This window comes from Narcine bancroftii, chromosome 1, assembly GCF_036971445.1.
Source record: "Narcine bancroftii isolate sNarBan1 chromosome 1, sNarBan1.hap1, whole genome shotgun sequence".
NCBI lineage: Eukaryota > Metazoa > Chordata > Chondrichthyes > Torpediniformes > Narcinidae > Narcine > Narcine bancroftii.
Genome location: NC_091469.1, coordinates 398,263,043 through 398,335,131, shown reverse-complemented (window position 1 = coordinate 398,335,131; position 72,089 = coordinate 398,263,043). Strand labels below are relative to the sequence as shown.

Here is a 72,089-nt window from a genome sequence, read left to right as displayed (position 1 = left end):
TTTCAAAGACCTGCAGAAGAAGTTGTTAGAGTTTTAAGACAATGAAGTTTTCAATCTCTCATTGTGGCCACCAACTTCAAAAGGGCATCAATTATCTCGGTATCCAAGAAGAGTAGCGTGGGCTGCCTCAACGATTACTGCCCAGCAGCACTAACTCCTTCTGTGATGAAATGCTTTGAGAGACTGGTCATGGCCAGAATTAACACATCCCTAAGTAAAGATCTGAACCCACTGCAATTCACCTATCATTGCAATCGCTTCCAACAGATGGAGTATCATTGGTTCTCCACTCAGATCTGGATCATCTCAAAAACAGCAATTCATACATCAGCTGCTCTTCATAAACCACAGCTCAGCTTCAATACCATTATTCCCTCAGTTCTGGTCCAAAAGCTACAAACTCTAGACCTCTGTATTACCCTCTGCAATTTGATCCTTCACTTTCTCATTGGAAGTCCACAGTCAGATGCACCCTAAGGATGCAAGCTCTACTCATTATATACCCTCGACTCTATGGCCAGGCACAATTCCAAAGCCATCTGCAAGTTTGCTGATAACACTAACAGAATCACAAACAGCAATGAGGAAATGTTCAGGAGGGAGATAGATCTGTTGCTCGTTGAATGGTGTAATGACAACAACCATGAGCTCAACGTCAGCAAAACTTCAGGAGGAAGTCAGGGGAACACAACCCCATCATCATCAAGGGCTCAATGGTGGAGAGGGTCAAGAACTTTAAATTCCTTGGTGTCAATATCTCCAAGGATCTGTCCTGGAGCCTCCACATTGATGCAATCACAAAGAAGGCTCTCTGGTGGCTATACTTTGTGAAGTGTCTGAGGCGGTTTGGTATGCCGCTGAAGACTCTCATAAACTTCCCCATGGAGAGCATTCTGCCTGGTTGCATCGCTGTCTGGTATAGAGGTGCCAACTCTCAGGGCAAGAATAAACTCCAGAGGGTTGTTAACTTGGCCTGCGACATCATAGGCACCAGACTTCACTCCATTGAGGCTATTTACATGAGGCGGTGTCTTAAAAGAGCAGCCTCTATTGTTAAAGATGCCCACCACCCAAGCCACGCCCTCTTCACTCTGTTACCATCAGGGAAAAGGTACAGGAGCCTAAAGAGAAGCACAAGGACAGCTTCTTCCCTGCTGCCATCAGATTCCTGAATAATCAACGAACCAAAGACTCTGTCTTACTTTTCGTGCAATTTTATTGTTATTATTATTTTACTTTATTTTTAATATTAATGTCATAAAATGGTTGTAATAAAGTATGTTTGCTCTATGAAGCTGCAACAAAACATCGAATTTCATGACTATCCATGACAATAAATCCTAATTCTGATATTCAGCTCAATGAGTGGAGAGGTAACTCCAAGAGGAACTGAGCTATGATGTATTCTCTGCGAATGATGCATATTATTAACTACATATTTTGATATATTTAGAATCTGATTGGGCTTTCACACTGTAATTAAATTTTCAAAACAAATTGCTGTTATGAACAGTTTCACAAAAGCTGTAGTATTGAAATAGTCTAATTTTTCTTTCTGCAATTGGCACGAGTGATAATCCCATGCTAGCGCACCTAATGGGCCAGAGGCAGAGAGCCTTTCTCATTCAGTCTGGGAGGTGTTCTCAAAAAGAAGATCCTAACAGCAGGCAGAGCTGGGGTTTGCCCACCATAAAAGCTGTGGCTGATAGTAATGTCTTTTAAATGGCTCTGGTGGTCAGTAATAAGGAAAGTAAGTCATTTAAAAATTATAAAGTGATATATTTTTTTAAAAAATAAGTTTTCTAAAATATGTAATAAATGGAAATGGCAATAAAAAATTTAAAATATAATGTTCTCAGCTTTTGACATGGGACCCAAAAGACCATTCCAAGTTCAAGCTTGGTTTGGGGTAATAACATCAAACAGCTGGCTTAAAATACATTGACAAGCTGGCATGAAGGGTTAGATGGTTGCAGAATGAAACTGAAAAAAAAGATGCTGGGCTCATAAGGTAAAGAGGATGATCAGGACAGGAACAGGGAAAAAACAAGAAATGGGTGTGAAAGAGGATGGATGGGAAGGGTTTGGGGGACATATGGACAATTGTGCAAATTACCATAGAGTGATTACTGGCAAACAATTGGACAGCCATTGAGTCTTAGGACTAATTTTCCAAGCTGGCGTGTTTGATGGGAGGATTTTGCTAAATCATCTTTTTTTTCAGCATCTGCAAGTTCTACATCAAAAAGGACTCGGCAAGCAGGTGTAATTTTGTTCACCACAGCACTGTTATGAGCCCAGAGGACACATAAACCCAGAAGCAATAGATATTCACCAAGACAAATGGTTCCTTAAACAAAAGTTGCTTTTAATTACCTTTAAACATGAAAACAAAATCACACTTTAACTTAACCAATCTAACTTAAAACCTTTCTAAGTGTATGTATATGTAATGTGTGTGTAAGTTCAAAAGAGTTCTTTGGTTCACAGTCCAATCTCACTTCTCATTCCTCCAAGTTCACTGGTTGCAGGCAATTCTTACACTGTGTACAGAATTTAACATTTGTAAAGTTCACCAGGCTTTAGTGCTTGAAAGGTAAAAGGTTACCACTCAGTAAGGTTCTTGTCGGCTTTCAGAGAAAGATTTGTTGTTCCAGGAGAACCACAACTGATGTACTTCCATCAGCCACTTCACTGTCTTGCTAATGAAATTTGCCCCTTCAGGGTTCTCCAGATGATAACCTCTTTCCTTCAGGTCACCACAGAGATCCTTTTTGTTTCTCTTATTCCAAGTGAAACATTAGACAGCCAGTCCTCTCCTCTTGCATGAACCACAAGGGCTTTGACCAGGCTGTCTTCCAAATGGGGATTTTCACAAGCTTGCAGCTTGTCCTGTTCCAGTCCCAGCTAAATCTGCTGGCTGTAACACTGTAGAAGAAATCTCTATCTCTCTCCCTCTCTCTCCCCCCTCTCTCTCTCTCTCTCTCTCTCTCTCTCTCTCTCTCTCTCTCTCTCTCTCTCTCTCTCTTAAAGAGTAAGCCAATTTGACTCTCTCTGCTTGCAAAACCACATGACCCACTGAGAACAAGTTCTCTTCCAGACAATCTGCGGCTCCAACAAGATCTTTCATCTGTTGCCTTTTCTAAACAACAATCCATTAGTGAAGTCTCTTGAGCAATCTCCATAGCTCTTGCAAAAGCTGTGGAGCTGATATGTCTAGCATTAGAAGAACTCCAGTATTTCAAATAATATCTGTTTTGAAGTGTTTGTATGTAACCTACTCTAACAATTTATCTCCCAAAAACATATCTATATACTTTGTCGCATCATCTCCTGGATAATGGAGTGAGGTGAAACCACTAGTGTATATATTTGCAGTCATATGTAAATGTCATGACCTTTCCTGGCTGGCTCATGACTCCTTCCTTTTTCTTCCACATAAAAGGCTGTCATGGCACAAGCCGGCCCCCAGTTCGAGTCGGGGTTAGTGTGAGCGACCAGCACAGGGATGCTGTCCATCTCTTGTAAATAAGAGCCTTCAGTCTCAGCAACATCAGTCTTTGTGTAATTGATCGTGCATCAATTTTATTTACAACAATTTTTTGAGAACATGGACAAGTACATAAAGTTGAATCACTTGGAAATTGATCTGAGATAACCTGAGGCAGCCAACAAGTTAGCACTCAGGCCACTGCTTTAAAAAGTTCCTCACATCCTCCGCAGCTCTCCAGGATGACAAGGACAAGCTCCATCTGCTATACTCATACATCGGGCACCAGGTCTATCGGATGGTCCAGGACTGGCAGACATATGGAGCCACCATAGATATCCTGAAGGACCAGTATAAAATTCAGGTGAACAAGATCTATGCGCGGCACATACTCATTCAGGCAGTAACTGGGGGAAACCTTCAATGACTTTGTCAGGGCTCTGCTGGAGCTCACAAGCGATTGCAACTGCCAGGCTGTAAGTGCAGAACAGCACACACAGATGCTGATCAGAGATGCCTTCATTACAGACGTCTGCACTGACTATGTGATACAGAGGCTAATCGAACAGAGATAATTGAGCCTACCTCAGACCCTTGAACTGGCGAACACTCGAGGTAGCCAACTAAAATGCCTAATCATCTCCAGTGAGCACACGGCCGCCTTGTGGGGAACACGAGAGTCGCCATCTTGCAAGGCAGGATGGGAAGTTTCTTCTTGCTCTGATCTGACCACTGCTGCTGTTAGCGACCACCCAAAGTGCAAGTTCTGCAGGCAGACTAAGCACCTGAGGAAACACTGCCCTTCCAGGTTTGCCATCTGCTCGAACTGCGGGAAGAAAGGACACTTAGTGAAGGTCTAAGTCCAAACCAATCCTGAGTTCCAGCAGCATCATGTGGGAGTGGCGGAAGACATATTTGATGACATCACGTCTGCCGTCACTTCCAGGGACCTGGGACGTCCACGCACGTGTGCCATGGAAACCGCCGCCCGCGATTATGTCATTTCTGCCTTCTTCCCATTTTCTTTGGGAGAACTACAACAGGGCCATGAGTGCATCATGGGGGCCTCCATCTCAGGTGCCATCTTACCAGACTGCTGGCAGCCAATGGAACTTCTCAGATGACAAACTGATGCTGGCTTCGGTAACCCACTATCAGGACAGACCCCATCAACTCTTCATGTTCATGATGGACATCCAGGTAAACAGCCACCCCACCACCCCACTGCTTGCTGCTTCTTTCACCTAGACACTGCACAGCACTACTCTCTGGAGGTGAAGCCCATGAGCCACTGGATCTCCAAGGTGTCCAAATATCACTCGGCAAAGATTTGTGGGAGTTGCACAGTAACACTGACTGTCCGGGTCATGACCTAACACTCCTCATACTGCCACAGCTCTGTGCACCAATCCTACTTGGATTAGACTTCCACTGTTACATGAAGAGCATCTCCATGGAGTATGACGGGCCCAATCCTCCCCTTATGATCTGCAATGAGCAGTTTTTAGACTGCTCACACACCCCACCCCACCACGTGGCCGACTGTCAGCCTCAAACCCAATCACCACATCTGACATGCAGTCTCTCTACGCTCCAGATAACCCCTCCATCCCTGTTCGCCAATCTCACCCCTGACTGTAAGCCCATCACCACTAAAGGTCGTCGATATACCACCTGGCACAGGGAATTTATTAAGTCAGACGAGAGATGCCTCCTCACTGAGTGTGTGATAGAACAGTGTACAAGCCCCTGGAGAGCCAAGGTAGTGGTAGTGAAGAGTTGGGAAAAACACCGCATGGTTATCGATTACTCCCAGACGATCAATAGGTTCACTCAGCTGGATGCATACCCCCTGCCCTGCATAGCCGACATGGTGAACCAGATTGTACAGTACAAGGTGTTCTCCACCATAGACCTTAAGTTGGCCAACCACTAGCTTCCTATTCACCTGGAAAACTGCCAGAATATCTCTTTACCACTTTCTGAGGGTCCCCTTTGGAGTCACAAATGGAGTTTCAGTCTTTCAAAGAGAAATGGATTAGATGGTGATCGAACACTTTCCCACCTGCTCTACATGAACCCACAGTACGCTTACGTGGCATTCCTGAATAGGCACGAGGACATGGTGTCTATCCGGGACCTGGCACATGCAGGAGCATCTGGAACCCCCCACCAAACAGCTGACAGGTTCGCCCCCCCTCCACCAAGCTCTTCAGAACCCACCTTCCCAATGCTCAGCAACCCGGCTGACAGTCGACACACACACCCCCCCCCCCCACCCCACCACCGCGACCCAACCAAGCTCTCCACCTAGGCCAACTGGGATGGACCAAAATCACCGGTTGCAATGCCAAAGAAGACCACCGAACAGACTGAACTTATGAGGGGCGTTAACCACACCATTCAACCCTCCCCCCCCACCAGAGTTCCTTTTAAAAAGAAGGGGTGAATTTGGTGAAACCACTATTGTATATATTTGCATGCCATTTGTAAATGTCATGTCCTTTCCTGGTTGACCTTGTTCTCACTGGTCGGCTCGTGACTCCTCCCCTTTCTTCCCTATAAAAGTTGTCATGCCACAAGTCTGCCCCCAGTTCGAATCCCGGTCAGTGCGAGCGACCAACACAGGGATGCTGTCCATCTCCTGTCAATAAAAGCGTTCAGTCTCAGCAACTTCAGTCTTTGTGTAATTGATCAGAGAAGGGACCCAATACACGAATAATAATTCACTTACATTTAACTATATTGGTAGAACATGTATGTGGATGCCAGATTTGGCGTACAAAAAAGTCACATTTCAGAAATGATCGTTTAGGAGAAGAAATGAAAGCTGCTATCGAAATGTTTCTTTCTTTGGCTTGGCTTCGCGGACGAAAATTTATGGAGGGGTATGTCCACGTCTGCTGCAGGCTCGTTGGTGACTGACAAGTCCGATGCGGGACAGGCAGGCACGGTTGCAGCGGTTGCAAGGGAAAATTGGTTGGTTGGGGTTGGGTGTTGCGTTTTTCCTTTGTCTTTTGTCAGTGAGGTGGGGGTCTGCAGTCTTCTTCAGAGGAGGTTGCTGCCTGCCGAACTGTGAGGCACCAAGATGCACGGTTTGAGGCGATATCAGCCCACTGGCGGGTGGTCAATGTGGCAGGCTCCAAGAGATTTCTTTCAGCAGTCCTTGTACCTCTTCTTTGGTGCACCTCTGTCTCGGTGGCCAGTGGAGAGCTTGCCATAGAACACGATCTTGGGAAGGCGATGGTCCTCCATTCTGGAGACTTGACCCACCCAGCGCAGCTGGGTCTTCAGAAATGTACATTTGTATTAACCACCCTCTGCTGCATATTGATTGACTTCTTGAGTGTCAGACATGAAATTAATATTGGAAAGCTGTTGAAGCTAAAATCTGAGGAAATTGCTGCATTTTCCTGAACTGATTCATTAACAATAATCAGGAATGATAACGCCTCACATTAATCCATTGTGTCGCGAGATGCAGTGATTTTTTTTTCAATTTGATATATTTTGTTGAAATAATTGGTGTACTTTCAGATATATAAAAAAAGGTTCAGCATTAGCAAGCTTTGTGTTGTGATCTCTATGTGTATCGATGTTTATTTTAGTTTTATTTGTGAGTTGCTACCTTGGTCAAGCTTCCATTTTTCTTTCAAGGATAACTGACATTTCAGTAAGAAAGGAAAGCTAAATGCTTTTAGTAACATACAGATTTCACTGTCTTATAAAGGAGATATTTCTAAAGGTTAATTTTGTCAAAGTATTAGATTTTCTACTCTTGAAGCATATCTTCTAGCCTGTGATAATTTTCAAATTAAAGACACAAAATGATTTTTATCCTGAAGTGTTAGAAAAAATATTATAAATCAAACAAATGTAAATTTCTTATATTTAATGGTTTAAATTCTAAAAATATATTTTTGTTCTAGTTAATCTTTGTGACTGAATCGGAACACAGAAACTTAAACCTAACAATTTTAATAACAGTAAATATTTGCTTTCAAAAGCCATTGTTCATAAACAATAAAGATGCCATTGTCACCAAAACTGTTTAAAATTAAATGATTTTGCTGTTAATCCTTATGACACCATGCTGAGGTTGAGGGTCTATTTTCATTCTCCAAATCTGAAGGCTTTAACAGATTCAAGTTTTAAATTGCAGGAAACAGAATCCCTTCCTTGGAGATCATATTCCTTGGAAGTTTTGTGGAAAGCAGAGAAGTAACTATTGACATGACCCTTATGCTCTTACATCTTTGTTTCATTAAAGCGGCAAAATATTGACATGTGATTTTAATTTAACCTGAATAATGTGACTCCTGTGCAATAATTTATGGACTAGATTCTTCAGGCCCTTCAAAATTTTATTTTATGTAAAACAATTGATTCATTTTAACAAAAAAACATAAGAAAGTAGGAGTGAAGTGAACCATTCAGCTCCTTTAAACTTGAACAGCCATTCAAGAGATCATAACTGATTTTCTTCCCAAGTTCAATTTTCCGGTCTTATTCCCATCCCTATCCCTTGATTCCTTTAGTATCCAGAAATCCATTACTCACTCAATCGAATATAAATCAATCTGGGATAAACCATCCTCAGAGTGAAGACTCATCTTACTCCTAAGTTGTTTACCCTAATTTTTACATGTATTTTTTTACATTTTTTCTCAGCATAGAAGGCCATTCGATCCATCAAGTCTAAGCTAATTTTCAGATCAATCCCTTCAATTCCATTCCCCTATTTATGCCAGGAACCTAGTCCCTCTGACATGTTCATCTATTCTCTCCCCCACTCCCTACTCCCCCCACCCGATTCTCCCACAGTCAACCTATACCAAGGATTATTTGAAGAAGCCAATTTACCCACTTACTGGTGTAGTTTGGGAATTTGGGAAGAAAATGGAGCAGTTGGGGGGAGACGTAACCTACGCAGCCACCAGGAAAATATTGAAACTTCATACAGATACCAATGAAGGCCAGGATAGAATTTGTGTTATGGGAGTTGTGAGCCAGTGGCACCACCTGCTGCATCCCACACCATGTTTAACCATGGCTTTTCAACCAGATGAAACATTCTTCCCACATCTATACCTCATCAATTTCTCAAAGAAGTTTGTGTATTTTGATATTGTCATCTTTCATTTTTCCAATCTGCTGACAATAGAAGCCTAGCTCACTCAATCTCTCCTCCAATTTCAGGCCTGCTCTCCCAGGAAACTTGTTGTCAACCTTCCATGTTCTTTCTGAAGCAAGTATATGGTTTCTTAGGAAAGAAAAGGAAACCAAATGGCACACAATATTCCAGGTGTGGTGTCACTAAAGACTTTAAAACTGCAGAAAGATATTTATCTTTAAGTGCTCAAATTTCCTTCCAACAAGGTAAATATGTAAAACATAAATACATTTTAGACACACAGAAGAGTAACAGGCCCTTCTGGCCCACAAGCCCATGCCCCCAATTAACTTACAACACCCGTTCATTTTGAAGGGTGGGAGATGCCACCCATTTATTACAGTAAAGATGTAGAGTTGTGGCAAATGGAGTTCAATCTGGAAAACTGTGAAGTGATACACCTTGGAAGATCAAACTTGAAGATGGAGTACATTGTTAATGTCAGAATTCTTATCTTCATGGAGGAACACAGGGATCTTGGGATCTAAGGTTGCCACACAAGTTGATAGGGTGACTGAAAAGGCATGTGTTGTGTTGGTCTTCATTAGTTGGGTTATTGAGTTCAAGGGTCACGAGGTAATGTGGCAACTCTATAAAATTCTGGTATGACCACATTTAGAGTATTGTGTTCAATTCTGTCTGCCTCATTATCAAAAGACTATTGAAGCTTTAGAAAAGGTGCAAATGAGATTTACCTAGGTGCCACCTGGATTGGAGTGCATGTTTTATGAAAAGCCAGAGTTTTTCTTTCTGGAGTGACGGAGGATGAGGGACAACGTATTAGAGTATATGATGATGAGATGGATAGATAGGGTGGACAGTCAGCACCTTTTCCGAAGGTGGCAAAAGCCAATACCTGATGACATCTGTTTAAGGTGAATGGAGGAAAGTCTATGGGAGATGTCAGAGGTGTTTTTACATGGAGAATGGTGGGTGCCTCGAACCTATTGCCAGGGTGGTGGTGGATGCTGGTACAATGGGGACTATTAAGAGTCTTTGCTAGGTAGATGGATGTAAGAAAATGAAGGGTTATTCATCATGAGGGAAGGAAGGGTTAGATTAGTGGTTTTCAACCTTTTCCTTTCCACTCACATACCACTTTAAACAATCCCTATTCCATAGGTGCTCTGTGATTAGTAAAGAGATTGCTATAAGTGGTATTTCACTGGGAAGGGAGGGTTGAGAATCACTGCTCTAGACCCACTTGTTACTGAAATATTTTGCTTGAGAAAAATTGTCATTTGCCCATTTCCTTTAGCGTTATGAAACCATGTTCATAAGGAGTCAATTAGGTACATTTAAAACAGTGGTTTTCAATATTTTATTCCACCCACATAACACCTTAAGCAATCCCTTACAGATTACCTATGGCATAGGAAATGCTTAAAGTGGTATGTGAATGGGTTAGATTGTTGTGGATAGAGTAATATATCATTGTGGGCTGAACTAATGAATTATGAGGAGGACTCAAAAAGGTTTCAAATTGATTTAAACTGAGAGAGTGGTCAAAATATTTGGCTTGGATGCAGTATAACATGACTAAATGTAAGGTGATTGACAAAAATTAGAAATACAAAAAGAAAGTAAACTTTATAAATGTTAGATTGGGAAATGTTCATGTACTTGGGTTTTCTGGTACATGAATCCTCAAAGCAAAATGCAAGCAAAACATTCAGACCCCTGTAGAGCTCGTCGAAAGAACCAAAGACTTGTTGATCCAAACCAAGGCTTTTATTAGCAAAAGACCGGAGCTCTTCACAGGTGGCCGACCAGTCCGGAATGATCCGACCTGGCTAGGGACACAACCCTTTAAGGCCCAAACAATAGGTGTGGCTTAGCTCTCAGCCAATCGCTGTAAGCACAGTCTAGATACAGTAACTATATACACTATGTACATTGGTGATAGATCTGTACTATCACAACCCCATTAGAACACACTGGCCCAGGGACATTCAAAAGGACATCACTTCAAGTGAGGCAGAGGTTCATCTACTCCTCTTCCAACCTGGCCTGTTGCACAGTGCTCTTGGTACGACCTCCTCTGAATTAGAGAAACCAAGAATTGAATAGGATTGAACACTTGCATTGGACACTTGCAGAGCCTCTACCTTCTGTCTGCAAATGCCATCTTGAGTTTCCAGTAGTGAATCATTTGAATTAAATTTAAATTTTATTTACAGCATAGTAGAATCCAATTCCGGCCATTTAAACATATGAAACTAGGGCACCCAGAGGAAACAAACACAGATACGGGGAGAACGTACAAACTCCTTACAGACAGCGTTGGATTTTAACTCAGGGCTCCAGTGCTGTAACAGCATTTCACTAACTGCTACGATATCTCTGCTGCCCCAAATTGTCCCACATTGAGCTGGCTGGTCTCAGGACAAATGTAAATTGGAAGAGCAATTCTCAAATTCTGTTTGGGTAGCTTATAACCAATGGTATGCATATCAAATTTTTCAATTTCAAGTTACCCACAACCATAGTGTTTTCATCCCATCTTTGGTTCATTTTCCCCATCTCCTTCCCAAACTGATTCTATCTCTCCATCATTCCCTTCCCATCTGGTTCGATTAATCTCATTTTTCAGCATCTGTCCCATTCCTCCCCTGCGCTGCTCCACACTTTCACCTCTTAGTAATGCCCTCTTTATTTGGGGCATTGAGTATAAAAGTCGAGAAGTCATGTTGCAGCTGCATAAGACTTTAATTAGGCACAGCTGGAGTACTGTGTACAGGTTTGGTCACCATATAACAGGAAAGATGGGGAGATGCTTTTTACACAGAGTGAGTTCAGTGCTTGAAAGGTGCTGCCAAAGGTGGTCATAAAGGCAGATACAATAGCAGTATTTAAGAGGCATTCAGCTAGACAGACTATGCTGCATCACTTGGAATTAGTTAGAATGCCTAGACTGTTAGCACAGACATAGTAGGCCAAAAAGCCTGTCCCTGTGCTGTGCTGTGCTGACCCTTTCAGCCAACACTGTGTTCTTTCAATCATGAAAGCAGAACATGTACTGTTGCTTACCAGATGACCATCTCAGACTGATTTAAATTTTACATAGCACTGGGTGTGGGTGCATATTAGCAGGTTAGCTCAGACTCGTTATTCACTTGTCTTTTAGCAAAGTATCACTAATTATTGTTAAGAATATTACTTTATATATTTCTTAATAACAGTCCAAAAAGTACAGTATATGAGCTGTACATGTGAGATAATGCTATTGCAAAAAAGATTGTTTATTTTTTTCAGAGATCATTACTCTCAAGTTCTTAAACAGCTTAGCTGAAAAAATTGGAGGGATTCTATCTGTTGACTGGGCATCTGGAATCCTGTAAAGCTAATCAAAGTATTTTCCTGCAATTCAAGAATGAATCCATTTTATATAAAAGATAGTGATGAGAGAAGATGGGTGAGCTTAAGTAACAAAAAATATTGAAGCTCTGCTTTGAGTATCCAGCATGAGATTGGCAGAAAAAAAATATGCCTATAATTAGTCAGTAATTGGACAGTCTCATTTTAATCTTTTAAGCATAGCTCCCCAGTGGGAATTTCATACAGGTAAAGTTAAGACACTGGCTAATTTTGGTTTAGAATGTTTTCAAAACAAAATAACAGACATTATGTTTGACCTCAGGATTTTCAATTCTGCCATAGGGTAGAAATAACAAAATGTTTTCATTTATTTGACATTAACTGTGGTAAACCTCTGTAATGCTATGATTGGCTGCTGCTATCTGGACGCACACAGCCCCTTTCATGCTCCCCATTCCACTCTTCCTCGATCAGTCAATGAGGTTGACAGCTTTTCCAGTCTATAGTTAATAAAAGTCTGATAGTTTCACAACTCTAGTCTTTTGTGATTATTGATGGTGTATCATTAACATTCTGCAACTTCATGAGCAAAATAAAATGGCCTATTCCCAGAAGTGCCCAGTTTAGGGGATGTAATAAACCATCATGTCTGAGAACACTGTTTAGGTGAGATCTCTGTTAATTAACATACGGTTTCCTTGAGCCATGCAATCTAAGAAACTTTTGATTTAGGTCCATTTTTTTAAAGTTGTAGTTTTTTTTTAGATTTTGCAGAACCAAAATGAAATCTCATAAATTATACATTTCAAAGTTAGGCTCAAGTTATAATAAAGTGTACTTCTATTTTTCCATGTGAAAATTATTTAATTCCCAAGGCTAAAATTATTAATGATCATTTTCTAAATTTCTGACATTTACTTATAAGTGGAAGAGATTTATTTATTTTCTAGTAAATGTGTAACAAAATATCCAGCCTGATTCATATTAATAATTTTATGGAGTGATGCAGGTGTTTATTGGAAACTCAAAATGTATACCTGGAGAACAAGATATTGCCTTTCACTTGGTAAGGGAATCCCAGCCATTTATTTTGTGCATTCTAATCTTGCTTCAACAGGCAAGTATCTGGAAAAGTCTGAAACATGCTATGAGTCTTTAATGCATGAAGATGTTTACCTGGTGTGGGCTCATACACTAAGACCCAGTTAGGTGGATTTCATGTTGCAAAACTATCTTAAAGGAATGGTCTGATATTCTTTTAATGAGGTTTGATTGCTGGTGAATATTTGGTGCATCTTTCTTTGACAGGGGATGACAATCTTGTCTTGATTACATCTGATATGAATTAACATGCTCAATATTACTTTCTAATTGCAGTAATTGCCAAGAATGCAAGCACACCCACCTATCAATGAAAAGAACATATATAGCACAAATTTAACTTCCAAATGAATATAACCATATAACTGTTTACAGCACGGAAACAGGCCATGTTGGCCCTTCAAGTCCGTACCGGTTCACTTGAAAAGGTGATAATATTTACTGCTTGCAAATTAAACAGCCTGATTTCTCAACATGCAGATGCTCTGAGAATATGGCTTAAGAACATATGAAATAGGAGAAGGAATAAATCAAAGTGTCCTTTAAGGCTGCTCTGGCCTTCAACTTTTACATCATTTTCTTTGCTGTTCAGTCCCTGTCCAACTAAATTCACTTTGTGCACAAAAGCCTATTCCTTAAATTCCTAGACATCCTCAATAACTGAGGATGCATTGGCCTAGTAGAAAATTCTGATTACAACCTTCCAAATGAAACCATGACCCCATCCCTCCCAGATGTCTCCCTTTCCACCTTTTGTGCAATACTAATAATTGTATTATTTAAGAAAAGGTTGGACAGGTATATGGATGAGAAGAAGATGGAGGGTTATGGGCATTGTGCAGGGAGGTGGGACTAGAGAGGGGTGTTTGGTTCGGTGCAGACTAGAAGGGCCTAATGGCCTGTTTCCGTGCTGTAAATTGTTATGTTATGTTATGTTATAATATCATAGTATTGTTTCAGTACTGCATACTACAGAGTCATAGAGCCCAGAAATAGAGCCTTCAGCCACCATGTTCATGCCAACCATCAAGAATACATTTGTACTAATCACTTTGACGAGCACTTGATTGCCTTCTATGCCTTGCTGATTCAGGTGTTCATCTTGGTACCTTTTTATGTGAGGGTACTTGCTTCCACCACCTCCTTACTTGTGTGTTCAGATTACTATATTTATTGTGATTAAATCTAGATATTCCAGCAAGCGCTGTGTGCATGGTTTATTTGAACAAAAACAGCTCTCAGCATTCCATGCTGTAATCTGGGCCCACTAATGCAGCACAAGTTACTTTCTCTGATCTGTCTTGCAGGACTTTCCTGAGAACCTGGATTTAAGAAGCTGAACAGGCTTCTGACTTCATGAATTTGGTTGGCCCTCTAAGTCAAAGTGCAATGACTAGTGGCCAGAAAGTGGACTTGGAAATGAAACAGAAACTCAACTGCTTCTGCAGGCTAGAGCAACTGCTATCACGACTGACACAGCAAAGACTGGAGAGAAGCTGTCAGAAAACTTTGAAGACCAGAAAATATTAAGACGCGCTGAGGAAAGAGTCGGATGACACTTTTCAGCATTCCTTTATATTATAAGCTGACTCTTTCAAGCCTCAAACAATGTTCCATATGGAAGGTCCAATGGCAGTGGCTTCATGATGGGAGGTGTGATAGGAGAGTTGAAGAAATGTTGCAGATTTGGGGATCAAAACGCATTACCATCTGATTGTGAGGTTTCATGGTAATGTTAAATATTTGCTTAGATTTAGTGTGAATGAAGGAGCGTACAATAATTCAATGATGAAAGAAGAGGACATATATGCATTTATCATTAAAAAATTCTTGATATTTTTAAAATGTAAATTTAGAGATACAGCAAGGTAACAGGCCCTTCTAACCCACAAGCCTATTCTACCCAAATATACCAATTAACCTACTCACCCTACATGGTGGGTGGGAGGAAAACAGAGCACCCGGAAGAAACCCAAGCAGACACAACGAGAATGAACAAACTCCTTACAGGCAGTGCCAGATTTGAACCCAGATTGCTGGCGCTGTAATACATTGTGCTAACTGTAATTGAAGAAAAAGATGAAAATCAAAGTTTGGTTACATTTAGTTAGTTGAAATGTGGTGAATTAAACTTAAGATCATATGTGAATTGGCAAATTAGTTTTTGTAGGTGTAAGGTAAAGACATCATGAGTTGGGACCGGAGAAGGAGTCACCCAGTACTAAGGAGTAGCAGGATGCAGGTGTGACCTTGTACGCTCAAGATAAGTTTGGCAATAACAAGCTGATGAGCAGCAGACTAACAGAGAAGGGTAGCAACAGCTTATTCATTGGACAATGTAATGGTATGATAATTTACTAAGTGCGTGTCCTGAGGTATAAAAAAACACCACTTGCTGATATCAGAAGAATGCGCCTTCTCCAACTAACACTGTTAGTTGCAAGTGTTACAATCTGGTAATAAAGAACCTTGATTTCGACTGAGTCTGGTGATTTCGACTCATTCTCGAACAAAGCAGACCTAACATGGGCCAATGTCAAATGAACGATTGGAATTTTTAAAATCTCCTATATAGATTTATCAGTGGTAATGTCTAAATGCAAAGATCTTTTGCATTTGACAAGAAAGAAATATCAGAACATATTTCAAGATTTAAGCAACCAAAAGACCACAAAAAAAAAATTAAAAACCGGTAAATAAAATTCAATTCACAAGGACATGGGCAGGACTTTAAATTTGGCAGCTTTGGCTAACAGGTATGTGTGATGTGCAGGCTTTTAACATTGCCAAAGTGCTGAAAAGGCCAGTATCCCCGGCTGGACTCATCATCAAGACAAATAACCAACATCAAGATTATTATTTTCTTTAAATGGAAAAGTCACAATTACTTCCTGCCTGGATGCTGTGGCTGAGATTGGATTACAAGAATATACAAATTGAAATGAAAGTGGTTATTTGGACAATAATTCAGCCATGTGATGTTGCATCGATCATACCTGAAAATACCTTTTTTCAAATATGAGTGTGAGCTCATACGAATGAAACATGCATTCTTAACATTAAAAAAGAATCCCTTCGCAGGGTGCTGGTGTTAAGGAGAAAACAGGGTTTTTTTTGTCTGAAGCAATTTTGTTGATATTTCAAAAGATTTACAATAAAACAGGCAAAACTCTTAACTTCATGAATGAGCTACTTAAGGCGCATTATAAAACAGCAGATACACACGTTTTTGTCCTGATGGTGGAAATCGTAAATGAAGCAGAGAAACGGATGATTTGATACTCACTATCAAATCACAAGGATTGCAAAGGAGTATCAGCCTGAACTGTTGAATATTTTTCAAACCAAATACTTGAAGATAATACAAAAGAAAAAAGAAGTGGCCCAAATGATCTCTTAAAAACCACAATTGATTTGGTAAGCACAAACCAATGACCACCTGCTGTGCTATTTGTTTGGCTTTGGAAGCACAACTTCTCTGTTTCTGTTTCACCATTCCCCAGGGGTCAATGATAAACACTTTAATCTGGGTCAAATTAAATTAAAATTAGAGATAATCAACGTGGAATCATTTCCATGTGTGATGAGCCAGGAAAACAATTTTGAAAAGTATGAACAGATGTGTGATATGTCATGGGTTTGGAGATAAGATTTTCAACCCAAAACATTTTTTTTAATAGAGTCCACTCTGTCAATGGGAGTTAGGTTTGTGATTTTTGACTAGATTTCACACAGAGCACTCATTTACTGGGAAGCAGCATTTGAAGAAATCCACTCCCCTGATCCAACAATGCTGTTAGCTGCCATTTCTCTACTATGATTGATACTTGGGTTGGACAATCACCTCAACTTGAAGAACAGGAAAAGAGTGCACCATCAAGGAAATCAGAGGTATTTGGAGTAGATTTTGCTCACAATTAATGATGGTGAGCTGCCATCCCATTTTACATTCCTCTTGAAGTTTCTTTCTCTTTCTTCCAGACAATAACAGATGGGAGAGAGGAGGTTTTAGATGAGAGAAAAAAAAACAGGAGAGCTTGGAACACCCCTTTGCTTTTCAGGGCCAGATAAGCTCCATCCATTCCATTGAAATTAATAAAATGCCCTAAAGAAATGGCTCCAGCATTGAGTTGTAACTGCTCTGTGGGACCAGATACGCTTAGACCAGTGGTTCCCAACCTTTTACTTTCCATTCACATACCACTTTAAGTATTCCCTATACCAAAAGTGTTCTATGATCAATAAAGGATTGCTTAAGGTGATATGTGGGTGGAAAGAAAACGTTTGAAATCCACTGGATTTGACTTACTGAAAGTAAACAATTCTAAGGATCTGTCTGGCATCCTGTGAGAATCCACGAAGAATGCAAGCAGAAGAAGAAGTGGGTGAGGGAGGATACTAGAAGATGGAGACCTATATCACTTTTGAATTTAAAATACAAGGTCCTCTCTAAGTTTTTGGTCAGGTGATCCCTCCAAATCAAATAAATGCTATATCCTTTGTTCCTTTGTTCTTTATAATATTTATTTATAAGTTTATTTGATGAGAAGGTGGAGGGTATGATTAGTAAGTTTATAGATGACTCGTGCATTGGTGGAGCCAAAGATAGTGAAAAAGGCTATTTAAGAAGACAGCGAGGTATAAATCAGATGGAAAATTGGGCAGACTAGGGAAAAAGGAATTTAATCCAGACAAATGTGAGGGAATGCACTTTGGAAGGTTAAATTCTGTAGAATCTATACAGTAAATGAAATGAGTCTTTCAAACATGGATATACATAGGGACCTTAAAGTGCAAGTCCAGAACTCCTGAAAGTGGTGACACAAGTGTATTGGACAGTGAAAAGGCGGTTGATATACTTACTGAGACGCTGCAATGCTGTGATGCAGTTATACAAAACATTGATTAGACCACAATTGTTGTGTCCAGTTCTGGGAGCTACACTATAGGAAGGATGTGGTAGCAACTAAAAAGAAAGAAGAGATTCACACAGCAGATGTGAAATGTGGAATGAGCTGCTGGAAGAAGAGGTGGAGGCCAATGTAATTACCACATCTAAAAGTCAGGTGCTTAAATCGGAAAGGCAGAGAGGATTATGACCCAATGCAGGTAAAATGAAATTAGCTAGGTAGGGATCAGGGTCAGCATGGACAAACTGGGCAGAAGGGGGGCTTTTCTGTGCTGAATATTTCTAAGCTTCTTAAAAAAAAATTTGTGCATAGAAGAATCTGATTCTGGCCATTTACACCCATGCTGCCCACTACATCCAAATTAGCCTACAACCCATAGGTTTTGGAGGGTGGATAGAAGCCAGAACACCTGATGAAAACTCATGCAGGCAAATGGAGAACTCATATGATATAAAAAGATTGGTAAACTTCTGCGAGAGTTCCTCAGATTGTACACCATGATATCATCTCAGAAATTCAACTCCATGATGGTTATATGTGCTTTTGAAAGAAGGAAAGAAGGATGTTGTTAAATGTGGATTTCCAAAGGAAATAGACAAAGAAATGCATTGGCTTATTAACAAATAAATACTGTATAATGTAATTACATAAAGGGAACTAGAATTCAGGACCTTCATTCAACAACTACACACTAAGAGCACAATCTTCATGCATAATAAAATTCCTGGCCAATTGATCTGATGAATGTTATTTATGATTAAATATATATTGCTCAAAACTTTATAGAAATCCATTAAGTTTTATATCACAGTAATTTTGAGGTAAAGAGTTTTCGAGATTTTTTTGTAGAAATTACACTTCTTCAGCTTAGCTTATGATATAAATATATTTGAATGATATCAGTAATAAAGTAGATGTTACAGATTGATTTTGAAGATATAACAGATTGTAGTGTCCCTCGCATGGAGATGCGGGACACCCCACAAGATGGCCAACAAATGCGGCGACCGTGTGGACTTGGGAATGATGGTGGACCTGGGGGTGATGCTGAACAGTGGCAGGTACGTCGGCCAATCCAAGCCAGCCCTTCAATGACGCAGGGCCCTGACTTCATAGAAACGTGACCACAAGTGCAATAAGCCAGATACATGACCCTCAAAGAGCTGTTAACCCACGTTTTTGGTCTCTCCTGGTGTAAGCGCACTGTCCAATTGGAGCATATGGATGGATTGGAGGATAGGGCCCACTCTGTCCTAATGAGAGAGATGCTCACTTTGACCGAGGACCACAACCCTTTCCTGCTCTTCGAATAGATCTTTCTGGAGCAGCTGCCCAAGGATATCCAACTTTTGCTCATGGACGAGGACTTCAGCGACCTCCGTAGGGTTGTTGCTCAGGTGGACATGGTCTGGAGAGTGAAGAAGGATGCCAGCGCTGTTGTAGACAATATCAGCAAGCCCCACGACTGTGAGACCAAGACCAGCGGAGAGGCAAGTTAATACCCTGGGAGAATTCTTCTACTATCATCAGCGATGGGGTGCAAATGCCCATCAATGCCACCCAACCTGCGGGTTTCTAGAAAATGCCCTGGCCAACCATTGTTGATGGCTGTGGTGGTTGGCCTATGTGCTAGTCTCTTCTACATTTGGGACTCCTTGTTGGCAGGTATTTCCTGGTCAACATTGGTGCCAAATAAGCATCCTTGACCCCCACCACAGATTTTGATAGCTGCAATGGCAAGCAAAGCCCAGCACTGAGAGCAACTAACAGCTCCTGCATCCACTTTTTGGTACCTACACCATCCCCCTTCGGTTTGGCAACAGCTGGTTTACATGGCCTTTTACCCTTGAGGCAGTGGAGCAACTGCTCTGGGGACCAACTTCCTTCGTGCCCACTGCCTGCTTGTAGATCTCAAGGGACAGCACTAGGTGCACGCCAGAACTTTTCAAACTCTACCTCTGGGGGAAGCCAAACTACCTGCTCCCCCAACTTGATTCTATAATGCTTTCTGACAACATGTTCGCCCACATTCTGGTGGAGTTCCCTCAATAGTGGCACAATTGTTCTCTGTGGCTGAGCCAAAACATGGGGTAAGGGACCACATTCTGACCGAGAGCCCCCCACTCCACACCAGAGCACACTGACTCTCCCCCCACCCCCCCCCCCCCCGCAAAACTCAACCTAGAGAAGGAGGAGTTCAAGAAAATGGAGGAGCTGGGGATTGTCTGAAGCTCTGACAGTCCCTGGGCCTCCTTCCTCCACATGGTGCCAAAAACAGCAAGGGAGTTGAAGCCATGTGACAACTACTGCCGCTTTAATGAGGCCACCACACCCGACAGATATCCCGTGCCCCACATCCAAGACTGCGCTGCCAACCTGCATGGGGCACATGGTTTTCCAAGGTGGACCACCAAATTTAATTTAACCCCCTTTGGGTAAGAGAGTGAGACTGATGACCTGCACAACTCTCCCTCACTTTAATCCAAGTCATGCACCAGTCATTTCTGGACCCACAGCCACCAATCTCCCATTTGATTTTGAAGTCATGGTCATCTTCGACTTTGAAGGACGAACAATAACAACACTGTATTATTGGACTTTTTAAAATCACTGTATGTAGTTTTGTCTTGCATAGAAATAGTGTTATCTTCTGTTGTCTAATGGTATTTCTGTGCAGTCTTGTGTCATGTAAATGTAGCACCATGGTTTTTGGAGAAATATCACGTTTTTTAACTGCGTGCGGCATTTGTAGTTTGGTTTTAAAATAACCAATAAGGCGAACTTGAACTAATTTTAGATTTTATTATTGGGCAGTCAATATACATAATTTGATTCTTTTGTTGCAATTTGATAATAGAGTTGAATGCCCCATAAGGGTAGAAATGGAATTGAATTTTACTAAGGATATTTCCTTCTTTTTTATATAAATTAACTGACAACCCGATCATTAAAGACAGTTTGAGAATATGGACACAATTTAGGAGGTTTTTATTTATTTTGGAATTTTTCTTTAATTAGTCCAATTATATCCAATCACCTTTTCCAACTTTCTTTGCAAGACACAGCTTTTAATGAATGGCATAGATTTGGTATTAAATGGTTTAAAGACCTTTTTATTGACAATTTTGCATTCTTTGAACAACTGGTTGTAAAATTTAATTTTTTAGATATTTACAAATTATTCAATTTGTTCAATCCCAGATTCCTAATTTTCCTGGAATTCCTGAGGTGAATATTCTTGATACTTTTTTTTGAACGACAACCTCCTTATAAAGGCTTAATATCTCCTTTTTACAACAAAATGGTCAATTTAATACAAGCCTCGTTAATTAAAATCAAGAATGCCTGGGAGCAAGATTTAAACCTTTTAATGTCCAATGAGGTGTGGAATGCTCTTCTTAAACTGATTAACACCACATCCTTTTGCACACGGTATTGTCTGTTGCAATTTAAAGTGGTTCATAGAGCATCTATGTCTAAAGTTAAACTGTCTCGTTTTTATCTGGTCATAAATCCTCAATGTAATAAATGTAAAATAGTGATGTCTCTTTAATTCACATGTTCTGGACCTGGTCTAGCTTATAAAAATTTTGGAAGGAAGTTCTTCAAACTCCATTGGTTATTTTTAAATTAAAAATGGAACCTAACCCTTTAATAGCTCTTTTTGGAATGCTTTGTGACAAGGATGTTATTCACATTTTATCCTTTTCTTTGTTAATGGCAATTTTGATTAAATGGAAAGACAATATTTCACCTGTACATGCACAATGGCTGAGGGATATTGTTAGGTCTGCTGTGTTCATGAATGAGTGAGTCAAACACCAGACTGAGTCGAAATCAAGGTTCTTTGTTCTTTATTGCCGGATTGTAACACTTGCAACTACCAGTGTTAGTTGGAGAAGGCGCATTCTGCCGTTATCAGCAAGTGGTGTTTTTTTTATACCTCAGGATACGTACTTAGTAAATGATCATACCATTACATTGTCCAATGAATAAACTGTTGCTATCCTTCTCTGTTAGTCTGCTGCACATCATTCTTGTTAGTGCAAAGCTTATCTTGAGTGTACAAGGTCACATCTGCATTCTGTTACTCCTTAGTACTGGGTGACTCCTTTTCCGGTCCCATCTCATGATGTTTTTACCTTACAATATTATGTCTTGTTTAAATTTGTAAAAAAATTACTTATGCCGTCATTGATTCCAATATCAAATTCCAAACAATATGGGGCTCATTTATGGACTATGATCGCAAACTTAAGAGTTGGGGTGGATTTGGAATTTTGACACGGTGCTGTCTCTCTCCAAGATTATGCCATTTGAATTTTTTTAAATGTCAACCTTGCTGAGGGGAAGGGGTTTAGAATTTATCTTTCTTTTTTGCTTTCTTTTTATTTATTTTTTGTTAGCTTCTATTGTATCATTATACTTGTGCTACTGTACTTCTGAATTTCTACATATGATCATTTTTGTAACTTTTTAATATTTGTTCTGTAGAACTTATTTATTTTTTCTATTGAATAAATATCAATAAAAATATTTATTCTATCCTCAAAGCCTCTATCCTCGAAGTCCCCATGACCCAGGTCATGCCCTCTTCACTCTGCTGCAATCGAATAAAAAGTACAGGAGCCTAAAGATGGGCACTCAGCGGCACAAGGACAGCTTCTTCCCCACTGCCATCAGATTCCTGAATAATCAAAGAACCAAAGACACTGCCTTACTTTTCATGCACAATTTTTAAATTTATTGTTGAAAGGTGGTTTATGTGAATGTTTACATTACGATGCTGCTGCAAAGCACTGAATTTTGCGACTTGTTTATGACGATAAATTCTGATACGAAGTCCCTGATTGAGTTTATTGTTGAGGAGTCTGATGGTGGAGGGGGAGCAGCTGTTCCTGAACCTGCTAGTGCGTGTCTTGTGACACCTATACCTCTTCCCTGATGGTAGCAGTGAGAACAGACCATGTGCTAACTGGTGCAGATCCTTGATGATTACTGCTGCTCACCAATGGCAGTATTCCCTGTACATGTTTTCATTGGTGGGTAGCATTTTGCCTGTGATGTTCTGGACTGTGTCCACTACATTTTGGAGGGCTTTATGATAGTGGGTATTGGTGTCCCCATACTAGATCATAATGCAGCCAGTTCGCACATTTTCCACCACGCATCGATAGAAATTTGCCAGGGTTTCTGGTGTCATGCCAAACCTCGACAAAATCCTGAGGAAGAAGAGAAGCGGACATGTTTTCTTCATGATCTCATTGGTTTGTTGGGTCTGGGAAAGATCCTCCAAAATAGTGACTCCCAAGAACTTAAATTTGCTCTCCCTCTCCACCTCCAATTTCTCAATTATCACTGAATCATACACATCTGGTTTTCTCTTCATGAAGTGAACAATCAGCTGCTTGATTTTGGTGACTTTGAGTGCAAGGTTGGTTCACCATTCAGCCAAGTTTTCAATCTCCCTCTTGTATGCTGACTCATCACCCCTATTGGTAGATGGTGTTGTTATTGTACCAAGCCACACAGTCGTAGGTGTAAAGCGAGTAGATCAGGGGACTAAGAATGCAGCACAGTGTTGTTCCATACTGATGGAGATTGTCGGGGAGATGTTCTTACCAATCCTCACTGATTGTGGTCTGTAGGTGAAAAAACAAGGATCTCCACCACATGCTCCTTTTGTGGTGATCTGGATCTCTAAACTTAAGTGCCTGTGATCTGGCTCTCAGCAGGTTCTAGATTTTATTGTTCATCCAGGCTTCTGGTTAGGCGCCCTGAACGATTTGGTGGTGACACATTTGTCCACTGCTGTTTTGACAAGTCTGTGACAGCCCTGGTGTAATCATTCAGATCCTCAGCTGAGTCTTTGAACAGCCCCAATCCATTGAATTGAGCATGTCCTGCAACCATTCTTCAGGCATCTGCGACCACCTTCTAGCTGTCCTGATCTCTGGAGCCCCTTTTTAAATCACTGTCTGTATGAAATTAGAAAGAGCACAGGTAGATGGTCCGACTTGCAAGAATACATTCTCGGAAAAGAACAGTAGGCCTTCCTTATCTTTGTGTAGCAGTAATTGAGTGGGCTGGGTCCTCTGATATAGCAGGTTATATGCTGGTGGTAGTGGGGCAGGGTTATCTTGAGGCACGTCTGGTTAAAGTCTCTGACTAAAATGTAGTGCATCAGCCTTGGCCATCTCTTGTTTACTGACCACATCATGCAGCTTCGCAAGTGCCTGTTTGCAGTTGGCATCGCAAAGGATATAAACTCTGGTGAGAATCAGCAAAGAGAACTTTTGGGATAGATAGAAGGCTCTGCGTTTAACTGAGATTTGCTCTAAGGCAGTAGAGCAGGAGTTCGACATAACCCCAATGTCCGTGCACCATCCAGTATTAACAAGAAAGCAAACACTGCCCTGTCTCCATTTTCCAGAACCAGAGTTCCGATCCAATCTATTAATGGTGGAACCATCTGATCAGATAATGGTGTCCAGTGTGTTCTCTGTTTGCCAGGTCTCAGTGCAGCAATCATCTGAAATTTGTCTCACCTATCTAACTTACACAAAATATAAGCAGATTCTCAGCTTTATAACAGAGATTTCTGCCACTGAGGAAAAGGTAAATTTAGATAAGCAATTTACTTCTTTTCTTTGTCATATCTTAATAAATTCTAAAGCTTTCAATATATTATTTCATATTTTTATTTCTTACAATAACTTTAGTGTTATGCAATTGCTTTTAAATATTGTTAATTATCACTGGGAGTTAAAAATGATTGAAAGGCTTGACAGCCGCGAGGTCATCAGTCCCACCACCCTTAGTCCACTCAGCCTTGTAGGGACATCCATGGTGTGAAGGACAGCTCAATCATTCCTCTGCATCCTGATCGGGAGAGTGTCGGTGCGGATGCACTGGTGATGAAAGGCAAACTATCCATTCCTTAGATGCAGGCATTCGACATAATATGGATGTTTTTTACTTGGTTTCCCAGCCAAGGTAAACATCACCACTGAAATAAATAATGCAGTTAAAATGAACAGAACTGATAAATAGTCCATGTGAAAAAAATTAAATTCTGCAAGAGTTAAAATATAAAAAAAATAGCCCTATCTAAACTGTCCTTCCCACAGGAAAACTACTGTGAGCAATAATCTGGAAGAAAAGCATCAGCCAGACACAGTTAACAGTTGGCTGGAAACCACTGATACTCATGAGATATTAGCTGCTTTCCTGAATTTTGTTTTAACATCTTGATTACATTTATAAAATTTTGCAACGAGAATTAGGAATTTCTAATCACCAAACCACCAATACAAAATAGGATGTTTAATTTTTGTTTTCATTAATTTTTCATATTTTTAAATTTAGAGATAAAAGACAGTTACAGGCCCTTCCAGCTCATGAGCCTGACCACCCAAATACGCCCATGTGACCAATTAATCTTTTAATCTTTGGAATGTGAGAGGAAACCATAGCAACCAGAGGAATCCATTCGCAGACATGGGGAGGACATACAGACACCTTACAGATAGAGCTGGATCTGACCCTGGATCACTGGCACAGCAATAGTGTTGTGCTAACCGCTGCACTTACCATGCTGCCCTAGTTTCGGCTTTTGGAAGTCCAGAGTGGACAGAAACAGAATAAAACAGATACACAGTTTTGAATTTGTCTGTGAGTCCAATTCAGTGGGGTATGGGTGATTGAAACTTAAAGTTAAGCTCAAATTAAAAGCCTCAGTCTTTTCACATAAAATATTAAAAGATCATCCTGGTAGTCATCAAAGTAAATGGGTAATAAATTGTAAGAATTGTGAAAAGGGGAGATCCGCAATTAACTAATTTTATGAATGCAATTCCAGTGCCGTTCCATACGAAGGTAGATCCTTCTGAGGCTGAATTTTTATGTCCTCCTGTTTCTTGTGACATAGATATTCATTACAAATAAGAAGGTTGAATTCATCTAAATGTTCTCTGTTACTGACGGATTCAAAGCGCTCCACATCTGACTAAATATTTCAGAAATATAATTACCACCAAAAAGAAATAAAAGGGAAACATAGCAACCAATCTGTACATAATATCCAGCAAATTGGATCTAATAGCATTGTGACTGTATAAACAAACTCATAATAGAGACCAGAATTAATTATTCAGATGTGAATTCAAATCTCACCTCAGAGATGGAGGACTTTAGTTGGCTCAATGATTTTGGAAAGATACATTTTATGGTTAATCCTGACAATGAATCAGCCAGATTTTTGTACTAAGCATCCTGTTAACTCATAATAGAATGAAATTCACTCTTTCTTTTCAGTGAATGGCAGTAACACCAACTGCTACACTAACTGTGCCGCACAGTTTTTTCCCTGGAAACACTGTACAGTGGATGGAGGAGCATTATGAGATGGGGAATATGTTGGCACCAGTAAACCAAAAGACCAACGAAACTTTGTTAGTGGGCACTGCAGCATTGAGGATTTTCCTTTTATCGACCCCGAGAATTTCTCTGCTGCCCGAGTGCCACTGGATGCCCAGGAAATTGACTGTTTGACTGGGACCCTGTATCTTTTCAGGTTAATGGCTCATCCTCACACCCTCAGCAAGGTGATTAATATATTGAAACTTGTGCTACTGCCTCCTCCTGGAGGAAGATGTCATCAATATGGTGTGCCAAGAGATATCTGGGGGAAGCTTGATATTTTCTAAGTCCTGGGCAATTAACCCATGACACAATGTAGGGTTGTGCACATAGCCTTGAGGCAGATGATAAAATGAAGGCAAATTGATCCTGGGTCAGGACTGAGAGAAAAGTAAAAGAAAACATCAAGATTGGTAAGTCCCCGTGACCGGACGTGATATATCCTAGGCTGCTGTGGGAAGTGAGGGAAGAGAATGCTAGGGCAGTAGCTATAATCCTTGAATCCTCTAGCCACAGGGGTGGTGCCGGAGGATTGGAGAATGCCAAATGTAGTCCCCTTGTTTAATAAAGGTAATAGAGAGAATCCTGGGAATTATAGGCCAGTGAGCCTTTCGTCAGTGGTGTGCAAACTAATGGAGAAGATTCTTAAGGATAGAATTTGTGAGATTTATACAGCCTACTCAAGGATAGTCAGCATGGCTTTGTGAAGGGAAGATTGTGCCTCACAAGTCTAATTGAGGAGGTAACAAAAGAAATTAATGAGGGTAGGGCAGTAGATGTGGTGCATGGGTTAGTTGGAGTGAAGAGCCTTATTCCATGCTGTGTAACTCCGAACATTTGTTTTATCATTATTCTGCATCAATGAAATCATTGCCTTGATGGTTTATTTGTTTAAAATTTCATATTTATGAGTGAATAGGTATATTTTTCTGGGGAACAAAAACAGGGACATCATTGACAGATCCATTGCAAAAAAAGGGTTATATGGAATAAGCAAATGGATCTGTTGGTACAAGCAAGTGAAATTGATTTAATTGTCCAATTACAATGTTTTATATGCAAATTAAAATAATGGAGTTCAGGCCAACAGTGTGTTTTAGTTTAGAGACAATAATTAATTCTTTGAATCTGTATTATGCTCTTAGATTAAATACCAGAAGCAATATATTTTCTGAGTAAAATCAATTTTACACTCCTTCAGATGTTACTGTCTCTGGCTGGTCTCCCAGTTTCTGTCACCCAAAACTTTACTTGTGTAACTAATACTGTGCCCTTAGCTTGTTAAGTGAAACCAACTTATATTAACCAAGACATTGATTTAGAGATTTTCAACCTCATGTTGAAAATGGTTTTGGGTCTGCTCTCTTCTCATTTCAATCAGCTTGCTTTATCTCAGTGGTTTTCCAACATTTTGTTTCTAATCGCATGCCACCTTAAGTATTCCCTATGCCATTGGTGCTCTGTCATTAGTAAGGGGTTACTTCAGGTGGTATGTGAGTGGAAAGAAAAAGTTTGAAAACCACTTCTTTATCTCCTCCAGACCTGCAATCTTCGAAATAGTATTTCTGTATTTCTGATCTTGTATTTCTGGTTTAATCCTAAATTGCTCTCACAATGGGAATTGTTGTACTTTCAACTGCCCAGTATTTCCTCTCTAAACCTTGCCATCTCTCTTTGATGAAGGTCTTGTTCATTTTCACCAGTAGCTCATTACGAATCAGTACATTGTTTAATTTTGCATCCTGGGATGACGCAATGTTTAAAGGGGAATTAGACTGGTGCATGAATGGGCAGACAGGATTAGTTTGATCTGGCATCATGGTTGGACAGAACCTGGGCTGAAGGGCATCTTCCAGTGCTGTACAGTTCTATATTAAGGGCAACATGTGGCTTCCTTTGTAGTATAGTTAGAGATCTATGACTGTCTGGCAAACCAGAGCACATTGTCATCAGGTATTAGAATGTACATCAATAGCAGGTAAGTACAATGAAAACCAGGAGAGCACTTTCATGTTGCATTTATGTGTCATTATTGAAAAAAATAATAATTGAAATGAGCGTTATGTGTTTGATCTGTAGGCTTGCCACTGCCACATTCTTTTCCTACTGTCTAACTAAAACCTCCCGTTCCATTAAATTAACAATATTGGTTGGTTGTCTTTTCAATGTAATGAGTTAGCTTGTCCCACAGGAAGAGTTGGGGGGGTGGGGTCATTGTGTGAGTAGGGGCTTGGTGAAAGCTGCACAGATGGTTTGAATGTTAGAGATGAAGTAATTCATGACCTTCTGGGACCTAAGCAGAAAGGATTGCTTTCAGCCCTTTATGAACTTCTTTTAAGATTTAGTGATAGTTCAATATCTAGCATTAAGAAAGTTTAGGTATATGACTTTCAACAACTGTTTATTTAAGATACATGGGAACTTACTTTGAAAAATGTACATCATCCTCTCTCCATGCTAGACATTCCTTATTACAATTTAAAGTAGTCCATAGGGCCCACGATTCTAAAGTTCAATTAGCTAAATTTTATCCAATATATCCTCTAAATGTGATAAATACACAGCTCAAGAAGGTACTTTATATCATATGTTCTGGCTATGTCCCTTCCTTTGTAAATACTGGAAAGAGGTATTTAGTACACAATCTTTAATTCTTGATATAAATCTCGCCCTTTTATTGCTATTTTTGGAATGAATGGACCAATTGACTTAATTTTGACTCCATTTCAATCCCATGTAGTTGCTTCTGCTTCCCTGATTGCCTAAGGCTCATTTTGCTGTGGTGGAAAGATGTTGTCCCTCCCACACATACACAATGGTTATCGGATTTGATGGCATCCCTTTCTCTGGAGAAAATCAGGTGGTCTACTCCTAAAACTAGTATTTTTTTTTTCTTTTGGGGGTACTTTTTTCAGTTATTTTCAAAATTTATAGATCAATTATTTTTGTTTTTTTTATTAAAAATCTTTTCCTTTTTTTTCATTTTGTGAATGATTAATATTGAAATTAGTAGTTGACACCTGGCTTTGATTGTAATTGCTAATATAATAGGTTGGGGTTAGAAATTACTTTAGTTATAGCTTTTTTTCCCCCTTTTTTTTATCGACAACATGGATCATATGTATCTTGTTTACCTGTTGTTTTCTACCTGTAATTTTAATTTACTTTTACCTGAACTTTATATCATATTTATCTATGTATTTGATATTATTGTTTTCTCAGAAACCAATAAAAAGATTGAAAAAGAAAGAACCTCCCCTTGTTGCACTAATCGTGGGCGGCTCTGAGAGCACAAAAGGACTCTCCGCACTATGCAAGTCTCTTTTTTTTCACACTCGGATCACTGTGAATATTTATTATTTCTTTTCAATCAATTAAGTTTACTATTATTGTTTGTTTTTAAAAAAATGTACCTGTACGGCTGCAGCAAGTAAGAATTTCAGTGCATATTGTACTATGTCTATAACAATAAGCTCATTATCATTAGTTCTGAGGCAAGGTTTCATCCTGAAATGCAAATTATCTCTCCTGATGCTCCCCTGATGCATTGAGTTCCTCGAGCAATTCCTACTGGAAACCCCCTCTGGTAGAAACTTAAATTCCTATTTTCATTGAAGAATATTGAAAAGACAATGATTGAGAGGAAAAATATTGTTTGAAGTCAGAAGATTCTTTCTTTTCCAGTTAAATACCAAAGAAAATTAGAATGACAAATGTAAAACACATTGTCTAAATTGCATGTTTTACGATGCTATTGTTGATTAGACTCAGAGACATTTTTCATTCCTCTTGAATGTAAGTTGTCTGCTAATTACCACCATCGAGAACATCTACAGAGAACGCTTCCATCGTCGAGCAGCAGCAATCATCAGGGATCCACACCACTCAGCACATGCTCTGTTCTCACTGCTACCTTGTGAAGTTTTCTTTCCACTACTAGTAAATGGTAATTCTGCCTCACCCACAAGAAAAGGAATCTCAGCTATGTAGGTGATGCCATATATGCAATCTAACACTAAATCTGAAGTCTGAAATAAGTGCACAGATGTACCTTGAATAAGTTTCCTACCATCATGTGGTTTATAGCTTCAGAGATATATCAATGATAACTTGTACTCTTTGAAAACAAGTCATTCAAAGGTGTCTTGCTATCTTTTGCTGAATTTATTTCTTCTGGTTGACCATTCTTGCTGCAGTCTCTTCGCATTCCCTTGAACCCCCAATGTTTTGTCAACCCTTCCAGCTCTTTTTCGTGATGGATTTAACATCTGTAGCTTGAAGTTCAGGATATTAAATTGTTTCTCATGATTAGTAATATTTAGCATCTTTCAAAGTATTATAACAATCAACAATCAACAATGTTCTCCAGTGGGATGCTTTGTATTTTGGATTGTGATTCAGATGTTTCATTGATTCTCAGTGGCCTATTGTAAACATGTTGAGATTTCTGTAACATTCCTCAATTTATTTGTTTTTTGCTGTTCAAAACTTCAGTTTTGTTATTGGCTGAGGGAAGTAAATTTGATGCAGCCCATATCCTGATCATGTCCCTTCATGGTAATAAAGTATAAATTTCATCTGATTCCGTTCTCCTTACATTTATTTAAAACCTTCATTTGGAACAGTTCAGTTTTATTAGCATTACCAAATGCTGAAGTTTCTTTGAGTCAGTAAACATCCCATTATTTACACAAAAGTTTCACTATTAACATCAACCCAGCATTTTATTTTTCAGTTGGTGTGATTTTACAAACATCACCTACATTTTTTTTTCAAATATATAACCCTTTCAGTGTAATCCACTGCTTGCATGAAATCTGATTTCAAATGACTGAAATTATTTTAAAAATATGCAGTCTTACAGTAGTGTGCAGTAAACAGTTTCTTATTTTTAATAATTAGGTAGCCTTTTATATAAGTGACCTATTTAAAATACAGAGCTTTATTTGAGAATCTCTTTGAAGAATGTCAGAAATGAGCAATGAGCAGAAACATTGTGTGGCTGATTCAAATGAATGGCAAGTTTATTGAACCCTAGTAGAGTAAGTCTTTTTAAATGGTAAGTGTAGCACTTATTGATCAACCACATTAGACAGAGGGCTGTGATTAATAGGCTTTAACCATCTTAAGACATCAACACGTCTTGCATGTTGCTGGCCCAGTTCCAAGGCAGGTAGTGAGGGAGGAGTGTGGGTATTATAGCCTTAATGGTAATATCTGGGAGGGAGGAGTCATAGGTTTAGGAGGTGGGCCAGCTCATGCAATACATACAGTTCATACATACAGTGGTTGCACCACATTCACCCCTTCCTTTGGCAGGGTGAAATGATTCAATGTTTGCTACAGGTTCAGCCTGTCCGGCGGTCTTGTCTGTCACTGCGACTGTCATAAGGTTTGTTGTGGTTCAGCTGCTGGTTCCTGAGCGATGTCTTGCGTGACAGCTGTACCTCCTGTGGCTGAAGGGGGTTAGAACTGTGGGGTTGCTCGGTCTGGGGTTGGAGCGCTGTGTCGGGCACAATTAGTGGGGCTTGTTGGTCGAGGGGTCCCCTGCATGGCCAGGTCTTGGAAGGAAACCATGTCCTGCCGTCCATCCTGGTACTCCACATAAGCATATTTGTGGTTCTCAACCAGAGGGTCAGCCTTGTGGCATCTGATATGCCACCGGAGCAGTACAGGTCCAGAGGTCATCAGCCATGATGTCAGTGTGGTTGCAAACACCAACTACCTGGGGAAGGAAAAGAGCCTTTCATGCAGTGTCACATTGATAGTGGTAGAGAGGAGGGACCAGGTGGTGTGGAGTGATTCAGAGAGGATGTCTTGTCATCAGGAAATGAGCAGGCTTTACAACCCCAGGGCTAGGAGGACTTCCTTCCAGATGGTGGTGCTCTCCCTTTCTATCTGGCTGTATTCCCAGGGATTATAATCCATGGTCCTGCTCGTAGCTATGTCCTTGGCCAGCAGGTACTGGTGCAGCTCCTCACTCATAAATGAAGATCCCTGGTCACTATGGATATAGCAGGGGTATCTGAACAGAGTGAATATGCTATACAGTGCCTTTATGACTGTGGCTGTGGTCATGTCTGGGCAGAGAATGGTAAAAGGGAAGCAGGAGTATTCATCAATGATATTCATCAATATATACATTCCTGTTGGTGGAAGGGAGGGTGCCCCTGAAGTCCATACTCACCTGCTTGAAAGGGCAGGTGGCTTTGATGAGATGAGTTTTATCTGGCCGATAGAATTGGGATTTACATTCGGCACAGACCAGGCAGCTTCGTGTCAGTTCCCTGATATCCTCAACCAAGTAAGGGATTTTACATGCTCTAATGAAGTGGTAGAGCCTGGTGACCCCAGGATGGTAGAGGTTCATACCTGGAAGAAGGACTTGGATGCGGTCCTGCTGCGCATTGGCTCATGTCCCCCAGGACAGGGCATCGGGAGGCTCGTTGAGCTTCCTGAGCTGGTAAAAGATTTCATAGTTGTAGGTGGATAGCTAAATTCTCCACCTCAGGATCTTGTCATTCTTAATTTTTCCCTGCTGTTGGTTATTGAACATGAAGTCGACTGCATGTTGGTCAGTCCGCAGGGTGAACTGTTTTAGGCCAGGTAGTGCCTCCAGCTACCACTATGGCCTGGGCCTCCTTTTGATGGCTGAGTGCTGAAGTTCAAGGCCATGGGGAATTCGGGAAAAGAAAGCCACTGGCCTGCCCACTTTTGGCTGTCTGGAGAAATTTCAGCAGGTGAGTGTCATGATCCTGGTGGTCATGGTCTCAGATGGTCACATTGTCCAGGTAAGGAAATGTGGCCTTTAACTTGTAGTCATCGACTATTCAGTTCATCTCCTTCTGGAAGATAGAAACCCCACTGGTGACCCTGAAAGGACTCGGAAGAAGTGGTAGAGGTGGCCGTCTGCCTCGTAGGCAGTGTACGGCTGTCCTCCGGGTGGATCGGGAGTTGGTGGTAGGCCAACTTGAGGTCAATGGTTGAGAAGACCCAGAACTGGGCAATCTTGTTTACCATGTCAGTGATGCAGGGGAGTGGGTAGGCATCCAGCTGGGTGAAACAGTTTAAGGTCTGTCTGTAGTCGATTACCAGGCAGTGTTTCTCTCCTCTCTTAACAACCACCACCTGTGCTCTCCAGGGACTAGTGCTGGGTTCTACGATCCCCTCTGCCAGAAGCCATTTGACTTCTGATTTGATTAAGGCTCTGTGCCCAGGGCTGTATTACCTGCTCTTGATGGTGACCGGCTTACAGCTGAGGGTGAGGTTCTCAAACAGGGGCGACGGTGGGACCTTCAGGGTACAGAGACCACAGATCGTGTTCAGAGGAGGGAAAAATTAGTGATTTAAAAATTTGCGGTTTTGGAATGTGGGGGGTGGGGGGGTGGGGGCTGTCAAACTGCATTTGAATGCTCTTTAGCTGGCACTGGAAGTCTAGTCCCAGTATAACTGGTGTGCAGAGCTGTTGCACGATAAGGAGCTTTACGTTCTTGAACTTCATGCGCAACACAGTCAGTGTCATGGTGCAACAGCCGTGGATCTCAGCAGAGTGGGATTTAAAGACCAAGGAGTCTTTACATTTTGTTGGGGTTACAGTGAGGGAGTAGCACTGCATTGTTCCTGGGTGAATGAAGCTCTCCATGCTTCCTATATCAAATAAACAGTTCATGACACATCCATTTACCTTGATGTTCATTATGGCCCTGGCCAGATGATGTGGCTGTCCTGATCCAGGGTAATCGAGGCATTGGTCTGGTTGCTGTCTGAGTCGCTGCTGTAGAGTTAGTTCAGGGGGGTGCCTGCCAAGATGGCTGCCTCCGTGTCACGCACGTGGTGGTGCTGCTCCTTGCTAGAAGTGGTGCCGTCCCAGTTTGCCATTCCCATGGTCCTGCTGAGCCATTTCCCATGACCAGAAGTGACACTGGAGGTGAAGGCAGAAGAGGCGGGGTCCAAGTTGGCAACCCTAACCCTAACCCTAACCCTAACCCTTGCTGGAAGGGGGTTGGGATCTTCTTCGCACTGGAGGAGCATGTAGCGTTTTGGGCCAGGCAGTTCTTTCGGGGACGTTTCGCATGTCTGCAGCAGTAGCTCTTCAGGTGCACATTGGCAGCGGCAATGACTTGGGACCCACGTCCCAAGATAGCAGACCCGAAGCTCCCCACGTGGCAGCCACATTCCCCAAGGATAAGACCTCTGCATTTAGCTGCGCTGTCTCAAGTGCTTTAGCCGGGTTGATTACTTCTGGTAGGCTTTGATTGCCTTTTTCCAGGAGTCTGTCTCATGTGATCAGACTTAAATCCAGCCACACATGCATCGCGTATCAGGCTTTCTAAATGGGCAGCAGCAGAGACTTCTCCACTGTCACAGGCTTGCCCCAGCTCCCACAAGTCCCGCATGTACTCATTGACAGATTCACAAGGCGCTTCTCTATGAATGCCCAGAAGGAATCTGGCATAGATGACGTTAGTCAGTGTCCGATACTGTTTCTGCAGGAGCTCCATTGTGGCTGAGTAAGTAGTGCAGTCTCTCATCATCTGGAAGACTCGGTGGGTGACCTGAGGGAAGAGTAGATCTTGTTTATCTTCCTCACTCTACACGTCATTGCATCTCACGAAAGCGTTGAGGCATTGCAACCATCGATCGAATTTGACTGAGGCCTCCGGAACTTTAAGGTCGGTGTCCAGTTTATCCACCTTGGCCTTGTCATGGCCCAAAATTTTAAGGTGATTAAATTATAGCACTATAGATCAACCACATTAGACAGAGAGTTTTGATTAATACATCTCACATGTTGGTGGCCCGGTTCCAAGGCAGGTATGGAGGGAGGAGTTTGAGTGTAACAGCCTTTATGGGGATTTCTGGGATGGAGGAGTCACAGATTCAGGGGGAAGGCCAGCTCATATAATACATATGTACATACAGTAGTTGCACCATAGTAAGAAAGAGTATGGGAACTTGATTTATGCTGATTGTAACTGAGCTGCAGGTTCCTCACTTTTTTTTTTCGCATTTATGTGGTTGATTTTGAGAGAATTGCATAGGAAAAAAATCTGCAACATTTGGAAAGCTAAATCCATTCTGTTTTACATCCTATAAACCACTTTGATCTGGCTTTTAAATGTTACTTCTCAACCACTAACCATCCCACCACTTGACATTCCTTCTTTATTCAGACTCATTTTTTGTTAATCTTTTGCTTTAAAACCTGCATGATTAATACATTTCAATAAGCATTTTGTGAAATCGCTCGGCTTCCCTTTCAACTTGCAAATCTAATCTTACGTCCTCATTAATATTCTTTTAGTCTTGAACAAAAAACTGTATTAAAGTGTCTTCAGATGTCTCAGAGCATAACTGGCATTGTAATAAATGCATCATGACCAAACGTCTGTTATCAAGCCACACTTGATGAGTACATTCGACAGATTATCAGTGCTGCACTGTTAAAGGTCTCTCCCTGACCTGCACTTTCCTCAAAGCTTGACCGCACTGAGAGTGAAGGAGCAGTGAATTTATGGTGCAATTAAGGGGGAAGGAAAACACACAGGGAAATTGATTTTGAATGGTAATCTTTCAAAGTATTTTACTGTTACTGATGTCCTACTAGATGAAATGCCAGCTTATGAACACATCTCCAGACAAAGTAGGACAGCCTCTTGTACATTCACTGTTGAAACCCTGGTGATGTATGTTTAAAAAAAAATCTTTCTGTATGTTCCAACTCTTTTTTTTGCATCAAAGCCCTCAAAAATCAAATTTTGCTTGTCACTGTTCTGTTGTCAGACATTGAGTTCAAAGGAGTTCCAGAGGTTGCAATGAACACCATTGGTTATCAGTGAGAGGTGATAACTTGAACGGATGCAGGGCACCAGTTTATAAAAAAGGATCCTTATCATAAGTAAAGGGATTGAAGTGAAGCATTCTTTCAGCTGCTTAAACATCAATAGATGATTTAAATTGCACAATTTTAACATTATTTCTGTCTTTATCCTCAAATTAAATTCAACCAATCTGCAAAGTAAATAAGTATAGCAAGCACAGCTTGCAATTCCATACATTTTGTTTAAAATTCTAAACAATAAACAGGTAATTTTCATGTCACCATTAATAGCAACCAATTACATATAACTTGATTGTTATCACTCTCCACACTCTTACTGTGACAGGGTTAATATTCTTTTGAACCAAATAAGTTTATACAAAAAATCATTGTTTTGGCACTTTTCTAAAACCTAAATATTCTGGATTTTTTCACTTAATAAAATTGACAGTATTTGCCAAAAATATGCTGCACTCTATAAATATGTTTTACCTCTACAAGCCACTGATTCTCGTGTTACAAGTCCATTAACCCCAAAACCCAACAGCAATAGATATTCACCAATACAAATGGTTATTTAAACAAAAGTTGCTTTTAATTATCTTTAAACATGAAAACAGAATCACACTTTAACTTATCACTATTAACTTAACTAACTTATCTCCTTCTAATTCTAAGCGCACATGTATGTAATGTATGTGTAAGTTCAGAAAAGTTATTTGATTCACAGTCCAATCTCATTTCTCATTCCTTCAAGTTGCAGGCAATTCTTATACTGTGCATAGAATTTAACATTTATAAAGTTCACCAGCTTGGGTTCTTGAAAGGTAAATGGTTACCAGTCAGGAAGGTTCTTATCAGTTTTCAGAGAGAGATTTGTTGTTTGCTGAACACCCAGAACTGATTCATTTTCAATCAGCTACTTTAGTGACTTTCTGAAAAAACTTGCCCCTTCAGGGTTCTCCAGATGATAACTTCTTTCTTTCAGGTCACCACAGAGTTTATTTTTGTTTCTCTTATTTCAAGTGAAACATTAGACAACCAGTCCTCTCCTCTTGCATGAACCACAAGGGCTTTGACCAGGCTGAACTAAGCAATCATAACCAATCTACCAAATGGGGTTTTCCAGAAGCTTGCCAGCTTGTCCTGTTCCAGTCCCAGCTGCTGCTACTGCTACTGACTGTAAAACTGCAGAACTGAATTCTCTCCCTCTCTCTCACAGAGAGAAAACCTGTTTTACTCTCTCTGCTTGCAAAACCACCTGACCCTCCAGACAATCTGTGGCTCCAACAAGTTCTTTCATCTGTTGCCTTTTTGTAAACAACATATGTCTAGCATTAACAGAGCTCCAGTATTTTAAATATCTGTTTTAAAGTGTTTGTATGTGACCTACACTAAAAAACCTTCCCAATTTACCTCCCAAAAACATATCTATATACAATACAAACACAACATAATCTGACTCACTTGCAATATTAACTCTCAAGGAGCTATCCACTTTATCTTGATTATTACCAAAAATAAATCACTCAGAAAAGTAATAAAGTAGTTATTTCCCAAAATGCAGAACAAATGTTAAATTTTAATGAGTCACATTTTCTACAAAGAGATTTCTTCACTTGGAGTAGGTCTCTGATAGGTCTATCAGACCTGAAAATTCACAGACCCACCATCTCTGCTCAGGTGTATTCATAATGAGCAGGAGTCACAATTAAATGTAATCATTAAAATGTTTGCATCACTAAGTATTGACTGCTTGTCTGACTGAAGACACCAGTTATTGTGGCAGAAGATGGCTCATTCTACAGGAAGGGGTTCAAGCCTGTGTCCAATCCTAACAAAAATGTAATTGAAAGGAAAGGAAATCAATATATATATTGCCTTATATAAAGAGAAAGGGGCAGGGGTGGGGGTGGAAAATCAGAAAATAGATTCTTTAGTATATTTTAGGCTTCAGGAGAAATCCTCATGTAAGTCTTGCATTTGCTTCCCTGTAAGCTAACAGGTACCGATAATTTCATTTCAACCTTATTCCAAGGACATGACCATCATTAACAATGTGATCTTTTGTTATCCTTCCCTGCAATGTAAGGAGAAGGATCGTAAACCATAGTCAGTGAGATAAAATGTGGGTTGCATGCAAGGCAAGAATGTTGGGTCATTGAAGATTGGGGTACTGTGATATACGTGTAAAATTAAGGTACGTTAGGAGAACCTGGAAATACCACTGGATCGTCCTGTCATTTTGGATTAGAAGTAGCAGCTCTGGAGGATGTCATTCAAGAAACCATGGTGAATGACTACAATAGGTGCTGCAGAAGGTACATATTAAAAATATATTGTGTCATTGAAGGAGGAGATGGATGTTTGAACACTTTTTGAGCTTATCACCAGATGGACTGCTGTTTCATGGATGCTGTGAAGTACTGCATTATTCAACAGCACCCATTCTCATTGGTGGCTTGTATTTATTGTATAGCATTTGAGGAGTCAAGCAGTGGACCACTTAGCTCAGAATAGGTAGCTTCTTCTGACTTTCCCTTACATCCATAGCATTTAGAGTTATAGAGTTATTGATCTGTACAGCAGAGAAACAGGCTCTTGAGCCCAACTTGTTCATGATGACCAAGTTACTTATCTGAGTAAATCCCATCTGTTTATGTTTGGCCCCTATCTCTCTGAACTTTTCCTGTCCAACTGTCTTTTAAATATTGTAATTATACCCACATCTCCAGTTTCCTCTGGCAAATCATTCGATCTGCCCAGCCTCTCTGCATAAAGAAGTTTTCCCTCAGATCCCTTTTAAATCTTTCCCTTCTCACCATAAATCTATGTCCCCTAGTTTTAGAATTCCTTTCCTTGACCTGGAAAAAGATTATGACCATTTACCTTATCTATGCCCTTCTGTGTGGTCACCACTGAGCCTCCTACAGTTAAGATTTTAAAAAATTAATGTCTCTCCAGCCTCTCCTATTTCAAGATGTCCAGTCCAGCAAACATCCTCTTCAACTAATTTTGCATCCTTTCCACATTAATGACTTTTTGAGCTTATCACCAGATGGACTGCTGTTTCTTCCTATAGAAGGATGACCAGAACTGCACACAATACTCCAACTGTGGCCTCACCAATGTCTTGCACAGATGTAAGCAGAGTTATAATATTGACAACCCAAGAGTTCCAATGATAGGGAATTCAGAGTTGATAACTCAGCCAGTCAAGCAGCATCTGTTGAAAAATAAATCAGTGAGCATTTCAGATTGAAGTCCCTTTCAGGCTCAGACATTTCCAGTTTTAGTTGATTTGCTCACAAAGGGAGGTAGTTATGATCTGATATTTTGTTAATGATGACCAGCATTATATAAGTTTCATTCACCATTTATCATTCCAACCCTGTTATCATGTGAGTCCTGCTGCATTAGCTAAAGATAATAATGGAGCAAAATACAATGAAAAGATTGGTGAACTTCTCTCCTTATGACAAAAATTATTGAATAATTGATTGAAGAATGTTGTGCCAATGAGATTATCACGAGTCAGACGGCAGCAAGAAGAGAGGATAATATGAAAAGTTATAGAAGGTGGCCCAGATTTTCCATGATTATGATCCTGACCGAATTTGTTTGAGAGGCTGTTTTGAGTGCAACAGCCGATCTGTCATTTGCTTCACTGAACGAGTAAGTGATGAGTGGAATGCTAGCTGCCAGATGCTTACACGCACAAATGTTGTCTGCAAATGTTGCCTGATAAATGTGAGCGGAGTGACCTTGGAGGCAACGTAGACTGAACAGCAAGCTGAATATTGGTATGAACTTCCAGTCACAGGGTCATGGTGGAATGATCAGTTGACCTCCATCCCCCCCGCCCCCCCCCCATCCACCCCTCCCCTCCCCCAGTTGAAGATGAATAAACCTCCATAGGTCCAGGACCTAAAAAAAAACACAGCTCATTGGGAGACTGCCGAGATAACCAAGGCTTACTCAAAGTTTTAGTAGATGGCCAGGAAAGATCATGACTAGAGCACAGGTGACCCTCAGAATCAGAGCAGAATGCACTCTACCTAACACAGGCACCAAAAATAAAATTTACCTGAGATTTTGACCCACAGTGACCAAGCTTTATCGCTGAACTATTATGGCTATTGCAGCACCAGTAATCCTGGTTTGAATCCAGTGCTGTCTGTAAGGAGTTTGTACATTCTCCCTTTTGTCTGTGTGAGTGTTCAATGGGTGCTCCAGTTTCCTCCCACTCTCTAGAAAAGTGCAGGGCTGGAAGGTTAATTTGGTGTAATGGGCAACATGGATTTCAATAGTTGGAATCACCTTCTAATGGTTGCAAATTTTAATACTTAAACTATTCTCATTAAGCTTGATTTTGAAGTTTGTTGCATTTTTAAGAAAGTGGTTTGTTGTGAATTAATCTACAAACAAAAGTGAATGTATTTCAGAAATAATTTGTAACTGTGAAGTAATGCATGATAAAAATGTAAATTATTTTTCTAAGTATCCTTCTGGTCATTCTGAGTTGATGAAAGTATCTCTATATTCATTCTGCACGGTGTCTTGGGAGAAGATTTTAATCTTCAATGCCTGCTGTTAATCTCACAACGTGAATTAACAGTCTATTGTAAATCCTGCAAGATTTTCATTTCTATGTAAGTGATAAAAAATTTTTAAAAATCGGTCCACTGTGTTGTGGAGCCTATTTTAGGTTCTGTGTAATGACTGGTGGTTATGTAAGTGATTCATTGTGGCATAGTATCTTGGTAGTTTATCTTTTCACATTGAGAGTCCTGGTTGTTCCATGGATGCTTTTTCTATTTCACCTCTATAATACTTCTTGAAGATAAGATGTTTTACTTTCTGTGTGATTTCATCTTCTGATAATATTTCATTGCCTTTTACAAATGTATATGATTATATTTTACTTCGAAATAAAGGATGTCAAAACTGAAAGCCACACAAGAGATGTCTCAGCTTTAACTCAATAAAACAGATTTTGTCAATTAACCAGTTATTTTTAGTCAGCTTTAATCAGTTTTCTAATTTGACTGAGATATAGCTGAGTCAAGTATGAATTTGAATCTAGAACCAGAGGTTACTTTAGATTATAAATTCAATTATGACATGTACGTTTCAATATGATATACAAAAGAAAAGTAAAATTGATGATTGAAAGAATGTTGCATCATTCTAGGTATGGTATCTGTTGTGTTCAGAATAGATTCGATGAGTTCAAAGAGAATCCAGACTGGGCACATGTTATTAACAAACAGCAGTCTCTGTTTATGCACAAAGGAATTCACAAAAGGACACATACTCACAACTACCCACATATACCGAGTCTTCAAACAAATGAGGGTCACACTTCCATTCTACCCAACCATCCACAGGTACAGTATCTCTCTTTGGCTTGGCTTCGCGGACGAAGATTTATGGAGGGGTATGTCCATGTCTGCTGCAGGCTCGTTGGTGACTGACAAGTCTGATGCGTGACAGGCAGGCACGGTTGCGGCGGTTGCAAGGGAAAATTGGTTGGTTGGGGTTCGGTGTTGCGTTTTTCCTCCTTTGTCTTTTGTCAGTGAGGTGGGCTCTGCGGTCTTCTTCAAAGGAGGTTGCTGCCCGCCGAACTGTGAGGCGCCAAGATGCACGGTTTGAGGTGATATCAGCCCACTGGCGGTGGTCAATGTGGCAGGCACCAAGAGATTTCTTTAAGCAATTCTTGTACCTCTTCTTTGGTGCACCTCTGTCTCGGTGGCCAGTGGAGAGATCGCCATAGAACACGATCGTGGGAAGGCGAAGGTCCTCCATTCTGGAGACGTGACCCACCCAGCGCAGTTGGGTCTTCAGCAGCATGGATTCAGTGCTTGCGGACTCTGCCAGCTCGAGTACTTCAATGTTGGTGATGAAGTCATTCCAATGAATATTGAGGATGGAGCGGAGACAGCACTGATGGAAGCGTTCTAGTAGCCGTAGGTGGTGCCAGTAGAGGACCCACGATTCAGAGCCGAACAGAAGCATGGGTATGACAACGGCTCTGTACACGCTGATCTTTGTGTGTTTCTTCAGGTGGTTGTTTTTCCAGACTCTCTTGTGTAGTCTTCCAAAGGCACTATTTGCCTTGGAGAGTCTGTTGTCTATCTCTTTGTCGATCCTTGCATCAGATGAAATGGTGCAGCTGAGGTCACCTTTCAAAGCCTTCCTGGCCAGAGAAAAAATGAGCCTTCCGTCTCGCATGCAACCACCTTCAGCGCAAACTCTGGGAGATCCAAAATGAGTGGTGGACTAGCCTCACCAAAAGAACCCAGCTTAACGCCGACATTGGCGACTTCAAGGGTTTTTATGAGACACTAAAGGCTGTGTACGGCCCCTCACCCCAAGTCCAAAGCCCTCTGCGCAGCTCAGACGGCGAAGTCCTCCTCAGCGACAAGATCTCCATCCTCAATCGATGGTCAGAACACTTCCAATCCCTTTTCAGTGCCAACCACTCAGTTCAAGAATCCGCCCTGCTCCAGCTCCCTCAACAGCCCTTGAGGCTAGAGCTGGATGAGGTCCTTACCTGGGAAGAGACATATAAGGCAATTGAACAACTGAAAAGTGGCAAAGCAGCAGGTATGGATGGAATCCCCCCAGAGGTCTGGAAGGCTGGCGGGAAAACTCTGCATACCAAACTGCATGAGTTTTTCATGTTCTGCTGGGACCAAGGAAAGCTGACTCAGGACCTTCGTGATGCCATCATCATCACCCTGTACAAAAACAAAGGCGAGAAATCAGACTGCTCAAACTACAGGGGAATCACGCTGCTCTCCATTGCAGGCAAAATCTTCACTAGGATTCTCCTTAATAGACTAATACCTAGTGTCGCCGAAAATGTTCTCCCAGAATCACAGTGTGGCTTTCACGCAAACAGAGGAACTACTGACATGGTCTTTGCCCTCAGACAGCTCCAAGAAAAGTGCAGAGAACAAAACAAAGGACTCGAAATCACCTTTGTTGACCTCACCAAAGATTTGACACCGTGAGCAGGAAAGGGCTTTGGCAAATACTAGAGTGCCTCGGATGCCCCCCCAAGTTCCTCAACATGGTTATCCAACTGCACGAAAACCAACAAAGTCAGGTCAGATTCAGCAATGAGCTCTCCGAACCATTCTCCATTGACAACGGCATGAAGCAAGGCTGCGTCCTCGCACCAACCCTCTTTACTATCTTCTTCAGCGTGATGTTGAAACAATCCAATAAAGACCTCAACAATGAAGACGGTGTTTACATCCGGTACCACATGGATGGGAGTCTCTTCAATCTGTACTGCGCACACTGAACTCCACCTAAAAGCTCCTTTGCGCAGGCCCGAGGACAGGTCCACGTCCTCCCCCTCAAAAGATGCACACAAACTCAAGCTAGCATGTTGGAACATCAGATCCATGCTAGACAAGGCTGACAACCACCGACCTGAACGTCAGTCTGCCCTCATCGCACATGAACTCCTCAGACTCAACATCGACATAGCCGCTCTCAGCGAAGTCCGCCTTGCAGATGTAGGCAGCCTCCAAGGACATGGTGCGGGCTTCACACTCTACTGGTCTGGCAAGCCTCAGGCTGAACAACGCCTATCTGGTGTTGGCTTCATGGTCAATAACTCCATTGCCTCCAAACAGGTACAGTATACTACATAACAAATCAACAAGAGTTTCCCATCCAACAACAGGCACAGTATACAGTGTAACTCAGTGAGTGCATTTACATGAACCTAATCATCAGTGTTGCTGCTGTTCAGGATCCAGATGGGCTCATTGCCCTTAATCCTCAGGAGTTGCTTTGGCTCATCGCCTGGAGTTCAGCACTGGTCACAACTAACAAATACATACACAGGAATAATACACAAATAATTACACATTGGGTGCAAATAAATCACTGCTAAATATTCTCAACTTCCAATTGGGAATGAGAGGGTTAAACACACAGTACCCACCAACTCTCTCTATCTCTAGCAGGCACAGCACACTAATACACAGTAAATTAATTACAACTATCAAGTGTATCAAGTGAACCTGGTCTCCACCATCATCCACAGCTCAGGATCCAGGGAAGACCCATTGCAGTCACCCCTCTGGTGCCACCCATGGCCGCAGCCTGATGTAAACTCCAGGCAACAGCAAAAACAGAGAGAGACAAAAAAATCTGTGCGTGTGCTGCTTTTTCAATGCAGGGCCTGTGCACATGAACTGCGAGGACAAATTACCCATCCACCTCACCTGTGGACAGATCTAACCCTTTATTGGTAGGTGAGGTCACTTCCAATGTCGGGCTCGCCAGAGAGGTCATATGACCCTCCACAATCCACACTACATTCCACTCTCAGAAGTCATCACAGAATGCAATCTGTTTAAAGGCTAGCACCCTGACTCTGAGATCTGAAAAAGTTCATGTTGAGAGTTTTTTAAAAATACCTATCGAACAGATAATCTCACATTTATACATTTAATCATGAAAGCAGAAGTCATTTTCTATGATAACCAAAATTCTTGAGACTGAAAGAGTGTTGAAACAGATTACCTTTTCACTTTTGGACATTACTAAATAACCAGCATTTAACAGGAACCAGCATTTAACAGGAACTTTCAGGGGCCCTCAGATGAACCTCGTGTTGCCATCAGTCCCTGGATAGCTCTAGGCTGAAATTTCACCTTAGAATGAGGTTCACACATTTGTTTAGAGTTAAAGTGCTGTCACTAATTGTAATTGTCTTATAAAAGGGAAGCCCACTATAAATGGCAGGAGGAGTCCACCACCTCTCAAATTACCCACTAAACTGTCCATTCAAGCACCTGGTAACGCACCTTTGTAGAATTTCAGGGTTATTTATCGGGCTATCTGAGGAATATTTATATATACTTATTTTAAATTCTATCTTTATGTATATTTGTGATTATTATGTACTATGCGTGTATATGTGTGTGCACCATGATCCAGAGAAATGCTGTTTTGTCAGGTTGTATAGTACAGTGACATGATAATAAACTTGAACTTGCTGTGTTAGGCTCAGTAGTCACCTATGAATCCATAGACTGATTCAAACTTGACTCTGAAAAATCCAAAATCTGCTTCAGACTTGATTCTGGCCAGTAGATAATTTTGGAGTAAAATTGGAGGTCTCATGCAAAAAGTAATGTTTGATTCCAGAGATGATGGACCTTGCAGTCCTCGAGACATAGTGTACTGACAATAACCACAACAGCAGTGACCCCTGTAGGGTTTGCGAGAAAAAGGCCACCGGTCGTCCGTCTTAGCTTAGGGTGGTTGCCAGAGCCACATCGGATGCATCCGTTTCTACTTGAAACAGGATCGACTCATCTATGGACCATATGGTAGCTTTAGCGATATGGTCCCTAATGTCCCTGAATGCTCTGGTGGCTGCTGGGAACAATGGGAAAACTGAGGCTTTTATAAGTGGGCAGGCCCTGTCGGCGTAGTTGGGGACCCATTGGGCATAGTAAGCGAACAGCCCCAAACACCTTTTTAGTGCTTTCAGCGTGCGTGGTACTGGGAGGTCGAGGAGAGGGTGCATACGGGCTGGGTCTGGACTGATTTCCCCATTCTGCACTATGTACCCCAGGATTGGCAACTTCCTGGTTCTAAAGACGCATTTTTCTCTGTTGTACGTTAGGTTCCTTTCCTCAGCTGCTCCTGGGTGTGGCCACAGATTGTCACGTTGTCTAAGTAGGGGAACACCGCTTTCAGTTGGAACTCATCTACTATTCAATCCATTTCTCTCTGAAACAGGGACACTCCACTGGTGACACCGAAGGGGAGTCACAGAAATTGATAAACCTGCCATCTGCCTCAAATGCCGTGTAAATGCGATCGCTGTTTCTAATGGGCAGTTGGTGGTATGCTGCCTTCAGGTCTATGGTGGAGAACACCTTATACTGTGCAACGTTGTTGACCATGTCTGTTATGCGTGGCTGGGGGTAGGCATCTAGTTGTGTAAATTTGTTGATTGTCTATCTGTAATCCACTATCATGCGCAGTTTTTCTCCTGATTTTACTACAACCACCTGAGCTCTCCAGGTGCTGGTGCTCTGCTCTATGATGCCTTCCTGTAGTAGGCTGCGGACCTCTGTCCTAATGAAGGCTCTATCCCTTGGGCTGTACCTCCTGGTCTTTGTGGCTATTGGTGTGCATTCTGGGGTCAGGTGTGTGAACAGCGGAGGGAGTTCTATGTTCAGGACAGACAGGCTGCAGTGTTGTTTCTTCATAAGGCGTAGTGGGAGGTGAGGCCCGTTGTGCACTTGTGATAGTACAGATCTATCACCAATGTACATAGTGTACATAGTTACTGTATCTAGACTGTGCTTACAGCGATTGGCTGAGAGCTAAGCCACACCTATTGTCTGGGCCTTAAAGGGTTGCATCCCTAGCCAGGTCGGATCGTTCCGGACTGGTCGGCCACCTGTGAAGAGTTCCTGTCTTTTGCTAATAAAAGCCTTGGTTTGGATCAACAAGTCTTTGATTTTTTCAACAAGCTCTACAGTACTATTGTAATGCTTTCTAACTGGCACTGAAAATCTAACCCCAATAGTACCGGGGCACAGAGGTGAGGTAGTACGAGTAATTTGAATCCTTTTTATTTTGTGCCCTGGATTTCTAGAGTAACCCAGCAAAATGGTTTGCTCACTCAGGCATGTGGGGAGGGCAAGGCAGTTGACTAACCCCTGGTCAATAAAACTTTCAGTGCTTCCACTATCTATTAAGGAACTTACCCTCACATCATTAATTTTTATGCACACAGTGGCTTCAGATAAATTGTGTGGACTTGCCTGATTCATGTGTAGGGAAGCAAGTTTGGCGTGTCCTTCATGTCCTTCCATCCGATAGTACTCGGCGTCATATTCATCTCCTGAAGACTGTGACCTCTGCTTTGTAGCATTTGTCCGAGATGGCCGGCTACACATGGCATTCTTCTTCTTCTGTTTGTCTGTGGAGAAAGAAGAGCTTTCCCACCTCTCATTAGCATGAGAATGAGTCTTGGCTGTGGCCTTGGGGTTTCTGCAGACTTTTGCATAATGCCCACGTTTTCCACAGTTGGAACAGACATTTTCTCTGGCAGGGCAGAGGGCTCTGGGGTACTTTCTTTGTCCACAGAAAAAGCACTTGGAACCCTCAAGGTGTGTTACTGCTGTTGTGAATACCTGTGAGACAGCATACTTTTCTTTTCGTGGGGCTAGAGAGTCCAGCAGTGTGACGTTTGTCCAAGCCCCAGGGTCCTGTGAGTACTCCTCCAATTCTGTGCTGGTGCTTTCTAAAGCTTCTGCAATAGTCTCTGCCTCGTCTAGCCCCACCATTCCTTTCTCCAGCAATCGATGTCTCGTCTCAGTGGACCGTGTGCTCGCAACAATTCTGTCCCTAATAAGGTCCTCCACATACTCCTGAGCTGATACTGCTTTAAAGTTGCAGCCTCTCGCCAGGTCTTTCAGAGAGAGTATAAAGTCTCTGGCAGACTCCCCTACTTGTTGTGACCTGGTCATGAGTCTGTACCGGGAGTGGAGTTCACTATGCCCCTTACTGTAATGCCTCTGTAAAGTGCTCATTGCCTCTTAGGACCTGGCATCCTGTATCAGGGAGTAAGGGTGGTCTCCCAGCTGGGCTAACAGCAGCATTAATAGCTCTTTATCCGATGCCTCAGCACCCTCCACGTAATTCAGAAAGCATCTCTGCCAGCTGCGGAAATGCGTGCCGGCTCTGGGATTTCTGGGTTCGAGCTCCAGCCTGTCTGGTCGCAGCACATGGCTAAGCCGCAGTCTCTGGTCCCTTAGGTATAGCAAGGATGGACCCTGGGGTACTGGGAGCTGCTGGTAGAGCCTCTGTGGGGCTTGTGTCTGCTGGAGGAGTAACCTGGGTGCTTGGGGTTGTTGGCTGAGTCTCTGGCTTTGGGATATTTGCAGCGGGCTTAGGAGGGGATCCCAGTGGTAGCGTCAGTTCTCTGTGGCACTGGGGAAACTGCTGCTGGGTGAGTGATGGTAGCAGTGTCTGCTTTCCCTGGCTCTGGGGTGGTTGGGAATTCTGCACATATGTGGCGATCGGGAACACGACTTGTGGGGATCCTTCCACCCACACTTGTAGTGGCCCCTTTCTGATCGGATCAGGGTTTAGGTCAGCGGCGCCTGTACCAGTGAACCCATGGGCAGGCAGGGCTCTTGGCCATTTCTTACCTGCCCTATCATACTTCTGTGGTCTTCCCTGCATTCCACCACGATTCCAGTACAGCGATTCCTTGCCGTCTCTGTCCTCGGAAGCACATGCGTGCTAGTCGTCCCAGGATTCCATTCCTCAGGAAGAGTCTCCAGGTGGTTAGGAATGCGCGTTGGGGCAGAAGCAGCTTCCATCCTAGTAGCTATCATATTAGTTTATTAAATTGTACTGACAATAACCACAACAGCAGTGCAAGTATAAGGCAGCTTTAATAAACTAATATGTACACTAAGAGGTCTTGTCTCTCTGCAAGACAAACCTGGAAGGCTAGACTGTAGCTCTGAACTGCTTTATTTACAGAGAGACCTAGGGGTTCATATGCACCAGTCACTGAAGGCGAGCATGCAGGTACAGCAGGCGGTTAAAAAGGCAAATGGTGTGTTTGCCTTCATATCAAGAGGGTTTGAGTATAGGAATAAGGATACCTTACTTCAGCTGTACAGAGCCTTGGTGAGACCACACCTGGAGTATTGTGTGCAGTTTTGGTCACCTTATCTAAGGAAGGATGTTCTTGCAATGGAGGGAATGCAGAGGCGATTCGCCAGGCTGATACCTGGAATGGCAGGAATGACTTATGAGGAAAGATTGCGCAATTTGGGATTGTACTCGCTGGAGTTTAGAAGATTGAGAGGGGATCTCATAGAGACATATAAAATTCTGGCAGGACTGGACAAAATGGATGCGGAAGGGATGTTTCCAATGGTGGGGGAGTCCAGAACCCAGGACCATGGTTCGAGGATAATAGGCAAACCATTTAGAACCGAGATGAGGAGGAATTTCTTTACCCAGAGGGTGGTGAATCTGTGGAATTCATTGCCACAGAGAGCAATAGAGGCAGGTTCATTGAATATATTTAAGAGGGAATTAGATATATTTCTTCAGTATAAGGGAATTAGGGGTTACGGAGAGAAGGCGGGGACAGGGTACCGAACTTTAAGATCAGCCATGATCTCATTGAATGGCGGAGCAGGCTCGAAGGGCCGAATGACCTACTCCTGCTCCTATCTTCTATGTTTCTATGTCACCGGGATGACCCCTGGTAACCTAGTGGTGTAATTACATATCACCACACATAGGTTCCCTACCAATGCAGCCATTGGATGACACCACACTTTAACACTAAAGGTCTGTCTTTGACCCAGGAAAATATTTACTATTTTCCATAACTTGGAAGCTGTTTCTTAGACATCACAAAATAAATTTACCATCACTTTCAGTGCATCAGCCTGAGGAAAAGGGAATCTAAAGATCAAAATATCAAACTTTGTAATATAACTAATGATTTACATAAAAGTGGTGGAGAAACTCAGCAGGTCCCACAGCATCTGTAGGACACAAAGATATATAACCAACATTTCGGGCCTGAAGCATTGGTTTTATATCCTTGTCTCCGATGGACGCTGTAGGGCCTGTTGAATTTCGCCAGCACTTTTGTTTATTTACTACAATCACTTTCCTGATGATCTATTTGACAGCAGTGATCTTTTTTTTGTTCCTGAGACTTGAACTATCTGCAGCAAACAGCTCAGCACCAGAGAGAAACCACCAATACTATCTCTTCAAAATGTATTGACAGGATTAGTGGACCAATGCCAGTGTCCTCTCCCAGAGCAAAATCTTTGGCACTGAGGTCCTGATTACACTGAGTCAGCTCCATTTTATTTACATGTGCATATATTCCTGAAATGGACAGTGTGTCCAATTTGTGTTACAACAAGAGATTACCAGGTGAAATGAGGAAAACATTCTTTTATGTTCTCAAAACCTCTTTAAAATATACATCTCTCCAACATTCTCTCTGAGGAATTCCTGATCCATGACTAATCAAAGTGGGAAAAAAAGAGATTCAGGATGGTACTGAGGGTCTGAAATCCACACTTCAGGAGAACATGGATATTCAGCTTCAATGATGGAGAAAGGACACCACTACAAAATAAATTGATTTAAGAGGGAATTAGATATATTTCTTCAGTATAAGGGAATTAGGGGTTACGGAGAGAAGGCGGGGACAGGGTACTGAACTAAATAAATTGATTTAAAAGTGAGCTGGCTGTCATTTGCAATTAATTGACATCTGATGTAAATCTCAGCATCCATTTTAGTATATCTTATGGATCTAGGATATATAATGTTGCAAATGGATCAGAGCTTGAGGCAGAATGCCCTAAAAAAGAAGTGTGTGTGTGTGTGTGTGTGTGTGTGTGTGTGTGTGTGTGTGTGTGTGTGTGTGTGTGTGTGTGTGTGTGTGTGTGTGTGTGTGTGTGTGTGTGTGTGTGTGTGTGTGTGTGTGTGTGTGTGTGTGTGTGTTTGTATACATATTTTTAACCAAAAATAGACTTTATTCACAATGAATTATTTACAGAAAAGAAAACCTTCAAAGACTTTTCACACCTACAATATCTGATTTCAGATTTATTGTCACAGTACATTCATAACATCACATACTTTATATCTTTTTTTTTCTGCAGGCAAGACAGAATTACCACTTATTGGTAGTGCAAAAAAAACCTGCACAGCATGTACATGTTAACAAATAAGGAACTGTAAACAGATAACGAATGTAAACAAACATTATTCAATACAGAGAGAATTTTTAAAAATCAATTAAGTGAACAAGTAAGAGTCCTTTAAAGAGTCTCTGAGTTTGTCATTGAAGAGTCTGATGGTGGAGGGGTAGTAATTGTTTCTGAACCTGGTGGTGCCAATCTTGTTGGATCTATTTCTCTTTTCTGATGGCAGCAGTGAGAACAAAGCGTGCGCTGAGTGGTGTGGATCCTTTATGATTGCTGCTGCTCTCTGACGGCAGCATTCCCTCTACATGTTCTCAATAGTGGGGAGGGTTTTAACTCTGATGTCTTGGACTGTGCCACTACCTTTTGGAGAGATTTACACCCAGGAGTATTGATGTCCCATACCAGACTGTGATGCAGCTGGTCAGCACATTTTCCACCACAATTCTGTAGAAATTTGCCAGGGTTTCTGGTGTCATACCAAACCTCCACCAACTCCTGAGGAAGTAGAGGTGATGATTTACTTTTACTTTCTTCACAATGCCACTGGTGTGTTGGATCCAGGAAAGATCCTCTGAGATAATGACTTCCAAGAACTTAAATCTGCTCACCCTCTCTACCTCTGATCCCCCATTGATCATCAGATTGTATACCTCTGGCTTTCTCTTCCTGAAGTCAACAATCTGCTCCTTAGTTTTGGTAACATTGAGTGCGAGTTTGCCATTGTTGCACCATTCAGCCATGTCTTCAATCTCCAACCTGTATTCTGACTCATCACCTTTCTTTATACAATCCATTACAGTGGTATCGTCGGCAAATTTGTAGATGGTGTTATAGTTGCGCCAAGCCTCACAGTCGTTAGTGTAAAATTAATAGATCAGGAAGCCCCGTGGTGCTCCAGTACTGATGGAGATTGTGGAGGATAAGTTCTTCCATTCCTCACTGATTGTGGTCTGGAAGTGAGGACATCCATAATCCAATTACACAATAGGGTTTTAGCTCCCAGGCCTTGAAGTTTGCTGATCAGTTTTGAGGGGATGATGGTGTTAAATGCCAAACTGTAGTTGATAAGGAGCATCCTGATGAGCGTATCTTTGCTGTCCAAGTGTTCCAGGGCTTTGTGTAGAGCCAGTGAGATGGCATCCACTGCAGACCTTGTTACGATAGTCGAACGGGTATCCATGATGCTGCTCAGACAGGAGCTGTTGGTCATATCCAGCTATTTCCATCAATGTGCATTGTTATATTTGTTCACTAAATACAGCATTACCACCAATATGGTAACTTGTCCTTTCTTCCCCCCCCCCCCCTTACTTTTGATTGAGGGACTTACCTTCAGTCTCCACCTCTCAATGCCTAGTAATATTAAGAGTTTAGATTGTGGTCCTTCCCCACAACACCATCGCATTGGCTGCACCAGGTCACAGTGCATCCTCAGTGCATAATCCTGTAGTCTGGAATTTGCCAGTCGACAACATTTCTGGATTGGCATCCCCGTATGCTGAAAGACCAACAGCTTTCAGACAAGCCAAAATGCGTCTTTCACCAAGTTAATGATCTTCCACCAGTTCTAGATGTCATATTCTGGATCCGTCCCCAGAATAGCCCATGACATAGAGTCCTCTGACATGCTGCCGCTGGTGATGAACCATGACAAGGACGCCTTACTTTCCTTCTCCACACATTCTTTGCGAATCTTCATTCAGTAAAGTGGTGGGCGACAGTCTGGTCTCCCACCACAGTCATCTCGAGGAAATAATCTGTGGTCGGTGATATTCCAGATGTACGAGAAAGATCTGACTGGGAGGGCTCCACTCACCACCAGCCAGATGAAATCCTGATGCTTGTTTGTGAGCCTTAGCTATGATGCATTCAGCCACATGTATATGTGTATACATATGTGTGTGACTATATTTGCAAGTGCATGCACATATAAGTGCACACATGTACATGCAAGGTTGTTCATAATGAATCAGAGGTGGCGTTATTGTCAGGGAGGGGTACTTTGATGAATAAATTCTTCTTCTTCAGGTTCTTCACCTTTCTGCCAAAAATCTCATTCTTTCTGAACAAATGGCCCCTCTGTGTGCCTTAACAGACAAACAGAAATAAACAAATTTTATGTATATATGTAAATGAGATTAAAGAAACTTTGAATCCCTATCACTTCAAGGAGAACAAACTCAGCTTGAACAGCCTATTAATGCAATTAAATCAGTGGTTCTCAACCTTTTTCTTTCCACTCACATACCACTTTAGGCATTGCCTATGCCATAAGTGTTCTGTGATGAGTAAGGAATTGCTTCAGGTGGTATGTGAGTGGAAATAAAAAAAGTTTGAAAACCACTATTTTAATCGTACCTAATTGACTCCTTAGACGCATGGTTTCATAGCTCCAAAGGAAATGGGCCAATGACAATTTTTTCAAGCCAAATATTTCAGTAACAATTGGGTCTAGAGCAGTGGTTCTCAACTTTTCCTTCACACTCACATAGCACCTTAAGCAATTCCTAACTAATCACAGAGCATAGCATAGGGATTATTTAAAGTGGTATGTGAGTGGAAAGAAAAAGGTTGAGAATCACTGAATTAAACTCTTCCAAACTTCTCGCAAGGACTTCACGTGAAATATGAGGGGGAATTTCTTGACTTAGAGGATGGTGGGAGTGGTAGATACAAGTTTGATTTTAATATTTAAGGAAAAGTTGGATAGATATATGGAAAAGAGAGGAGTGGAGGGTTATGTGCCGGGTGTGGGTCAATGGGACTAGGTGGGCAAAGCTGTTTGGCATGGACTAGAAGGGCTGATCTGGCCTGTTTCTGTGCTGTAATTAACCATATAACCATATAACCGTTTACGGAGCGGAAACAGGCCATGTTGGCCTTTCGAGTCCGCACCGGTTCACTGATTTTGTGCACCCTCTTCAGGTCTTTCCTGGTTTATGCCCTAAACCGGACACATTACTCCAAGAGCCAATTAAGACTTTTTATTAAGGTTCATCATGATCTCATTGCTATTTTCCTTGATGCCTCTATATATAAGAAAATGTGTTCTTTAACTTCCTTCGACACTTTGCCAAGTTGCCCTGCAATGCTCAACTATTTATGCACATCAGAATCAAAATCAGAATTTATTGTCGTGAACGTGTTACAAAATTCATTGTTTTGCTGCAACATCATAGTGCAAACATTTATAGAAACCACTTTACAAAATAAATACAAATAGTGCAAAAAAAAAGTCAAAATAAGGCAATGTCCGGTGTTCATTTTTTATTCAGGGATCTGATGGCTGAGGGGAAGAAGCTGTCCTTATGCCACTGAGTGCTTGTCTTCAGGCTTCTGTACCTTTTTGATGGTAGCAGAGTGAAGAGGGCATGGTTTGGGTAGTGAGGGTCCTTGAGGGTAGAGGCTGCTTTCTTAAGACACTACCTCTTGTAGATGTCCATGATGGAGTGGTCTGGTGCCCGTGATTATGGAGGCCAAGTTAACAATCCTCTGGAGCTCTGGAGCTTTTTTCTTGACCTGAGCATTGGCACCTCCGCAGAAGACAGTGATAGATAGACTTTGAGGTCTCATAGGTCCTTCCATTCTTCAATCAAGAAGGAGGAGCATTTAATTTAGGGCTCAAGCTACCCAAATACACCAATTAACCTACAAACTCCATACATTTTTGGAGAGTGGGAAGAAACTGAAGCACCCACGGGGAGAAGGTAGAGACTCCTTACAGCAGCACCCAATTCGAATCTGGGTCACCAGCATTGTAACAGTATTGTGTTAACCGCTAAGCTAACAATGCCACCCTAAAATAAACAGGAGCCGCAAAATCAGGACCACCAGGCTGAGAAATAACTTCTTCCAACAGGGTGAGATATTCATGGAGAGTATCCTATAGCTAAGTAAATTATCCCAAAATATCACCCTAAAATTACTTATTTTATTTTATTATTTACCTTTAGATGTACTGTATGTGTATGTGCCTGCGCTGTGGCCTGGAGAAATGCTGTTTGATCTGGTTGCATATGTGTGGTGGTACACCACTGGCCTACTGCAGGGAGAAGCCTCGGTACCTGCAGAACAGCATGGGGACAAGACAACACCTGGTCGGCTATCAATCAGCCAACCTGAATGGACCAAGCCCCACCCCGTCAGGTCTCAATCACCCTCCAGGATATAAGCCTGCGCCGGCCCTTCGAGGTCGCACTCTCAGAGCTCACAGCAAACACCACACTCTCACAGCTGGTCCTGTGGTGTTTTATGTCGAATAAAGCCTGTCGTACAGTCTTTTGGTTTTGTGTGTTTGCTTCTGTCCGACAGTGCACCACAATATGTACAGTTAGATGATAATAAACAAATTGGAATTTGAAATCTGACATATGGCATTAAGCTTTATCTGGCATATATTTTCTGGTTCTGCCATCATGTCTACTGTCTACTTTCAAACCATTTGGAACAGCATACTGATCTGGAAATTCAACTGCATGGCACCATTTTTTTTGTGAGTTCCAATGTGGTCAAAATGTGATCACAATTCACGATTATAATATTGTACTGCACCTTGTGCTGCTTATCAAATATAAGTAGGCCATTAGTGTGTCAACCAGTGACGTCAATGCTCTACTAACTTGACAACTGCCCTGTAAAACTGGACTGTGAAATCCAGTGACTAATGTAAACCACACAAAAGAACCCTTGTCATCATCTCCTGACCCTTACCTATACAGCCTCACTTGGGATCCATAAGACATTCTCAATTTCTTGCAGATTAGTTGCGAAGGAGACTCTGTTGTATTATGTTGGGCAGCAGAATTGTGCTGCATATATGGTTCTAATTTAATCTTAGATGACCAGCATAGTCAAGGCTGGAGGAAAGATGCATGACCCAAAATTCTCTTATAACCATATAACCATAAAACCATATAACCACAGAGCGGTTTACAGAGCGGAAACAGGCCATATCGGCTCTTCGAGTCCGTGCTGGTTCACGAACAACTCCATTAGTTCTCCCCCTCCCACTCTCCGCTGATAACCCTCCAACCCCCTCATATCCATGTACACTTCCAACCTTCTCTTAAATGACAGAAAGGACCCTGCCGCAACAATCTCCTCTGGAGGATCATTCCATTCTGCCACCACTCTCTGAGTGAAGAAGCATCCTCTAACATTTCTCCTAAAGTTTTTCCCCCCTTACTCTTAACTTATGCCCTCTTGTTCCAACCTCCTCTGCCCCCAGGGGAAAGAATCTACTCATATCTAGTCTATCTATTCCCTTCATAATTTTAAATACCTCTATAAAATCCCCTCTCAACCGTCTACATTTCCATGAATAAAGTCCCAGTCTCCTTTGTCTTTCTCTGTACTCTAGATGTTGTATGCCAGGCAACATTTTTGTAAATCTTCTCTGCACCCTTTCCACCTTATCTATATCCTTCCTATAATTTGGAAACCAGAACTGAACCTGGCCTCACAATGCCTTAAACAGTCACAGCATCACTTCCCAGCTCCTATACTCTATGCTATGATTTATGAAGGCCAGCATTCCATATGCCTTCTTAACCACCTTGTCTACATGGAATACACCTTCAAGGAACTCTGTACCATAACTCCAAGATCCCTCTGCTCCTCTGCATTCCTCAGTGCCCTCCCTTTAACTGCATATTTTGGTTAAATTTCCTATTTTGGTTATTTTTTTCCAAAATGCAGCACCTCGCACTTGTCTACATTAAATTCCATCTGCCATCTTTCAGCCCTCTTTTCCAAACAAACCAAATCCTTCTGTAATCCAATAAAACCTTCCTCACTATCCACCACTCCCCCTATTTTCGTATCGTCTCCATATTTGCTTACCCAGTTAACCACCCCCTCATCCAAATCATTAATATAAATGATAAACAACAGGAGACCCATGTGATAGTACAGGTCTATCACCAATGTACATAGTGTATATAGTTACTGTATCTAGACTGTGCTTACAGCGATTGGCTGAGAGCTAAGCCACTCCTATTGTCTGGGCCTTAAAGGGTTGTGTCCCTAGCCAGGTCGGATCATTCCGGACTGATCGGCCACCTGTGAAGAGCTCCTGTCTTTTGCTAATAAAAGCCTTGGTTTGGATCAACAAGTCTTTGGTTCTTTCGACGAGCTCTACAATTTTATTAGCAAAATAATTTTTTTTGAAAGGGATGGAGCGTTTAACTCGGCCATAAAAACTTGATATCGACCCACAGTCAGCTACAGCCTTCAAAGCCTTTAACTTCTGGCTGCTGAACTTTGAAAACTTCCTGAGATTCATTCAGGTAGAGGAGGATAACCAGCGTCTAACAGCATTGCTGTCTATGGTGTCCTTGAGAGTCTACGAGAACATCCAGGATGAGACCACTTACACCGCAGCCATAAAGGTACTGAAAGGACTATATGATCAACCGGTGAACAGAGTTCATGCCCGGCTCGTGCTTGCGTCGAGGAAGCAACAGCCCGGTGAGTCCAGCAGGGCATATTTACAAGTATTAAAGGCATTGGGCAAGGACTGTAACTGTGTGGACAAAACTGCTGCCGAGATCACAAATGATCTCGTCCGGGATGCCTATGTGGCCGGGCTCCGATCGAATGAAGTGAGGCTGCGCTTGCTCGAACAAGGGGTAAAAAAACTAGAGGACGTGGCCCGGATTGCAATCACAATGGAGGATGCAGCCTTAAAATCCACCGAGCTCTCTAGGAACTGGACCCCTCTTTCTGATGTGAGTAGAGTGCCCTTCTACCCTACCCCTGACGGCCTGTCGGCTGCTGCTACCCTGCCCCGTGCGAACCCGAAATGTTATTTCTGCGGGAGGGACAAGCACAGCAGATCCCAGTGCCCAGCAAGAAAAGCCAGGTGCCAGAAGTGCCTTAAAAAGGGCCACTTTGCTGCAGTCTGTAGGTCTAAAATGGCCGCCAGCAAACACAGTGCCTCGTGTGAAGCCCAATCGCCGCTATCCCATTCAAACTCTTCTTCCCCAGAGCTCTCGTCCAATGAGAGCGAGGGCTCCCCTGCACGGCAACGCCTGACGTCACGGAGACGCCGAACCCGGAAGGGGCAACCCACCGTCGCAACCATGGTGATGGCTCGCCTCTCGCCCCCGTGCGGAACACTTGACATTACCGCCGCTGCTCCCGCCGCCACAGCCACCCCCGGGGCCAACGCAACCGCCGCTGCTGCCGCCGCCACCCCCGCGGCCGACGCTACCGCCGCTGATGCCGCCGCCACAGACACCCCCGCGGTCAACCAGGTGCTCACCATAGCGTCCATCGCTGACGACCGCCAGGGCCCGACCGCCGCGACCAACGACCTACCCACCGCCAATCGCGAGCAACTACAAATCCCACTACTTACTATTCACCCGCCAACGCCGCCACAACAGCACTTCCGGCAGGTCCTCCAACCTGCTCCTCGAGCGTGACTACATCATTCCGTTGCGTTACGTCATCCCGTTGCATGACGTCATCGCGCAAAACTCCCCTGTCAACTGCTTCAATAACATTAAACCAGCAATGCTCTCATCCCCTCACTAAAGCAATGGAACTGATTAAAGTGCATGGACACTACACCAATTGCTTATTTGACTCTGGGTCAACTGACAGTTTTATCCAGCCAGATCTGGCCCACTGTTGGGGACTTGACATTATTCCCACTACCCAGAGGATCTCATTAGCGACGAGGTCGCACTCGACTGGGATAAAGGGGTATTGCATCGCCACGCTGGAAGTACAGGGCGTGACGGTCACCCACTTCAAATTATTCGTCCTTCCCCAATTGTGCGCCCCAGTGTTGCTGGGATTAGACTTCCAGTGTCAGTTCCAAACGGTGTCCCTACACTTTGGGGGACCCCACGCCCCCCTCTCGGTCTGCCATCGCCCCACTCCCGAAGCACCCGAGCAACCCGCCCCCATGCCCCGGGGCCAAGCCTGCGGCCTTTCCACACTCCGGATTGTCCCGCCAGCACTCTTCGCAAACCTCACCCCTGGCTGGAAGCCTGTGGCCACCAAAAGTCGGCAATATAGTTACGAAAACAGGCAATTCATTAGGAGTGAGGTGCGTAGATTGCTGGATGAGGGCATCATCGAACCCAGTTCAAGCCCCTGGAGAGCCCAGGTGGTGGTTGTCAAGAATGGAAAAAAACTACGGATGGTGGTCGACTATAGCCAGACCATTAACCGCTTCACGCTCCTGGATGCGTACCCCCTGCCACGCATCACGGATGTGGTGAACCAGATCGCCCAGTACCGCATTTTCTCCACTATTGACCTACGTTCGGCCTACCACCAGCTCCCGATCCGCTGCGAGGACCGACCATTCACGGCCTTTGAAGCGAATGGGCGGCTATACCAATTTCTCAGGGTACCATTCGGGGTCACGAATGGTGTCGCGGTCTTCCAGCGGGAAATGGACAGGATGGTGGACCAGAACGGGCTAACCGCGACCTTCCCGTATCTGGACAATATCACCATCTGCGGCCACGACGTGCAGGACCACGACGCCAACCTAGACAAATTTCTTCAAACTGCCCGTCAGCTAAACCTGACTTACAATTTGGACAAGTGTGTCTTCCGGACCACACGACTCGCTATTCTAGGTTGTGTGGTGGAGAACAGGATAGTCATGCCAGATCCTGACCGCATGCGTCCCCTAATGGACTTACCCCCCCCACATACCCAGAAAGCTCTCAAACGTTGCCTGGGCCTTTTCTCGTATTACGCCCAATGGGTTCCAAACTACGCCGACAAGGCGCGTCCTCTTATCAAGACCACCTCTTTTCCCCTCTCGACCGAAGCCACAGCGGCTTTCGATCGAATCAAATCTGACATCGCTGCTGCGAAGCTGCACGCGATCGATGAGTCTGTCCCGTTTCAAGTTGAGAGCGATGCATCTGACTTCGCCCTGGCAGCCACCTTGAACCAGGCCGGTCGGCCTGTAGCCTTCTTCTCCAGAACCCTCCAGGGTCCGGAGAGTAGACACTCCTCGATCGAGAAGGAGGCCCAGGCCATAGTTGAAGCGGTGCGTCGTTGGAGACATTACCTCGCTGGGAGGCGCTTTACACTGTTGACTGATCAATGCGCGGTCTCCTTCATGTTCAGCAACACCCAATATAAAGAAAAAAAAGAAAGGGGAAGAACATATCTATGTAATAATCAGAAATCCGCTGGACAAATATTCAAGACTGATCAAATATTCTTCAGTTCCTATAGGACTGCACTCCACAGAATAAACCCTGCAACAAACATATTTGAGTACAAAGTCTGAATAGCCTGGTAAGGAGTAAATACCAAAAGTATCGATTAATTACTGCATCCAAACAAAGAATTCCAACCATTTTCTGCTGATGCTTCTTTTTATCCTACTTCCCTCACCAATGTATTGCGATTAATTATTTCATTTCTGCGGCTGCCAGAGCACATTGGAAATTGTTTATTCAGCAGACAGAGAGAGAGAGTATACTCTGACATGATAAAGACTTTCCTTTGTCCACAGGGCCCACACCAGGATTATGAAAGAATCTGTCCTCTTGCCTAAAACCACTATGATCAGAAGCAAACATAAGAGAATGCAGGAAAACAAAGGAAATATTTTTGTGTGCTTTGTGTAGATGACAATAAATTGAATCATAAACATTTGACCTAGAATGTTTTGACAGATTTAGGAAGTTTAGCTTCTACCTATCGAACCCTTTCGTCAGGTATGGCCTCCTGGTTTCTGTACCTCTATCCTTTCAAACATGCATCCAAAATATTCTGTTAGTACCTCGCTGTCTCTTTGCAATCAGGAGGTGAATACAAGAGCAAATTCTCTTGTCATGTCTTCGGCCTCATCAGTCGTCAATGTGCTACAGACCAGCTTTAAAAGGCAAGTTTCATTTGTGTGGACTCAATGTTGACTTGCATAAGCCACATCAATATCATAGTAATTTATTGAATAGCACAAGGAAGCCAATAAACCCTGTGGAATCTGCTCAAGTGCAGCCTGATGTATCATAGTTAAATTAAAAGTAAACAGTTGATCCAGCTTTCGGACAAGAATCAGGTTTCCAGATCTAACTCTGTCTCCCACTCCTAAAGCCAAACCGGGGACCTCTGTCCATGAAAAGATTACATTTCTTGAGTTAATTTGTTTATTTGATTAAATCTTACGTGAACAAGTTAAGGTATTTTATAAATGATATAATTTACTTTATTCCATTTATTTCATGAAACATTACCCTAATTTTATTTTAGTACATTTGTCTTTTCTAAAGAGGTTCAAGATTCTGTTTATTGTCATGTGCACAAAATACACCTTTTTTGCTTTGTTTGTCCTGTAGAGGCACCAATAGTCCAGCACCCGTGATCAAGAAAACAGAGGGAAGCAAAACAGAGATCCTTCAGAGATATCGAATGTCTGTGGATCCCACCACCTCCTCCAATCCAGCCGCCTCCTGCACTCCTGTAACCTACATAGATATGTGGCCTCCTGTCCGGTGTTGTATTGACCCAATATCAGGGCATCCAATTCACTTTCCTTGGCCCCTGGTTTCATCTCCTCCCCAAAACAATTTGGAAGCCTTTCTGGACCTCTGCTCACCATTACAGCCTCACAAATCTTGGACAATTCCTGGTTCCCAGAACCCAGTCCTCAGCAGCCTGCAGAATGGTGTGAGGTCTTTGGTCCCCCTAAGGCCCAAGCTGGGGATGTAGGACTACTCCAAAGCTTCTCCTTCTTGACAAGGTAGGGGGAAGTGTCCTCTCACTCTAGTGCCTTGTGCTAACCTGCCCCAGACATGGGAACCATCAATTTGGATCTGGTCCTCTTAGAAATTTTATGGTGAAAGGATGCACCACTGGTGTCATTCTGCAGCTAGTTTAAACCTGCATGGGGCTGTCCGACAGGAGAGCGGGCAGTAGGACCTCCAGAGGTTGCTGGAAGGCACTTCTCTGCTCCCCACTCTTCCGGGTCCACACCAGTGGCAGAACCGCCATTATAATAGCGGCACTATCTCATGAATGTGAAGCAATTTATTCTTGTTGGCTACAAGATTTCAGTTTAAGACTAAATAAAACTGGAATAAAAAGTTTGGCAGCAAAGTCCAATAGCAATATTTTTTTTTAAAGTCTGTATTTTGAAAAAATTTAAGTGACTTTTTTTTTAACATGAAAATGATGTAGTGAATTTGGATTTAAACTGAGAGACCTTGAATTATGAGAACACATCAGAGCACATTGATATTGCCAAGCAAAATATCAAAAGGTTAATTTCCAGAATCAATTTAGTTCATTGATCTAAAAAGTCATAGATTTCCGATGTGAAGCTCAAAAGCTTAAGATAGATTTGCTCCTTTGACATCTTCATCATTGACGTTATGCAAATTCCATTTTACCATGGGGATAATCCAGTTAAATTGACAATAAATCTCAGAAATGTAAAATAAAATTGTCGATCCTGTGAATTTAAATGTTTGTAATTGAAAATACTATTGTATTTCCACTTAATTTTCTTGTGGATATATAACAGTGGACATTAAAATCTCATTGCTAGAAGGCATTACTTTACAAATTGCCTAATCATTTGGAACAATTTGACCTTGGACAATGTTGGGAAGCTATACCGATACAGAAACAATCAGCACCCAAGGCCTTTTAGGACCTCCGCTCACCATCGCACTCTCACAAATCCTGGATGATACAGAAAATATTTAAAGCTTCTTCTCCAACTGAGTGCAGATAGACTCATCCATCTGTTTCAAGCAGTTGAATGAATAACGCATTGTGGTATGTGAGTCTATGACTCCCTGTCGGTTTTCCTAATTTCATCCCAAATTGGCTTAGGCAGTCACTCATTTGAATTAAACTTCTATAAATAATCAATCATTACTCAACCTTTGCATCAGATATTATTATGATAAAACCTAATAAATCCCATTCCTCCAGGGTGACATGGTTTTCACTAAGATTCAAAAGAAGGAACCTCAGATTGTTACATTAACATCCAAAAATATTTCTGAACTATTACCAACTGGAGTTGGTGGCACAGTTGCAAATTTCTGGGAGGTAGTCTTCAAAATGAGCTTGGATGAAACTTTGCCATCAATTAATAATGACCAAGGACTAATCCTGCCAGTTATGAACTTCTCCCCTCCCACAGATAATCTCCAAGTTGAAGATCTTTGAATAGACATTGAGAATGCCAAAAGTGTCTCCAGTTAGTGACTCATCAATCAATCATGAATATTGTGTGACAACCATATCTGATCGTGATCCTGAAGAGACCAACTTCATACTAACAAAGTAGCGATCATTTTTTAATCAATCATTTTTTGTAAAAGCGCATGGTACTGAATGAATTGATAAAAAATAGATTTCCCAGTTAAAGAATGGGCATCCCTGAGGCACAGTGTATCTCATAGATTTTTCAACTATAGAGGGAAAGGGATTATAGAGATTCTGCCAGAAAATGGAATTGAGAACAAGATAAGATCAGCAATTATTTTGATAAACGATACAATGATGACCAATCTCTGCTACTTTTTCTTACATTCTTATGTTTCTCTACATGCTTTGTATCAATTCACAAAGGATCATTCATCAGATTCTTAAATTTGTAACCACAACTACATAGAAGTTGAGACCAGAAGGAACATAATGAGGCAGGCCGAGCAACCGCTCGAGCAAAAGAGGCGAATCGTCGCAACACGCGGCCGGTCCAAGATGGTGTGGGCTCCCCTTAACTGCCGAGAAGGAGTCCGCGCCTAGAGTAATGTGTGGGCTAAGGAGCCCTTCACTTCCACATAGAGGCCAGCTGGCTGGAGAGTGACACAGCGACACAATGACGTCACTTCCGGAAGTCGGGAGGTACGTCACCAGAAGTAGGTGGGCCAACGTGCACACACAGGGAATTCAAACCAGTAAAGCCAATTTTTGTTTTATATTTACCTTGTGTGGACATCTCTTTACCTGGTAGCGATGCCATAGTAGTCACCACAGTGGTGTGCCTGATGGTTCTAACATTTTAGAACCAACATCGATTACAAGAAAATACAGCAACTGGCTGAATCCACAGTCACAGCACCTGCGAGCAATGTGGTGGGCATACATCTCCCATCGTTCTGGGAAAGCCAGCCAAGAACTGGCTACAGCTTGCTGAGTCACAGTTCCACATCAGGAGAATTATTTCAGAGGACACCAAGTTCTGGCACGTCATCAGCCCCGTGGATGCCGCCATAGCTGCCAAATTAAGCACCTTCATAAAAACCCCACCTATGGAGCATAAATACAAGCAGTTCTGACATTTCCTGCCCGATACCCTAGCGCTCAGCTGGTACGAATGCACCATCAGAATCCTCAACATGCAGGGCCTGGGTGACAGAAAACTCTCTGAGCTAATGCACAAGATGGTGGCCCTGGCAGATGGGCACACAGATTGTTTCCTGTTCAAGGCCCTATTCCTCATAAGACTACCAGTGCACATCTCCTTGGCAATTTTGGACATGGATTTCAGTGCCCTGCACCTCGTGGTCAAGGAGGCAGACAGGCTGTTCCACATGGCACAGCAGAGCTCCTTCCACATGCAACCAGTCTACGTGATCAGCGCCACCACCCTGTCCAGCCCACAAGAAACACCACCTGTAGCTGCAGCACAGTGACATGGCGAAGGCATCATACAGCTAATGGAGTTACCACTTTCCACTCTGGGAAGGTTTAGGCTGGTCTTGCCTGAAGTACCCGCGTACTATGAGTGATTAAAATTAAGCAGAAAATTGAAAGACCGTTCTGGGAGGTGCAATAGCAAGCTGGCCTCCCAAAAGGCCAAAAGCACTGATGGCTGCCTAATGCTACACATTTGGAACCCAGGGTTGAAGAAATATGATTCGGATACCATGAGCTCAGCTTCACCACTGATCAACAGGTCGGGTGGCTATGTAAGTTACAGGAATGTCAGTAGCAGCAACATCAAAGGAGGCAGCGAGATCTATTGCCACTTGAAGGCCCTCCGTCCTGTTTCTCTTTCTTGTTTTAATAATGGTGTTGGATTAGTAGGCAACTCTTTGTAGGGTAAAACAGAGAAAGAGTTCTACTTATTTTATGAATAAACAGTAACTGGAACCTTGAATCTTGAATATGATAAAGTTAACTAGACAAAAATATATCTTTTGTCTGAGTTTTATCTGTGAATTCATTGGTGCTTCCTTCTTCAATGTAAACAGAATTGTCTTCATATCTCTGACCACACAATGATCAGGTTACACAGGCTAGATGGGAATTTGAGGGGAAGAAGAAGAAGAAAAGGATGCATGAGGAAACGATTGTCGCTTTGTGACATTATCTCTAACGACAAATATTCCATTACTATTTTGTTAGTTCTAAATATTCTAAATAAAGGAGATTATAATTGTCCTCAGGAGAGGGGCAGAGCCGACACCCTTGCCGACATTAATGACGTTGAAGTGCAGAATGTAGACAGCTTCAAGTTCTTGGGAGTAAAATCTTCAATGGCCTGACTTGGGACAAGTACATCGATGTAATAATCAAGAAAGTGCTCCATGTCCCTTAACCTCTATTGGCGAACTAGTGAAAACATAGTCGCTAGATGAATCACTTGGAACAGGAGCTACTCTGCTCAGAAGAAACTATGGAAGTTAGTGAATGCAGCTCAGAACATAAAAAACTTTTCCACAGAGTCCATCGTCAACTTCTTCTGCTGAGGAAAGGCAGCCATCAAACTGAAAAAACTCATCACACCCTAGGCACACCTCTTCTCCTGCCTCACGTTGGGGGCAAGGCTTAAGAGTTTGAAAAAAAGCACCCACAGACTTATAAACAGTTTCTTCCCTGCAGACATCAGATTTCTGAATGAACTTCAAGTCTTTGCTTGCTGCTAATCAATCTTCCTTTTCATTGTAGCCCTATATTCTGTAAATTGTACTCTTTACCCCTCTGTAATGTTATAAATAACCTGTTGGTCTGTTCACAGAAGAACCTTTTTCATAATACAGATTGTACCTCTTTAATCTGGCAACGTTGGCACCTCTGGAAAACAGAAATTGACCCCAAAGGGAACCCCCTAATCATATCAAAAGTAGGACAAAGCATAAAATAGAAAATAAATCTATGTATGGGGTGGCATGGTTAGTGTAGCAGTTAGCGCAATGGATTTACAGCACCAGCAATTGGAACCAGTGTTCAAGTCCCACGCTGTCTAAAAGGAGTTTGGCAGATTCAAACATACCACAGCACAGTTAGTGTAGCATTTAGTGCAATGCCTTTACAGTGTCAATAATCAGGACCGGGATCTGAGCCCCACGCTGTCTATAAGGAGTTTGTACTAACAGCGACAGATTCAAATGTCCCGCTGCACAGTTAGTATAGTAGTTAGTGCACTGCCTTTACAGTGGCAGTGATCAGGGCCAGAGTTCGAATCCTGTACTGTCTGTAAGGAGTTTGTACTAACAGCGGCAGATTCAAACGTGTCAGACCAAGGGAGTTGCCAGATCGAAGAATGCTGGATAAAAGAGCTAAAACCTGTACTATGTATTTTGTGACCAATTAACATAAACTTAAGAAGAATGCATGTATTTTTTATGCATGGATAGCCTCCTCCTTGTAAACAAAATTTCTTCAGTCAAAAGGGAATTAATTAATCTGTACATGAAGTTCAATTTTATTATTATCAGAATGTATATACACAACCAGCTGAAGCAGTATCTCTCCAGTCCATGGGCACACACAAAAACACACAATACACAGTACATAATGATCACATAAATAATCAAAATAAATACATCTAAATATTTGGAATGATTTAGACAATTCATCAATTTCACAGCCTGTGGGAAGAAGATATTCCCCAGCCTTTGGTTTTGATGCTCCTGTTGTTCCTTCTTGATGGTAGTGGGTTAAAGAGGAAATTATTAGACTTTTTTTTAAATAATGATCTTCAAATCTCCCACAACATGTGAGCCTTTTAGTTGAGTTCTGCATTTTTTCTTCAGTTGAATTTTCATTTTTTTTTTAGGTAACTGCCATCAACAATGCACAGATTTGCAGTCTCTGGAGAAAACAGCGATAAGCTCCATTAATTAACAGCTGTGTTGAGACTGCTCATGTATGCAGATTGTTCTCCATTGGAGCAGCAACACAAGGCTGTACATTTGATGAAGGTGTTGTTGCATCTATAGATGCTAAATCCTCATCAAAGATTTTTATTAACAAAATATTGTCGCTTAGTTAAAAAAATTATTCTCATCCTGCAAACATATTATGAAAGACAGCTTCTCCTAACAATGCAATCATAAATTTAGTACTTTATTTCAGGTGGAATCTTGAAATATTGCATAACTGCTAAATGTCTTCAAATCTGAGGCTCACAAACATGTAACAAGTTTAGAAGTAGAAAATGAACGATTGTGGACTTTTGGAGGATGAAGGTTGACTATTATCCACTGCACATCATCGGATCCATTGTGGAAAGAATGGAACAAAGTTTCTCAGTGTGCATGTAAGGGATGATCTATCCTGGACTAATAGCACCTCCTCATTAGTCAGCAATGTGTAGTCGTGCCTACACATCCTAAGAAGGCTGAGGAGCGAAAGGCTACTAACCCTCATCTTGACAACCTTTTGCAAGAGCACTATTCCGAATGTGAAAACACAATGCAAGAGAAACTCAACAGGCCAGTGTACTTTATACAGAACCAATGTTTTCAGCTTGAGCCTTTCATGTCAAAATGTAGGCAGGTATTATGCTTGTTCTTTCAAGAAGAATGGCTTTACATAGATTTAACACTTGACTGACTTTATTTTCCTTGAGCTGTTTCAAGCAACTTTCAGAAACAATGCCCACAACTCCCACCATTAACCACTTCCAGTTACTACCCAACTGTGTGCATTGCATGCTAGGAGATGTAGTTCTTATTACACACATAATAACACATCTTTCCCTTAAAAAAAACAAAAACACAAACTCAATACTATGTCCATGTAACAAAGTAGTTACATTCCATGGCCAATCTCTTTCCACTAAACAGCTTTCAATCAGTCTCTGAGGTGGTTTAACAGTCCTTTTTGGTCACCTTTGTGTTTCCACGGGTGTTCTGCTTGCACTTGCTGCATTAGACTTAATGTCTTTCTGTGGACTCTGAACTAAATGTTCCTTTTCTTCCTGTGCTGGACCCTTTTGCATACTGACAGAAGACAGGTCATGACTGTAGGTTGGAGCTTGTGGATGTAGATCCACGTGGTTCCTTCTCAGAGGTGTCCCTCCCTCTGTCTGGATCTGGTAGGAATGTGGATCTATTTCCTCTCGCAAATATCCTGGCAAGGCCCATGTGCCAAAATTATGATCTCAGATTCCCACTGGAACTCCAGGCTTCAGGACTGGGAGGCTTTTTGCCATCTTATCATGATACTGTTTCTGTTTTATTTTCTCTTCCACTTTAGCCTGTTTGAACTTGTTCTCCTTTAGTTGTTAATAGATTTTCATGCATTGGAAAGTTAGTCTGTATGCATTTGAGCAGGAGGAAGACCATTGTGTAGTGGTGCACTTCTGTGAATCATTAGACTTTTGTGGAAATCCTCTCATCCAACATGCACTTCCTTCATGAGGCTCTTCACCACCTTCACAGAACTCTCTCGAAACCCCCCTAAAAGTTTACTGTTTGAAAGTTGTGGACCATTGTCTGATACGACTTCACAAGGAAATCCATGCCTCACAAACACACTTTTCATGAAAGTGATAGATACTGACTGCAGTTTTAAAAAAAAATATTTATAGTGTTACAGACTCGTATTAGCTAAATGTTGTAGGGGTACAATCCTCCCGTTTTACAGATCATTATTTGCCAAGTCCTCCCTTTTTCCTTCCCCTCCCACCTTTCACCACCTCCCCACCTCCCCCAAATCCTTCACCTTCTCTCGCACTCAATCCAGGTAAAAGCATAAAAATCAATACAAATACACAAGGAAGGAGGGGAAACCAGCTGGATTTCCAAATTGTTTCCTTGTTCTCAGTATTTCAGGGCTTATGAGATCCTATTATTCCTCTTGAGAAAGGCCCTGGGAAATCTAATAGTCTGTTAGTACGAAATGACTCTTCCCATTACAGTCAAACAAATCTACTCCAACTTTGAAGTACGGCCTGTCTGGCACAAGGGGTGGTATAAGCAGTTCTGCTTGCTGCTTGGTCTATAGGTAAGGCATATTTCACATGAAGCAGTGGTCTGGCTTATATCTTGGTTCATTCTCGAGCTCTACCTTTGCATTTTCCCTCATCAATTTATCCTTTGTGTATCTTCTGAAGCATTTCCCACTAGAATCACAAACCTGTTTCCTTTGAAGATCATATCTTTAACAACTGTTATTTCATCTCTGCATGCCCAATAATTCCAAATACCCATTGTATATATTGTATCTTTGAGCTTCTTCATTGTTTTATCTGTCTCTTTTGCTTTCCTGATCTGCTCTGTTCCATCCCGGGATACATAGGCCTGTATCTCTGCATTAATCTCTTGGTCACTCTTTTATTTTGTCAACTGCTCCAGACAGTGTATTAGCTGTGTAGTGCGCGTCGAAAGAACCAAAGACTTGTTGATCCAAACCAAGACTTTTATTAACTAAAAAACTGGAGCATATCACAAGTAGGTTGACCAGACCAAAATGACCTGGTCTGGCTAGGAGCAATCCTTTAAGACCTGACAGTAGGTGTGGCTACACTCTCAGCCAATCACAGTCATCCTACACTACCATCTGTACATATGTACATATACACATTGGTGATAGCATCTGTACTATCACAAGCTGCAAACAGGTATTTTCCTGGTGTGTAGATCATTTTCACATTGTATTTCTGTAGCCTCATCAACATGCGCTGTACCTGATGGGACATTCATTCAGCGGTTTGGACATTATTGAGACCAGTGGTTTATGGTCTGTTTCCACTTCAGAAACTGGCGAGCTTTGTTAGTGATTACATCAACTTGTAGGCCCCAGGATAGATCTTCAGAGATGTTGACACCCAGGAATTTGAAATTCTTAACCCTTTCTACCACTGACTTCCCGATGAGGACTGTTTTGTGTTCTGATTTCCACCTCCTGAAGTCCACAATCAACTTCTAAGTTTTGCTAGCATTGAGTGCAAGGTTGTTGTTGCAACACCATTCATCTAACTGATCTTTCTCCTTCCTGTACACTACCTCATTGCTGTCTGTGATTCTGCCACAACCGTGGTGACTTCAGCAAGTTTGAAGATAACATTGGAATTGTGCTTGGCCACACAGTCAGGGGTGTGTAGTGAGTAGAGCAGTGGGATAAACATGCATCCTTGAGGTGTGCCTGTTTGATCATCTGTACTCACCACAGTCTTCCAACATGGTAGTCAAGGATCCAGGTGCAGAGGAATGTGCTGAGGCCCAGGTTTTGGAAGTTTTGTCTAAATCAGATGATACCCTGCACTCCTTGACTTATTTATTGATAGCCTATATCCTGAAATTTCAATTTATTAATACACTATAGGTTGTCTACAGTGTGGATTAACTTGCCTCGATAGCATGCAAAGCAAAGCTTTTTGCTGTACTTGGGACATATGACCATAAACAATTCAATCCAAGTAAATTGTCTCTCTCATTCAAGCCCCATAAAGAAGGGTGCCAGTAAAAACACAAGTCATTGCAATAAAAATTAAAATTGCTGGAATTCTGAAATAAAAACAGAAAGTGGTGGAAATATCTCAATGATCTTGCACCACCTGCAGAGAACAAAAAAAGATTCAATGTTTCAGATCAATGATTGTTCAGCCGGTAACTGTTTTTCTCTCTACACAAATGTTGCTTTCCCCTGCTGAATAATTAAAACAAGCCCTGTATCGACCTAGAGAGCTGGCTACAAAAAGTGGTGGAAGTCTCCATATGTTAGTAGAATTCAACAGGGAGATAGATCTCAATGTTCAGATACTGTCCTGGAGGATGAGTCTGTGAGAAACATGGGGGAGCGAATAAGACAAAGTGAGACTGGATGAAAGTCATCTTGATATAAAGTCAAGCAAATAAGTTTACCCAGGTAAGTTCATTGAGAAAGTAAAGAGGCATGGAAGGCCCTGCTTCGAAGATACAGAATTACCTTCGCCAGAGAAGACAAAAAGTGATTGTAGATGGTTTGTATTCTGCATGGAGGTCAGTAACCATTTGTTTTCTGCTAGGATCTGTTCTGGGACCCTTTCTCTTTGTGATTTAAATAAATGACCTGGAGGAGGAAATGTAAGAGTGGATTAATTTGCTTGCAGATGACACGATGTTTGATAGTATTGCAGATATTCTGGTGAGTTGCTAAGGTTACAGAGGGATATTTATGGGTTACAGAGCTGGGCTGAGAAGTGGCAGATGGAGTTTAACCCAGAAAAGGTCAAATTTGAATGGAGAATAAAATGTTATTTAGGAAGTCTCTGAGCAATGTAAAGGAACTGGGGTCCATGTCCACATGACATTCCAAGTTGCTCCACAGATTGATAGCATTGTTAAGAAAGTGTGCTGTGTGTATGTTAAACCTCACTTGGAATATTGCGTTCAGTTCTGATACCTCACTATAGAAAGGATGTGGATGCTATAGAGAGGGTGCAGAGGAGATTTACAAGGATGCTGCCTGGATTGGAATGCATGCTTTATCAGGATAGGTTCATGAACTTTCTCCATGGAGCGAGGAGCAATGAGGGGTGATCTGATAGAGGTGTATAAGATGGTAAGAGGCTTTGACTGTATGGATGGCCAAAGGCTTTTCCCCAGGGCTGAAATGGCTAACACAAGGGGTCATAGATTTAAGATTCTTGGGAGTAAAAGAGGTAACTTTTTTATAGATGTAGGTACATGGAATGTGCTCCTGGTAATAATAGTGGAGACAGGTAAAATAGGATCCTTCAAGAGTCTATTAACTGGGTACCTGAAACTGAGTAACATGGAGAGTTATGCAAAAGGAAAATTCTAGGCAATTGTTAATGTAGGTTATTAGGTCAGCTGTGGGCTGAAGGCTCTGTATGTGATTTTGTTCTCTGTTCTGTGTTCAAATACTTGGAAAAATATGAAATAAATGTTCTTTTCAGTAAATGTTCTCTGATCAGCTG

General features: G+C 42.0%; 2 long non-coding RNA genes across 2 annotated transcripts in view; one reads left to right on the top strand and one right to left on the bottom strand.

Moving 5' to 3' along the window:
* The window catches only part of LOC138753179 (uncharacterized), a 1,988-nt gene extending 1,522 nt beyond the window's left edge, over positions 1-466 (bottom strand). The window contains exon 1 of the long non-coding RNA XR_011351020.1: positions 420-466. This is a non-coding gene — a long non-coding RNA (uncharacterized lncRNA). The remainder of the gene's footprint in view (positions 1-419) is intronic.
* A 37,528-nt stretch (positions 467-37,994) lies between these two features.
* On the top strand, positions 37,995-55,270 carry LOC138753175 (uncharacterized). The gene is made up of 2 exons (XR_011351019.1): positions 37,995-38,078; positions 54,946-55,270. It is a non-coding gene; the product is annotated as an uncharacterized lncRNA (long non-coding RNA).
* The last annotated feature ends 16,819 nt before the right edge of the window (positions 55,271-72,089 follow it).